Source organism: Carex rostrata, chromosome 17, assembly GCF_964058835.1.
Source record: "Carex rostrata chromosome 17, lpCarRost1.2, whole genome shotgun sequence".
NCBI lineage: Eukaryota > Viridiplantae > Streptophyta > Magnoliopsida > Poales > Cyperaceae > Carex > Carex rostrata.
Window position 1 is genome coordinate 8837273 of NC_135934.1, and position 67717 is coordinate 8904989.

General features: G+C 38.4%; 11 protein-coding genes and 1 pseudogene across 15 annotated transcripts; 5 read left to right on the plus strand and 7 right to left on the minus strand.

Annotated features, from left to right (window-relative positions):
* Window positions 1-3566: 3566 nt before the first annotated feature.
* LOC144567944 (triose phosphate/phosphate translocator, non-green plastid, chloroplastic-like) lies at window positions 3567-6922 on the plus strand. Its single transcript, XM_078318145.1, has 9 exons — window positions 3567-4343; window positions 5038-5163; window positions 5341-5493; window positions 5583-5668; window positions 5768-5852; window positions 5937-6056; window positions 6164-6232; window positions 6312-6441; window positions 6593-6922. Exons 1-9 carry the CDS (start codon window positions 3888-3890, stop codon window positions 6661-6663), a joined length of 1296 nt encoding a protein of 431 aa, XP_078174271.1. The 5' UTR covers window positions 3567-3887; the 3' UTR covers window positions 6664-6922.
* A 5059-nt stretch (window positions 6923-11981) lies between these two features.
* On the minus strand, window positions 11982-14922 carry LOC144568738 (DEAD-box ATP-dependent RNA helicase 14-like). The gene is made up of 5 exons (XM_078319113.1): window positions 14665-14922; window positions 14215-14550; window positions 13827-14096; window positions 12570-13678; window positions 11982-12338 (listed from the first exon to the last, which is right to left on the minus strand). Exons 1-5 carry the CDS (start codon window positions 14818-14820, stop codon window positions 12266-12268), a joined length of 1944 nt encoding a protein of 647 aa, XP_078175239.1. The 5' UTR covers window positions 14821-14922; the 3' UTR covers window positions 11982-12265.
* Window positions 14923-16914: 1992 nt separating this feature from the next.
* LOC144568257 (flap endonuclease 1-A) lies at window positions 16915-21611 on the plus strand. Its single transcript, XM_078318542.1, has 17 exons — window positions 16915-17100; window positions 17225-17341; window positions 17461-17519; window positions 17618-17677; window positions 17780-17833; window positions 18264-18312; window positions 18412-18459; window positions 18734-18799; window positions 19428-19478; window positions 19578-19697; window positions 20050-20134; window positions 20221-20302; window positions 20385-20493; window positions 20602-20658; window positions 20746-20792; window positions 20930-20987; window positions 21379-21611. The coding sequence occupies exons 1-17, from the start codon at window positions 17089-17091 to the stop codon at window positions 21451-21453; spliced, it is 1149 nt and encodes a 382-aa protein (XP_078174668.1). The 5' UTR covers window positions 16915-17088; the 3' UTR covers window positions 21454-21611.
* A 1018-nt stretch (window positions 21612-22629) lies between these two features.
* ATH9 (ABC2 homolog 9) lies at window positions 22630-25822 on the minus strand. Of its 3 annotated transcripts, XM_078318143.1 has the most exons (12): window positions 25709-25765; window positions 25412-25661; window positions 25178-25332; window positions 24940-25065; window positions 24736-24831; window positions 24494-24594; window positions 24313-24349; window positions 23799-24138; window positions 23619-23716; window positions 23330-23509; window positions 23102-23215; window positions 22630-23025 (listed from the first exon to the last, which is right to left on the minus strand). In XM_078318143.1, the coding sequence occupies exons 2-12, from the start codon at window positions 25569-25571 to the stop codon at window positions 22819-22821; spliced, it is 1614 nt and encodes a 537-aa protein (XP_078174269.1). In that variant the 5' UTR covers window positions 25572-25661; window positions 25709-25765; the 3' UTR covers window positions 22630-22818. The 3 variants fall into 3 exon arrangements, with proteins under 3 accessions (XP_078174269.1, XP_078174268.1, XP_078174270.1); XM_078318142.1 differs by having other exon boundaries at window positions 25412-25822; XM_078318144.1 differs by lacking the exon at window positions 25709-25765 and having other exon boundaries at window positions 25186-25332; window positions 25412-25642.
* A 665-nt stretch (window positions 25823-26487) lies between these two features.
* On the minus strand, window positions 26488-29069 carry LOH2 (LAG1 homolog 2). Its single transcript, XM_078318146.1, has 7 exons — window positions 29017-29069; window positions 28671-28837; window positions 27901-28214; window positions 27618-27773; window positions 27318-27503; window positions 27047-27225; window positions 26488-26874 (listed from the first exon to the last, which is right to left on the minus strand). The coding sequence occupies exons 2-7, from the start codon at window positions 28821-28823 to the stop codon at window positions 26858-26860; spliced, it is 1005 nt and encodes a 334-aa protein (XP_078174272.1). The 5' UTR covers window positions 28824-28837; window positions 29017-29069; the 3' UTR covers window positions 26488-26857.
* Window positions 29070-30738: 1669 nt separating this feature from the next.
* LOC144568108 (uncharacterized) lies at window positions 30739-32422 on the minus strand (annotated as a pseudogene). The gene is made up of 2 exons (XR_013515592.1): window positions 32284-32422; window positions 30739-31759 (listed from the first exon to the last, which is right to left on the minus strand). The product of XR_013515592.1 is annotated as an uncharacterized LOC144568108 (transcript).
* LOC144568107 (BTB/POZ domain-containing protein) lies at window positions 32122-35786 on the minus strand. Of its 2 annotated transcripts, none has more exons than XM_078318336.1 (2): window positions 35641-35786; window positions 32122-33905 (listed from the first exon to the last, which is right to left on the minus strand). In XM_078318336.1, the coding sequence occupies exon 2, from the start codon at window positions 33893-33895 to the stop codon at window positions 32417-32419; it is 1479 nt and encodes a 492-aa protein (XP_078174462.1). In that variant the 5' UTR covers window positions 33896-33905; window positions 35641-35786; the 3' UTR covers window positions 32122-32416. The 2 variants fall into 2 exon arrangements, with proteins under 2 accessions (XP_078174462.1, XP_078174464.1); XM_078318338.1 differs by having other exon boundaries at window positions 32122-33910; window positions 35641-35785.
* A 564-nt stretch (window positions 35787-36350) lies between these two features.
* Window positions 36351-42921, minus strand: CTF18 (P-loop containing nucleoside triphosphate hydrolases superfamily protein). The gene is made up of 23 exons (XM_078318335.1): window positions 42187-42921; window positions 42026-42087; window positions 41784-41921; window positions 41324-41593; window positions 41013-41099; window positions 40761-40862; window positions 40620-40685; window positions 40409-40519; window positions 40255-40316; window positions 40114-40158; window positions 39910-39983; window positions 39684-39751; window positions 39486-39554; window positions 39200-39303; window positions 39016-39097; window positions 38839-38917; window positions 38657-38744; window positions 38410-38563; window positions 38115-38309; window positions 37959-38018; window positions 36909-37168; window positions 36684-36789; window positions 36351-36587 (listed from the first exon to the last, which is right to left on the minus strand). The coding sequence occupies exons 1-23, from the start codon at window positions 42647-42649 to the stop codon at window positions 36534-36536; spliced, it is 2799 nt and encodes a 932-aa protein (XP_078174461.1). The 5' UTR covers window positions 42650-42921; the 3' UTR covers window positions 36351-36533.
* Window positions 42922-51111: 8190 nt separating this feature from the next.
* LOC144568162 (sulfoquinovosyl transferase SQD2-like) lies at window positions 51112-55111 on the plus strand. Its single transcript, XM_078318407.1, has 11 exons — window positions 51112-51901; window positions 52228-52294; window positions 52445-52515; window positions 52701-52818; window positions 52896-52969; window positions 53324-53379; window positions 53478-53561; window positions 53669-53756; window positions 53865-53942; window positions 54065-54121; window positions 54303-55111. Exons 1-11 carry the CDS (start codon window positions 51786-51788, stop codon window positions 54748-54750), a joined length of 1257 nt encoding a protein of 418 aa, XP_078174533.1. The 5' UTR covers window positions 51112-51785; the 3' UTR covers window positions 54751-55111.
* Window positions 55112-55623: 512 nt separating this feature from the next.
* Window positions 55624-56514, minus strand: JOSL (JOSEPHIN-like protein). Its single transcript, XM_078318408.1, has one exon. The coding sequence runs from the start codon at window positions 56468-56470 to the stop codon at window positions 55916-55918; it is 555 nt and encodes a 184-aa protein (XP_078174534.1). The 5' UTR covers window positions 56471-56514; the 3' UTR covers window positions 55624-55915.
* Window positions 56515-57701: 1187 nt separating this feature from the next.
* PXN (Mitochondrial substrate carrier family protein) lies at window positions 57702-60719 on the plus strand. The gene is made up of 11 exons (XM_078318361.1): window positions 57702-57896; window positions 58088-58165; window positions 58328-58402; window positions 58512-58642; window positions 58827-58881; window positions 58980-59093; window positions 59489-59557; window positions 59654-59761; window positions 60003-60071; window positions 60164-60218; window positions 60307-60719. The coding sequence occupies exons 1-11, from the start codon at window positions 57816-57818 to the stop codon at window positions 60522-60524; spliced, it is 1053 nt and encodes a 350-aa protein (XP_078174487.1). The 5' UTR covers window positions 57702-57815; the 3' UTR covers window positions 60525-60719.
* Window positions 60720-65641: 4922 nt separating this feature from the next.
* On the plus strand, window positions 65642-67172 carry RPL4 (ribosomal protein L4). The gene is made up of 2 exons (XM_078318362.1): window positions 65642-66656; window positions 66988-67172. The coding sequence occupies exons 1-2, from the start codon at window positions 65810-65812 to the stop codon at window positions 67020-67022; spliced, it is 882 nt and encodes a 293-aa protein (XP_078174488.1). The 5' UTR covers window positions 65642-65809; the 3' UTR covers window positions 67023-67172.
* The last annotated feature ends 545 nt before the right edge of the window (window positions 67173-67717 follow it).

Sequence of the window (67717 nt, forward strand, 5' to 3'; positions counted from 1 at the left end):
AATTTCGAATTTTAACACGGCCGCATCCCGAGGGAGCGGCCACCTTGTTTTCAGTTCAAAGTCACATGAGAAAAAAGCAAAAAAAAAAAAAAAATGGGCTGCTGCCCCTAGATGCGGCCCGCAGAAAAGTAGCTGCATCTAGGCGATGCGGTCATGTCAAAATTCAAAAATTTTCAAAACCGGGGTGTTTGGGTTTATCTTTTTTGGGATGATGGTATATTTAAAAATTTCGGTCCAACTTATTTAGAACTAAAAACTTGGTTGTTGTTGCTGCTTTAATGTTATCAAATTACAACAAATTTAATTTCATAGATAATATCTCTAAACTATGAAATTTTATATTTTTATTTTGATACATGTCCTAATATTTGTTACCTGTCCGATAATTTTGTTGTCAATGCAATATATATTACAGTGCCAACTTGTAATTAATTTGTAAAAAGTGGTGGGTTAGATGCTCTTGTTTGATTGTGGTATAACTCATGAAATAAATGTCTTATTTTGCATTTATGTTGTCAAATAAAGACAAAATGACATATAATAAGAAATTATTTATATTGTCATAAATTAATTCACCTATTAATTAAGGCTCAACAAGTTATGATGCAAATTTATCTCTCATTTTAAATTAACACCTACGCATTCAAATAATAAAATAACTCACCCTCACATGCTAGCTTCTTCTCTCCTATTAAATTTACTCACCTAAAAAACTTACATGCGCATGCTTTTTTCTCTCCTATTAATTTTAGTTCTAATTATTACAAAATGTGTAGAAAGAAAATACCAGATAAGAAGAATTTTGTTGGCCTTACAAGTACACCATATTAGTTCAACAATAAACATAAAATGTAACAATATATAATTCAACAAATATTTTAAATCATGTCAGGTAATAAGTTCTAACCAAACAAAAATAGTTTATGCCATGACTTAACATTAAGTCCCAATCAAACAAAACTAACTAATGTTATTTAAATTTGGAGTAAGCAATTTATTTCACCGTAAATTTTAGAGTTAATTTCTTGTGTGTCCTTCAACTCTTATTTATTTTCTTATTTACCTTTTAAGACTTCAATATACTATATTTACCTCTGAACTCTTCTTATTATTTCTTATTTATCTCTTACAGTGAGTTCACACATTTTTATTTTAATATTTCCAATTATATCCATACTTTATTTCATTCTCCTTCAAAGCAAATGAAAGGTCTGGAAGAGAGACAATGATGATATTATCTTAAAATACATACGGAGAAAAAAGAGTTTCTCCAAAATGTATTTGCCAATCAGAGTGCCTAAATATGAAATAAACGAAAAGTATGGAGGAAGACAAAAAAGAGACAATGGCCTTCTAAATGAAAAAGGATGATGAGAATTCACCATTGAGTTCGATAGCTTTCAAAATGACATTTGCTAATCCAGGGCATAAATATGAAATAAATCTTCTCATCATCCTTCTTGTTGACATATGTATTTAATTTGGCAGTTAATTAAATTAATCAACCCATGGACTTCTAAATTCATCAACCCATGGTGACGACGCATCGCTAGTATGTTTCATGGTGACAACATATATCTTCCTCTGATTTTTTGTACTAAAGTTTCTCTGTTCTTTTTTCTATAAAAAGAGTTTGGATAGGATGTGACAATTGAAGTTTACTTGTACGAAGTAAACTAGTAAAAATATAGAAATAAGAAAATAATGGAATAACCAAAATTTAATGCTGATATGAAACTTGTGTAGATTACTTTTGTTAGATCTCTGTAGACAAATTAAAATGTCACATAGACAATTCAAGAAACATTTTATGGTCACATAATAAAATTTGCCAAATTACTTGGAAAAATACAAACCCTCCCCACTTTCTATGAATGACAAATTGTCTTGCTTCTTTTCCTGTGCGTCTCTGCTTTTCTCCCTAATCCATATGGTTCATTATACATTTCTTTTACTAATATCTTGTTGTATTCTATATTACGCACAACAAATAACCGAAAAAAAAAGAAGAGGTTGGATAGGATGTGACAATTGAAGTTTTGTCTGATGAACGAGGGTCCATTGATCACTTCTATCTACATTGAGATTAATTTCAAACTTGTATAAATTTTGTCGAGGTGTCAAGGTGTTGAGTAATCTTTTATTGAGATATTCGCTCTCTTCTTGTGAAGTAGGCTTCTTAAGCCAATACTATACATGTTTGACCTGAAGAAGTCAATAACTGATATTGCTGGAATCAGTACTAAGACTTTCAACAGATCTTAGGATTTTTAAGGAGATCCAGTGTAAAAGGTTGATGCTTTGTGTTTTCTTCAAAAGAAAGTTAGACCAGATGCTACTTCATTTATATCAAAGAAAGGAAAAAAAAGGATATTCCAAGTGCAATAGGCGGTGTATTAGACCTGAAAGATGGAAGCTTTACATACCCGTTACAGAGGATTATTGTTCACATCCTCTCCAAATATGTAGGAATCACAACTCAAAATGCCCCATTAAGATAAGATCACTATTAGTCTATTCTCTCTCTTCCAGTTTTTCATTTGCTTTAATTGAAGAAGGAATGAAATAAAGAAGGGTTATAATCGAAAATATATAAATAAAAATGTGTGAAATAACAGTAAGGGGTAATTAAAAAAAAATGAGAAGAGTTGAAAGATAAATATAATATAGAAGTTTTGAAGGGTAGATAAAAAAATAAGCAAGAGTTGAAGAGTACAAACAAAAATTAACCCTAAATTTTAATTCACAACTAAATAAAAATGGACAAAGTCCTGACTTTCTCGGTTAATATACAGTACTAAATTAGAAATTTCGTTAATTTTTTTGGAATAATATGTTTTGAAATAATACAAGTAATAGTCCAGATTTTCTGTGGATTTAATTGGAAGAAAAAGATAAAATTAAGAAAGAAATGCAAAGCTAGCTAGCACGCAACAGGAATTCCTCCAATAGAGAGGCGCCACAAACAATCATGTCTCTAAATCCAAAATTAAAATCCAAATTCGATTTGACGGAGTCGACTGATTTGCGGATGTTGCTGTCTGCTTTCCATCTCCTAATATAAAAATAATAAAAAAAGAATATGAAATGAAAGAAAGGTAAAAAGCGGTCCAATAAAGTTGACTGGAATCTGGAATCTATGATAGTATTAATTGTAATCTAATCTGGAATCTGGATCGAAAATTATATTGGAGATGCGCATGCGCTAGCTGTAGGCAGGCAGACATTTTCCTTTGATTCCATAAAGTTGGAGAGTATGTAATTAAAAAAATTAGCCTTACAAAACTAGACTTAATTAGTAAAATAAGATTTGCTAAATTATTAATTAATTAAAGTATTAATTATATTTTTATTGTAATAACTAATTAATTCGGATGGGAACTTGCAAGGAAGTGGAACGACGTGGTGTCGTCTTTAACTTGTCCGGGAAAGCGAGGTGAGATTCAGATTGGTGAATGAATGTGGACTAAAACATGGGTCAAGGGGGATTCAAATAAATTAATAAAGAAGAAAGAAGAAAGAAAGAAAATGCAAAGAGAAGGTAGCTAGCGCCGCCATGCATCATCCGATTTGGATTTTGATGGAATCATAGTCGTTGATTGATTGATTAATGAATGGATGGATTTGCAGATGTTGCTGTCTGTCTGCTCTCTCAAGTCACAGTGGGATATATGTCTGTCTGACTGTCTGCCCTTGATTCCTTGAGGTGGAGATGAATGGAGAAAATAATTGGAGAATCGGTGGAGATGGAGATGCGCATATATAAGTTTAGCATAGTATCCAGCTCTTGGCTGCTATGTATTCAACTCCAACTAAAGAATCGAATTAGGAGGAATCAATCAATCTCTTAGTTAATTAATTTGAAGGAAAGGTTGAACAAAGTAGAGATGCAGATGCAGTTGCAAAGGGGACATGGTGGAATCTGTTGGTCTGCTCAAGGTCGAGTACGGAGGCATCATGGCCACTACTTTCTCTCACCATCATCGATATCTCCATCTCCCCTGCGCCTGCGCCTTCCCTGCGTTACGGTACGAGTTGAAAGCGGAGGAGGAGGAGGAATCGACAAATTTGAAATGGGGCCGGGGCCTATGAGGGCCACCTCCGACTGGAGCCTCAATAGCAATCGCAATCTCCGCCTCCATCTTGAGCAGGAGGAGGAGGAGGAGATAGAGAGGGAGAGCAATGGATCATATTCGCATTCCTATTCAGATTCAGGTTCAGTAGCCGCAGTATCATTGCCAAGGAATAGGAATTGGAATAGTACAAGGGACAATATAGCGCTAGGGGTCATGTTCGCCTCGTGGAACTTGTTCAACATCTACTTCAACATTTTCAACAAACAGGTATGATCGACGGGCTAGCTATCTGCTATCCTATCCTATTCCTATTCCCCCACCCTTTTTTTTTATTTTTTTTTTATATTCCCCCCTTCATTTATTTATCAATCATATTCCTCTCTTACTTTCTATTTCACATTCACCTGGAGTTGCAAACGAATCAGATTTTATCTGCCCGAATCCATGTCCGAAATTAGATACGAATATATGATATCCAAATATCCGTTCAATACAAATGCATATATAATTTTAAATTTTTATTATTCGTATTTAAATAATATATATATATCATATAATTTAATATATATTATGAAAAAATTTATGTATATATCTACAAATATTCGATCTATATTCGTATCCGTCAAATATTCTGTATCTATCTGATTCTACCACTATCCGATCCATTTGCACCCTACATTCACCCTATTTTTTATTAGTTTTTTTGTTTGTTTGTTTGTTGACTTGTACAACTAATTAACTAGTTTGAAATCAATAGATCAAATGTGCAAATAATTAAGAAAATTGTTTAGCCTGGCAGCTCCATTTCCTGTCCTCTGCGATTATTAATTGTGTTGTATTATTATAATTATTATTATTACTATCATCATCACCATCCTATATTCTATTTATTTCTTTTCCTTTCTTTATCTAGTCATCAAAAACATATATAATATAATATAATATGGTGATGCGCATGCAGGTGTTGAAAGTATATGCTTTCCCGATGACAGTAACAGCAATGCAGTTTGGCATCGGTTCTGTCCTGATTCTACTCATGTGGTCAATGAATCTCCACAAGAGACCCAAAATCCCTTCTTTATCACAGGTACTTGACTAATTTTATTATCAGTCCTTGTTATTTTATTACCAGTTGATACGATTGATCAGCAGTGACTGACTGACTGACTGCATCTATATGGAACCAGCTAGCAATTAATAATTACTTGAGCTATGAAATAAATAGATAGCTAATCAATTAAGTGGATTATATATATATTTTTAGATGTGGGTGATAGGGGCGCTGGCAGCGGTGCACACGGTGGGGAACGCATTCACAAACATGAGTCTGCTGAAGGTGGCGGTGTCGTTCACGCACACCGTCAAGGCCATGGAGCCCTTCTTCTCTGTTCTCCTCTCCGCTCTTTTCCTCCGCCAGGTGGTCCCTACTTCCCCTTTACTCCGTCCTTAATTTTCTCCATTGCTTCCTTGTTGTTTATTAATGAATATCTGTGTCTGTGTATGCAGCAACCATCAGTGATTGCGATAGCAACACTGATTCCTGTTGTTGGGGGTGTCGTCTTGGCCTCCTTTACTGAAGCTTCCTTCAATTGGTCGGGATCCATTCCTCTTCCTCTTCTTAATTTTATTAATTACCTTCCTTCTTTACCTTTCTTCACTGGAATATAAAACATGCAATACAATACACTCAGGATCGGATTCTGGAGCGCAATGGCTTCCAACCTTGCCAATCAATCTCGCAACGTTGTCAGCAAAAAACTCATGAATAACGAAGAGGTATTTCTTTCTTCATAGTTCATATATACCAAAAATAAATTATGATCTATATATTAACACTGCTGCATTTGTTTACTTGAATAGGAATCTCTCGACAACATAAATCTCTTCTCCCTAATTACGATTATTTCATTCTTCCTCTCCACGCTTATAATGATTTTTACAGAAGGCATCACTTTCACTCCGTCCTATCTGCAAGCTTCTGTAGGTGCCTCGATCTCATTTTTACAGAAGAAAACACTTCCCCATAATTGATCAAGATACACCTTGCGAACAATGCCTGACTATTTCTTTGAAATCCTGATTTGCAGGGACTTAATGTAAGGGAGATTTACGTTAGATGTCTTCTATCGGGTCTTTGTTTCCATGCATATCAACAGGTGAGTTGTTTTTATTAAACGATACAAAATGAAATGAAACGAAACAAAATGAAATGGTTTAATCAAACAATCAAAACAGGCCGGATATATGTTGCTGGAGCATGTGTCGCCTGTGACCCATTCGGTGGGGAATTGCGTGAAGCGAGTGGTTGTGATTGTAGCATCCGTTCTCTTCTTCCGAACTCCCATAGCCCCTGTTAACGCCCTTGGTTTGTATTTATTTCGACATCAATTATTTATTTCCTGATTAGGCTCACACCACACCCCCTGTTCTCCCTATCCAATTACAGGGGATGGATATTTCCTGATTACCTTGCATTTGTTAATTGTGTGGATGGATTTGCTGTCTTTCTGTTGCAGGAACTGGAATTGCACTTTCTGGCGTCTTCTTGTACTCGAGGGTAAATAAAATCAAGAGGAAATCTCTGTAGGGAACAATGCCATGCCATGAAATATCCCCTGTTTTATTTTATCTCACTTCCATCAATTACGTTTTAAAAATAAAAAATAGGGAAACAATGCCATGTTGCTTTTCACAGAGCAGTTTTGTAACAATGCCATGTTGCATTTCACAGAGCAGTTTTGTAAGTAGCAAATTAAATTCTTGTAGCAATGCCTGCATTCATGATTGTAAATTGAGCACCCAAATTCTAATTTTCGTAGATGCTTCATGTATAATTAGGTCTTTAACTGTTACTAGAGTAATACAGCTCTGTGTTCAGGAATTGGGTTGTGCATTAATTTCCTGGCAGCAATTTATTGTTGATGTAAACAATCAGTTGGAAGTAAATGCAATATCACATCACCACTGAGAATAAGCATAAAATTCAGACCTAGCCAGCTGTTAGCTGTACAATACTGAAATGTAGGTACATGTTCATGCCTGTACCAGACCTATATTGCTGAGGTGGTACTAAAATCCAGTATCATCATATTCCATAAGCCAATTCTGAGTGAGGTTTTAAAATGGTGGGTACATGATCAGACCCCGGTTATGGTGTGAAGGCACTGAAACTTCAAATTGGTATCCTTCTGCATCAGCTAGTCAAATTAAATATGATGATACTTAATACAAGGATCTCTATAGATGAGTTTGTCATTTCCCCATTCAACGGCTTTTTATTATTATTGGCACAAGCTGGTCGATCTTGACGGACAAAGTTCTCTTTCGTGATGAGGCCTCGCAGAAGAAATCTTCGTATTGTGGATCTATAATTAGGGTTTCGGAGCCACATGCTAGAATATACTTTAGGCTAACGGACCATATATGCAAATCCCTCAGCATATATTTTAATTGTACCTGAAATACCCCAAAATAAAAAAACACTAACGAACAGCAATGCAAGATGGGGGCATGATATTTGGTAACATGCTCAAAAGAATCCAGCTGAAAATGTGAAAGGTGGTGGTCAATTTGCATGGCTTGGTATCAAGACAAATATATATCAGCTGGTAACCGTTAAGTCCAATGAAAATGTGACAGGTAGTTGTTCTTTTATTTATTTTTCTAAACAATTTAAGGTAACCAACAGTATAGTGGACTCTTTTATCAAATCCTGAACAAATAAAAGAAAATGGAATGCGCTACAAATGACTATATATGTAGTTAGAATAAAATATTGCAATTAATTTCTGGATGCAGGATCTAATCAGGTACAACTGCCAGTAAATCCACTCAGTAGAGCTACTGTACTGTCTTATTGCTAAATGGAGGTCTTTTTTTTCCCTACCATTGGGTATCACAATTGTGTATAAGCATCACAATTTTTACTTGCTATATGAGATTATCATATTAGAATTGGTACTGTTACAATAATTAATTAGCTAAAAATATTTATGCTTAACTAATACGTACTGTTACAAAATATATTTTGTTTCTTATTTGTTGGTTTCATGTTGAGTTGCACATATATGTGCAGGAAGAAACTTCATTTGCACACATGTCAAAATTGGGGCTAAACGATCGAGCATTACTCAAGTGTAATTGAAATTTTAGGACATTAATTACCATATTTGTATCGTTTCAGCGATGATATATGCACCGGTTAAGCACTAAGTAGGTAAAATACGAAATTCTACACCCTTTATCTTAACTATAATTAATAGCTACAATTTGAGATGTCCCCCTCCTCGCTAGTTCAAAAAACTATGAGTGAGGGTAGACTGTGGATGGCTCACTGCCAGTAGGTCGGTATAGAAAAGGGTATAGCTTTGTATTGGCAAAGGAAAGCATAGTGGTCAAAGCATAGACTGATGCTTACATGTAAATACTTTCATTCTAATAAAACTGGCAGAGGCATTCTAATAAAACTGGCAGCCTCTGCTTGTTTCTCAAAACAAAAAAAAAAAAAAAAAAAAAATATATATTAATAGCTACAATCTAGTGCCCTTATTCACGTCGAAATCAAATTCTTAATGCATGTCTTTGCATTTGCCACTGGTGCATTGCATACCGGCCGGCTGATGGCCAGCCAGTTTCGGCCACAACAACATGCCACATTCTCTCCGGTGCTGAAACCAGGGGCAGACCCACATATGATCCCAGGGAGTGTGTGTTGGGGGGGGGGGGGGGGAGGGCTGGCTCTGGATGTTTGATTTGTAATTCGGATTAAATTTAGGATTAAAATTAAAATAAATTTCTTGAATTATGATGGGTAATTAGAATTATATGTTAGAAAATCAAAAATTACAAGTCAGAGTATTGGAAAGTATAAGTTAAAGTATTGTTTTTTTTTATCGAGTATCTAATTATTTAATGAGTTTAAACCCGATTAGCTGTTTAAATCCGATTTGATATTTTTTTGCCTCCTGACGAAAATTCTACATCCGCCCCTTGGATGAAACCATACAAATATTGTAATGCCCTAAATATATATATATATATATAAATAAATAATTTCTCCATGGATAAATTAACCTCTATTAGCAGGAAGTTGGAAGGCTGGAGCAAGACAATGTTTACCATTGCCATGTCTTGTGTTTTAGAAATACATGCCTACTTGATAAATTACATTGCTAAATTGACGTCATATATATATATGATGCTTGTAATTAATATAAGTTCATATGAACATAACAGCATGCTCCATTGGAGTAACAAAATTGAGTTTTTTAATTGTATCAATTTGCTCCAAAGTAGCACAACAGACTAACTCATGTTGTCAGTCCCAAACCCGCATCGCAGCAAAGCAAACTGAAACAAAATTCGGTTCCCCCACCAAGTTCACGAACAATATAATTAAAACCTTGGCGCATGCATGTGTTATATCAGGTTGCTGTATATGTGTCTAATTACAATAAAAAAAAGTAGAGTGAGTCTATGGTACTATGCATATTACGATTTGTTACCGTGCTACGGCTCTATATTCGAATTTTTAAATCCTAACAGTCGATCCGAACCGTTCATCTTGTTCTCCATATTAATATGTGTTTGGAAACCAAATTTTACATTTTTTGAAATTTTTTTACTATTTTTTTAGATTTATTGAAAATCATTGTTTCTGGATGGTCCAGAATTTTCAGATCAAGTGATTTTCGAAATATCTAAAAAAATAGTAAAAAAATTTCAAAAAATGTAAAATTTGGTCTCCAAACACATATTAATATGGAGAACAAAATGAACGGTTCGGATCGACCGTTAGAATTTGAAAACTCGAATATAGAGCCGTAGCACGGTAACAACCCGTGATATGCATAGTACCATAGACTCACTCAAAAAAGTATTAAAATTAAGGGCACATATCTAATTACATATATCATGTTCGGAAAGTAGGTTGTGCCTTTTTTTTCTTAGACAGTGTTAGATTGATATTAAATCCTGGCAGATTTATTATCTATGTAAACAATCAGTTGCAAGTAAATGCAACATTACATCACCAGTGAGAATAGCATACCTTGTAAAGTTCTTGCGGGCAAAGACCTGTTCAGCACAATGCCACAATGCAATCTAACAGGACATCCGTCTTTCAAACAATCTAACAGGTCAACGTTACCGCTATTTAAAGCTACATTTATCCTACCTGCTGAACCATAAGCAGGTAACCAGTTCCACAAATCCACAATGTGAGTAAACTGATCAATGCTGTCAGTCCAGAAGTGTGTGTGACAGCCATTACCAAGAGACATTCTTGCCCCTAGGTTCTCCAACTCTCTCTCCAGCTCAACAGCTTATCGCAGAACCTTTCAGGCAGCCTATTGGATTCAAAGGCTTAGACCAAGCTAGCCCCTTGGGAGAGCTTGAAGCTGTATCAAGGATTTTTGTAACCAACAACTAGTATAAAATACGCCAGTACCAATGCGCACATGATAAGGCCACAGTTTTTTTCTTTCTTCCTACAAAAAACTGAGTAATCTTTGCGATGATGTGCAGCAGGGTGTTGCCGAGATCAAACAACGCTTACAAGCCAGCTTCAAGATGCAGGATCTCGGAAAGCTTCGTATTCACTCGCTGGAAAAGAGAGTTTTAGCAAAAAAAACAGCACCAATAATGCTTTGGTATAGTTGTGGGTCATAACTGCTATGTATCTCTGTGTTGTAACTACTAGATAAATACTTATGCTGGGTACTAATTGAGAATATAAAACACTGCAATTGTTCCAAACAAAATTCTTGTCCGAAAAGAAGCATCACAGTTTCACAGTACATACAAGTCAAACATAACCAAAGCATAACACTTTTTATATTCTACCTCCCAAAACACCAATGAGAAGAGTGATCGGGTACTTCACTTTGTTCTTTGTCCCCCGTGATACCTCCATAATAATAAAGTGTTCTTAGTGCCGCCAGTCAAGAAAATTACCCATCAGTGAAGTTTCATTTTTGTCATTAGTATAAATTTGCTTGATTTGTTTGTGGTGAATAAGAGGTCTTTGATGTCGTTCCGCTGCCTCTCATCGAATGTTACCTCAAATCTACATACTTGACCTCCGTCAAGCTCTACAGCCAATAAGCAACTATAGCTAGTTAAGTAGAAATCCCAGTCAAGGTGGGCGAAGCCCCCTCTTGATCTTTGTTCATGCCAGCTGAATTCATGTTGATTTTCCTCGGCATTTTATTTGACATTTTGGTATATTTTCCAATTTTCAAGTATTTTGTTAGAACATTGAACCAGATATGCTCTAGCCACATAATCAAAACCATATATAAACAAAATAATTCCGGGCAATTTTTAATGCTCCAGTATGCAAAAGTTGTCCAGCAAATGCCTGATATTCAGAAGTAACTGTCAGTAATCCGTTTTCCAATTATTTGGACGGTTTTATCTGCCCATTAGTGTACCGCTTTCCAAATCTTACGTGCCAGTTAAATCAAAACAGACTAAAACAATAGCTTATCGCACAGCAGGTACAAGCATGTACCAGTCCATCTGGATCTTCTTAAAAGAGCTATCAGCTTGTACACTTGTCAGTATTATCATGTGAGGTTGTCTATATCCTGTACCAGTACATGTTTTTCCCAGCCATCTAAAAACGAAAGCAGTATCAAGAACCAAAACAAAACGAGAGCTAAATAAAAAATAATAAAAATAAAAACAATTCCGACAATGCTCCAGAATTATACAAAATCTATTGGAACTCTTAAATTTTTAGCCCCATTCACATTGCTTATCAAGCAATTGAACTGACTAAATCTATATAACCTGTAAGGATTTATTAATGCTTCCATCAGAACCATATCAAAATCCCTCTTATCAAGACCAAGTCTTAGTCATGGCAGCATGCAATGGTTGAAATAACAACTGATAGTGTACGCTGTATAAACCTCAAGTAAACAAAGATTTATCATTGTCAGGTTTTTTGTAATGAAGAGTTAGTAGTTGATAGACTATTAGTTTAGGCCATGACAACAGCATTAGCATCTTCTACTATAAATATATGGCTAGTAACATGATATCCTTCCCTGTATCTACTACATAAATAGACCACCACCACCACCAAAAAAAGGAAATGACAAAATATGACCCTTCAGAGTCCACAAGGTGGCAAAACAAAAAACAAAAAGGTTGGCCAGGATGTTAGCTGATTGCAGCTAGCCCTAAAAGAAACTCTTATCAGGGCTCCTGCTCCTACTGCGGGCTCCACTCTGCTCTTTTGCTCCTGAGAAAGACCTGCCCAGAAAACTAGATCAAGAATCTTTTTGCTTTTTCTTTTTATTTATTGTATTTATTATTTATTATTTTTTGTGTGCTTTTATTTCAGGCTCATATATACATTATTTATGATAAATTATATAATGATGGCATAGCAAATCTGCAAGGGAAGATAAACACAGACAGAAACACAGCAGCAGACAGTCTGTAAACTCAATTAAATCATTTATTTTTACTACACATGTATACCTATCATGAAAGCCACTGCCAGAACTGTTCCAGCCACTGCCATTGCCACCCCCATTGGAGCATCCACCACCATTAGAACCTCCATTTCCAGATGCGCCCCAGCCGCTGGCGCTGCCACCACCACCGGAGCCTCCACCGCCAGACCCACCCCAACTATTCCTGCTGCCGCTACCACTGGGCCCACCATTGGCAGCTCCGCTCCATTTACGTCCAGTGTCCCCACCGCCAGCACTGTTGGAACCTCCACCTCCCCAACGACGTGGTGGACCACCATAACCCCCACGCCCAACCATATCCCTGAGCTCAGGCGGCACCTTCTGACCAGCTCCCTCCAACAACTTCACTAGGTCGGTGGCGTACTTGCCATCCTGGTCGCAGAAAAAGGTGAACGCAGTACCTGTGGCACCAGCACGGCCTGTCCTGCCAATTCTGTGCACATAATCCTCAACTCCGTTCGGAAAATCATAATTGACAACCACCTTGATGTCCTTGACGTCAAGCCCGCGGGCCGCCACATCAGTGGCCACCAGCACACGAGACCGGCCAGCACGGAAATCAGCAAGGACGGAATCACGCTCTGGCTGGGACTTGTCACCGTGAATGGCAGCGGCACTATATTGGTGCTGCAGATTATGCGATAGCATGTCGCACATCTTTTTGGTGGAACAGAAGATGATGGTCTTGGCATTGGGGTCCTGGGATCGCAGGATCTGATCTAGGCGGCGACGCTTTTCCATAGGGCTGATGACCTCCACATGCTGCGTGATTGCCTTGTTGGCGACAAGACAGTCGGTGCTGCCAATGCTGACCTGGATGGGGTTACGGAGGAGGTGGGAGGCAATGTCCCTGACCTCTTTGGGCCAGGTGGCAGTGAACATGAGGGTCTGGCGGCGGGTTGGGAGGTGGCCAGCAATCTTACGTATCTGGGGCTCAAAGCCCATGTCGAGCATCCGGTCAGCTTCATCCAACACCAGGTATGCCACTTGCTTCAGGCTCAGCCGCCCCATCTCCAAGATGTCGTTCAACCGGCCCGGCGTCGCAACCACCACATCCACACCTCTCTCTAGCTCCTTCAGCTGTGGGCCTTTTGCTGCCCCTCCATATAGGCACTACAAAATTATATTTTATTTTATTCCATATTGGTAAAGCATTATTGATTGATTATTTTATTTCACCAACCTTGACATATTTGGATCATCCATTTCATATCTACAAAACTAAATTCATGATGCAATCAATATTCAATACAATACATACTGTGGTTGTGATCTTAGCAGGTCCCCCAAACTTGACTGCCTCGTGCTGAATCTGTGTTGCCAGCTCACGAGTGGGTGAGAGCACAAGCATGGTGGGACCGCTCTTGGGGTCATTCCGGAGACGCTTAAGACAGATAAAGCCCGGAATGAGAAAGCCGAGCGTTTTACCAGACCCCGTCTTAGCAACTGCTATGATGTCCTTTCCCTGCATTGCTATGGGCCATGATTGGGCTTGTATTGCTGTTGGCTCTTTAAACCCCGCTTTATACAACTGCAAAATACACCAACCACCAATTAAGAAAACTTACTTGTATCCAAATAATAATAACATTGTAAGAAGTAGCTAGCATAAAAGAAAAGTAGTTGATGTACAAGTAGAGACGAGACACCTCTCTGATAAGCCCTGGAGGGAAGCAAGTGGATTCAAAAGTAGTAAATGGCAATGGGACATCAATTCCCCGAACAGAAATTTCATGTTGGCGACAGTAGGCTTCAGGAGAGATGATACTGGAATTGGGGGTCATAGCATCAGTAGTAGTTCTTGCTGGTAAAGGAGCAGAAGAAACAATTGTTGTTGTTGTTGTTGTTGTTGTTGGTACAGTAGTAGAAGCAGAAGTTGCTGGTACAGGAGCAGGAGAAGCAGGAGAAGCATCAACAATAGTTTCTAGTACAGGAGCAGGAGCAGGAGCAACAGTAGTTGCATTGGGTGTAGTAGAGGTTGCATCCTTGGGATTCAGTCATATATTAGCAAAAGAGAAGAGTAAGTAAGTTAAAAGGTGCATGCAATTGCAAAATGCAAAGGGAGAGAAAGATGAGTTTAGTTACAGTTACCGACTTACCGTGGTAATAGTGCTAATGCTGGGGCGGTGGTACTGAGTAACCTTGGTGAGAGGGTTCCAAAAGTAGAGGTTGCCCGTGGTGCCGTCGATCAGCCCTTTCCACGGCGCTGGAAGGCTCGGATCTGTCGGCGCATACCGCACATTCGCCTTTGCCATTTCTAATACCCTTGTTTTATTCTTCCCTCCGACGACGATTGAAACTGGTACTGGACGACAGATTAGAGACTTTCCTTTTAAGTGGGACTGGGAGGTAGAACGACAGAGAGGGGGGAGTGCACCGTCTGTCACAGTCACTCAGACTTGTTAGACTCGAGTCGACTGGACTCAACAGATCAGCACTGCGCTGATGGGGCAACTCGACACATCGGCACTGCCTAGCCACTTATCTCTTCTTGCACCCTCACGTCTCCCCCAATATTATGCTCCATCTTTTCTTTTTCTTTTTTTCTTTTTTCCTTTTTTCAATTGCAAAATCCATAAACTATTTGGATTTAAACTATTATTTTAATAATTTCAAATAAGATATTATTTGTGGATTTGATTAAAACAATATTATCATGCATTTTGATAGGATATGTGGATAGTTATACGGATGTAAATTTTTTTTTTTTAATCCTTTGGAGATTTTTTTCGTCAAAAATAAAAAAGTATGATAAAATAATATATTAATAAAATTTTACATTTATCAAATGATAAGAGTGATATTTACAATTTTATATGTCTATCATGTTAAAAAATTAGAGATTGTTATTGTACTAGATTAGCATGTGTTGATCGTATATGCGGTCCAGTCAATTCGACTGCTATTTTAATTTTAGTTAGAAATAATTTAAGTATACAATTAAAAAAAAAAAGAGAGATAGAATCATAGAAGGGGAAAGAAAGAGAGAACCAGGACGGCTTTCAAAAAGATTTATATGGCAGCTCTAATGCGATTAACAAGGCGATTGGCAAGTGGTACGCAAGTGTCATCGGTACTCACTAAACAAGCGTCACACACCTCAACCTCCCCTTTCACGGTATAGATCCAACACACAAAGACCTATATGTCTTATCAAACCCATCCAATATATGCATACCTTGGTAGCTACTATCAAATTTTCAAAAAAAAGCCAATATATGCATAAGTGCATCTCCAACCTCGTGGCCATCTCTTAAAAGAAACTCACTCACTAATAACCCTCGCATAGTCCCACTCGTCTTTGTTTCCTGCCATCTCACCGGTTTAGGGTTTTAAGGTTTTAAGGTTTATGGTTTTAAGGTTAAGGGGTTATGATTTGGAGTTTGGGGTTTGGGTTTCAGGGTTTTAGAGTTCGAATTCACATCCTCTCCAATACCTGATAAGGGAATCTTTTACAATTACTAGATCTGAACCGTACTTTTTAACTTGGCACGAATCTCAAAGTCCAAAAATGGGGCCCCCTACAGTGACCCGAATCCCAAGCCGGTTGAGATTTAATCTCAAACCGTAAAGTAAGTGATCCTCTGCAATAATTATGCAATACCTGAGAGGATACGGGTTCTTAGAGTTCAAGGTTTAAGGTGTGATCGTTGAAAATAAAAATTAATAAAATTTATAACTCAATTTTTCTATCAATTCAAACTACAAGTGCATAATTTCATTAAAGTATATAATTAGATGTCAAATTACAATGAATTAACTATTTAGATCTTGAGCGATTAAATCACAACCTTTTCAAATATTAGACAGAATCTGAAATTTGATTTGTTGATTTTGATATCTAACTCACTCAAAATTAAATCCTAAGTTGATATCAAATTTCTGAAACTCTAAGGCATTTAGAAATTGATATTGATTTATTGGTTTAGATTCTTAATTTGAATTGATATATTTTAGAATTAGCTCATAAAAAAATTGGTGAACTTCAAATAAAATATTCAGTGCTACTGATATATATATTGTATATTGTCTGTATCAACTATATTGAGAGATAAACTATTTCAATTTGATTCGATAAGGTCAAAAGTTTATGATTTAGAAATAATTCCGGTATAATTCGGTTTTACAAGAAAGCAAAATAACTGAAAAAATAAATAAAATAAATAATTTTATATATTTTGACGTTTTATTCACGAATAATTCGACAGCCGAATAATTGACGGTTCGGACAGGAAACTCAAAAAAAAAAGGTTTTTACTAAGGTATCAACCTTGACACCAAGCGGCTGGAACACAGACTGTAAACACCGCACAGCGCCACGAATGATCAGGTCAAAAAAACATGAAGACTAACCCACGCACACGGTCGGAGGGTCGGAGGCAGCTCTCTCGCCGCCTTTGATAACTTCGTACCTTTCTCTCTTCTCTCTTGTTAAATTAAATTAAATTAATAGCTCTCCTTTCCCGCTCCCTTTGATCCCTCCCTCGGGTAGTGCCAGTGCTACATCGTTTTCCCGTTCCAATATGGGAATCAAGGTAAATATTCTACCAATTTCTATTTCGGTTACATTATCTATGCTCAACTTATGATTACTTCAAATAAAATAAATAAAACTGATGTTGGTGCTGCCCTTTCCAATTTATTTTAAAATAAAACCAGGGTTTGACAAAGCTTTTGGCAGACAATGCGCCCAACTCAATGAAGGAGAACAAATTTGAGAGCTACTTTGGCCGCAAGATTGCAATCGATGCCAGCATGAGCATCTACCAGTTTCTTGTCTGTACTCTCTATCTATCTATCATTATTATAGTTACAATCTACAATGAATTTAGCCTTCTTTCAACCTCTCTTCCAAATCTTTTTTTTGTTGATCAATCAATCTGTCAAAACTATAGATTGTGGTTGGGAGGACTGGAACGGAAACCCTTACCAATGAAGCTGGTGAAGTTACCAGGTAAAATAAAAAATAAAATAAAAAATAAGCTCGTATCAGATGTTTTAACAGACTCTGCTCTTACCCTCTATATATCCTGATGCTTGTATCATTTAAAGTCATTTGCAAGGAATGTTCAACCGCACTATAAGGTTGCTTGAGGCCGGGATAAAGCCCGCGTAAGTTGTTTTCTCTTACTTCTCTTTCTTTTGATTTAAACAACCAACCTCATTATGTCTCCCATGCTAATTCTTGTGTTTCTTTTTCTTCTTTTGCTGTAGTTATGTCTTTGACGGCCAGCCACCTGACTTGAAGAAACAAGAGCTCGCAAAAAGGCACATGACAAGACTCTCTCTCCCTCCTTCCCTCCCCTCTCTCTCTCTCTCTCTCTCTCTCTCTCTGTGGCTTTGGTTTTGTTTGTTTTCTTTTTCCAATGAAGAAGTTCCTTTCTCGTTGGTTCTAGTAAAGGATCGATTTACTGGGATATAGTTGGGTAACTAAAATTCTTGAACTTATTTGCTATTGGGTTGGTAACTTTGCCCTTTTTGATAACAACAACAACAACAACAACCAAGCCTTTAGTCCAACACCAGACAATCTCAATACAGTTGATAATGTTGAATTGCTGGCGCTATTTGTACTCAATGGGCATTAGTATGGGCAAATTTGAAAATCAGCACTGAACCATAGTGTTTTGTGGGGAAGATCAGTTAAAGTTGTTGCCAGTTAAAAAAAAAATTATCATGAGATGCTTTGTTAAATTAGGTATTCCAAGAGGGAGGATGCAACAAAGGAGCTCTCTACAGCCGTGGAGGTGAACTACAACTGTATTATTATCCTTTTTTCCTTTTGTGTTCAATTATATAGCAAATTCTTCCTTGGTTTGCTTAAATTAATTTGTCACTTGTAACAGGAAGGAGACAAGGAGGCAATTGAAAAGTTCAGTAAACGTACAGTCAAGGTTGGTTGTAATCATTCAGCCTTCAATGAGACCAAGCATTTTAAAATGATAGCTTGCTTGTTGGTGTTGTTTACCACAGCTAACATATATCCAAGAAAAGTCTACTACAGTTGTTAGATGGGAAATATGTGTCAGTTTTTTAACCTCATTTGTTAAATTGGTGCTCAATTTAGCCTGTATTCATATGATAGCGAAACTTGTAATGTCTGAGGCTGTGCAGTGCCCCTTGACTGGAATAAAATTTTGATTCTAATGTAAATATTTTAACTTGTAGGTGACTAAACAGCATAATGAAGATTGTAAAAGGCTTCTGAGATTGATGGGTGTCCCTGTTATTGAGGTACCTCAATTGGAAATGAGCGGATCTGCTTCTATGAATACTTTTAGTATTGCATTTTTGAACCTCAATATTAATAAATTCAGCTTATTCAGGGAACTTAATCACCTTTGAATACATAACTAGAGAAGTCAGTTTATATTTGTTGCTTTCCTCACCTTGAAGCAAAGCAGTACCCTGCTTTTACTAAATCTCAAGATGGCCGGACCTGATTTACACCATGCCCTAAATTATAAATTGCCTGTAAGACACATCAGTGTCAGTGTCGGTGGTGTGGTACGGTCCATTCTAAATTTTAGGTAAATAGGACATCATTTTGGAAAAGCCGAGGGAGGTCCTGCTTTTTAAGACCCCCTAGAGAAGAAGTCAGCTCAAGTTTGCTTCAATTAATATTACTTATCAATTGAGCTTTTTTAATCCAAACTAGCCTCGATTTCACAATAACCACTTAATTGTTATAGCTAGTCAAAACGTTAATGGCAACTTATTGGACTGTACATGTCGGTTCATTCAGTCTTACAATTGTATATGTCTCCTTTATGCAGCTGTTAAGTTAATTTGATGGAATCTGAAAGTTCTGAACTGAAACATTTAATTTAATTTGATTTAATTTTTTATTTATGTAATGTAGGCACCTTGTGAAGCTGAAGCCCAATGCGCAGCTCTGTGCAAAGATGACAAGGTAATATTGAATTGATTGCCATGTTAACAATGCAAAACCTCAAAAAAGTTTAGCTGTAAAGTTCTTGGTGCCAATTTTTTTGCACACGGTAAACTGTAGGTATATGCAGTTGCATCAGAAGATATGGACTCTTTGACATTTGGTGCACCAAGGTTTCTGAGGCATTTGATGGATCCCAGCTCCAAGAAAATCCCTGTGATGGAATTTGAAATATCCAAGGTAATTGCCTTTATTGTTAGTACTTAGGTATTTTTATTTCCAAATAATTAATATAAACAACAAGCCAAATTATATGGCAGCGTAGAAATGGTTCTGGGTCTTTCCTTTGACATTTTGACTGAACCCTAATCCTAAGAATATCAGAGTGTGGATAGGCCAGTGATTTGGCTGTAAATAACACTGAAATAATTTTAAAAAGAAAAAGATTAAAAGGTCCAATATACCCATACTGAAATACAAGAAATTTTACAGAAGAACCCCAGCCCTATTATATTGTTACCAATGGTGGACAGCTGATTAAGTTTGTTTCTATCTAATTGGGATATGTTATTTGTTTTCCTTTGTATTGCAGGTTCTAGAGGGGCTGGAACTGAGCATGGATCAATTCATAGACTTGTGCATACTCAGCGGATGCGACTATTGTGAGAGTATCAAAGGTACTAATTAGTTCAGATATAATATAATCCCTGTAAAGAAGCGTTTAACTTAGGGGCAGTGTATAATTTTGGAATTGTAAGATTAGGTGTGGGTGGGCTGACAGCACTCAAGCTGATTAGGCAGTATGGTTGCATAGAGACCATTTTGGAAAACATCAACAAAGAAAGGTATCATTCATTCATTGGTTTGTTCAATATAAAGTTGCCAATTTTCATGCCAATACGTTATAACCTGTTGATATCATTAAAGGTACCAGATACCAGAGGATTGGCCGTATCAAGAAGCAAGGCGCCTCTTCAAGGAACCTAATGTTTCTTTGGATGCACCTGAGCTAAAATGGACCCCTCCAGATGAGGAGGTATGTTGATCTTTAATTTAGGATGAATATTCTATGTTTTTTCAAGTTGGTCTCATATAGAAGAATCAGATAAGACAACTCATTTTATTTTTGTTGGCCTTCCATCAGGGCATCGTGAACTTTCTAGTAAATGAAAATGGTTTTAATAAAGACCGTGTAACCAAGGTACATTTTTTCTTCTCCTTTTACTCTTTCCAAGATGTTAAGGTTTTAGAATGATATTTGTGCATATGTTGATTCCTTTTGTAATAGGCAATCGAAAAGATCAAAGCCGCCAAAACTAAGTCTTCGCAGGGACGGTAAGGGCTAAAATAAGTCTCAGAACTTAATATTTGTGCATATGTTATTTTCATTTCTTTATGGTTCCAGATTTCTCAATTCTTTTTGGTGCATTCTGTTTCTGTAAGGTTCTTTTGTTTTTCTTTATTTTTAACAGGCTGGAATCATTTTTTAAACCGATGGCTAACACGTCTACTGCCCCGCTCAAAAGAAAGGTAAGTACTGAATTTTTTTAGAAAAACATTACTTCCCTGCTGCTTTCCTTAATTGAACTGGATGTCTTAACTACCTAACACTTCCAACTGCACTTGAGATATTGAGAAAGCAAAGTCAATCTTGAAAGTTTAGGCTAATTCACGAGAGATTCATATAAAGGATGAAAAGTAGCTGAAGAAAGCATCTTAATACACGATTAATTTACATCCTGTGGAATGAAGAATAAGCTTATGAAATGATTTGTCACGTCCAAAAGTGTAGTAGTCAATATTTCATGATCAGTTGCACAAAATGTTGAAGTTGAGGTGGCCTTACCCATTTACACTTTCTATGAATTTGTATTCACTGCAAAGAGCTAGTTATCTTCTCACCGTCATTACCAACTTGCAGGAAACAGGAGATAAGGTATCAAAGGTTGGGGCCACAAGTAAGAAATCTAAGCCTGCTGGGGGCAAAAAGAAATAGAACCTAAATAGTTTGCTTCTTTGTTTGTGTTATATTAGGGTGGTACTTGTTAGATCTTTGTTTTGACTTCATTTTGTAGCAAGGACCTTGATCTTGATAAACTTAGAGACCGTTTGTTAACTATTTTGGCTTTCTAATTTAGCAGCATTTTCATATTATTAGTCAAATGTTAACTAGTTATTTTATGTTGGGGCTCCAATTCTATTTGCTGGCATTGTGGTAATACAATCTCTGTACTTAGATTGTGCCCTCAAATTAAGTTTGGGGATGAAGGGAAAAAAAAAATCAGATTATAACTAGTGTGCTATACCAGTTACCTCTGACCTCTGAAAGCTAGGGGTTTAGTTCAGCATATCGAATCAGAGATAATACCATAAAGGCATAAACTATTTAAGACACAATTAGGTGGCGTTTAAATGCATGTAAGACGCAATTCCAGAAGGTCATTTTGATTTTAAAGTTTTTAATAAATTAAATTGGTCTCGAACTTTCATTATACTGATTGTGATTGGATTTCATTTTTAGCTTACTTCAACTTGTTTGAGAACTAAAGGCTTAATTGTTGTTGAACTTCCATTATACTAAATTGGTCCACCTTTTCAAAGCAATCAAATTGGTTCCAAAACTTATATATGCAGCAAATCAGCCCTTCAATTTTTGAGGAGAAAAAAAAACTAAATTGATCCTTCAACTTCTGAGAGGTAGCAAAATCTGATTCAATCTCAAGGAACTGCCCAGCCGGACCCAAATCTGACTTTTCAGAAAATCAAAATGTCCCAAACACGACCCGAGATCTGAAGTCATAAATGACCTGAATACCACTTGATCCGAATTTTTTTTAAATTTAAATTGACAGATCTCGACCTGTCCGAAACCCAAACATAATTTAAAACTATATTACACCCATGACTAACAATCCGAACATAATTTAAAACTATATTACACCCATGACTAACAATCCGAACATAATTTAAAACTATATTACATCCATGACCTGTTAATCAAACTAACTCAACACAATTCGAATCCGATCCGAACCATCCGATTGCCACTTCGAAATATATCAAATTAATGCTCCTAACTTGTTTTTTTTTAACTTAAGCGAGCAATTTGATTCACAGAGAAGTTTACGAGTCAACATTGTTATCCTTGATGTCTTTGAGAAAGTTCACGGAACAAAACACTGAATTCTCCTTCAAAAAATAACAGTCACCAGCAAAGAAAAATTTGAGAAAAAAATTATTACACAATAACAAGAATGTTAGAAATAAATGAATTTTACCTACGTTTTATATTTTAAGGAAATGGAAAGGAGCGGAAAATTGTAGTAGTCTTGAAAAAGATTGGGCAGCAAAGCATTAAATATTATTGTGTAGGCAGACAGTTGCGGAGGAGGAGAAGCCAGATGGCAAGCTTCATGGTCAGTAGTCGAGCCTCGAGCAAAAGATGCTCAATGCTGATGCTGATGCGGCCGTATATATTTGTGCCGTTCATCATCCTTTTGGCATCTAACACGGCTTCAGATGAAACTCTCCCAATTATCAAGAAGGATTCCAGAGGAGACCCCTCCACCTGCATTTCAGTGCAGGCTGTTAAAGGAAGAAAAAGGCAATGAAGAAAGACAAAGAAAAAAGAAGTGGTGGCAAACCAAGTCATGATTGAGAGCGCGCAAGCAGTCATTTGTTTTCAGCATCAACAGAATAACACGGGGCAGCCTACTTAGCAGCTCCGTTAACTGTGGAAAATACTGGGTGGCATACATCTGTTTGAAAGAGGGTCATTGTAGAAAGGAATGAATGAATTGCTCATTAGATGATACATAACATACACTATACAAGTATATGATGGTGAGACAAGAGAAGATCACAAGACAGACCTGGAGTTCAGAACGGTCATTGTGGGTCGCATGAAGGGCAAGATGGTCGACAGAAGGATCAATGACCCTCTTCCACGGCCGCATTGTGAGAACACCCGCAAACAGAACGTACAGATCCTCCCCTGCCCCAAGTTTTATGCTGTTCTCTCTTATTGCCTTCTCGTCCGCAAAAACTAGCCCCTGTTTCAATCGATTTCAATTCTCAATTCCTCTTCATTCTATCTAATTATCTATTATACATCTTATCATGATCATTTATCCTATCCTATCCTACCAATCATATACTTACCTTCCAAAGGGAAGCATAGCTTCTTCTGGTATCAAAATCAAGTTCCCTGTAGAGGCCGTGATCCAGAAGTATGAGCTGTGGCTTTCTCCTTCTCCTGCCTGCGCGCATATGTATGTATGTATTTAACTATGCATGATGTATAAGGAAGGATATGAGGGAGAGAAAGAAGTGGGTTATTACCGAGAAAGGAATACCACCAAGAAGTGCGGTTAGGAAGAGGGCGAACCATCAAATTGGCAGCATGGGGATCACAATGCACAAAACCATGCTTGAAAATCATCTCCGCAAATGCCTCACTTACTAGTTTCGAGACATCATGGGGTCGTAATCCATGCCTCTTTATCGCCTTCACATCTGTTACCTCAGCTGCATCTATAAACTCCATTGTCAGAAGCCTCGAAGTGCTCAGGTTCCAATATATTTTTGGTGCATATATGCTCTCTGCTATGTGAGGAGACAGTCTCCTGAAGTTGTCAACACACATTTCATTGTTTCTCGCCTCAAGCAGGAAATCTAGCTCCTGAAAAGCAAGCATACATTAAACTAACCACATCTAAGGATTTCACTACCCGATGCACCATTGTTTGAAAACTAGTGAGCTTATTAAGCTAGCAACAAAAACTCTCTTAAAGAATTAACTATCAAAAGGATTAATTAAAGTAACAAATATTTTTCCAGATATGGACATGAATACCTTGGGTGAATTTTCACGAACTTCTTCAACCAACCACCTACAAACACAATTTACAAATATAAGAAGAAAATAAACTGTCAAAGCCTTCTAGTATTGTTAAAAATACTGACATACTCAAAAGGCCAAATTTTCTGTGTGAAATTAAGAAAACAAATGACAGCTTTTGATGCTTATGTAATACCTGTAATCAAAAGAAGGAAAACAGCGATGCAAGAAACTGACAATGAAGCCAACAGTAGCAATATCTACGACAGCAGTATCTGTCAAATGAGTGTGTTGGACCTGGAATTTATCAAAAGAGACCAAGAAACCCTCATTATTTTGGAGTCTCTAGCTCAATCTCAAAATATCATTTTTCTTTCTCTATTTTTGTTTTTGTTTTTCTCTTTATTGGTTAGTGATACTGTTACTGGGTATACGCACCTTGACAGCGACCTTGTGTCCATCATGGGTCCTGGCAGCATGAACTTGTGCAAGAGAAGCGCTAGCGAGAGGCACTGGATTGAACTCAGCAAACATCTAAACAAGAGACAAGAATATATGTCCACTGTGAGGGAGGGAAGAATATGAGATAAAGACGACGAGAGTAGAGAAAAGAGACTGAGAAAGAGGAGGAGAAAGGAAGACATTTTCAGGAGGCTGTCCCAGCTCTCTGATGAAGACACGGCGGACTTGATCGTACGAAGAAACAGGGCATCGTTTGAGCATGGAATCTCTCATAGTCTGCACGTATTCCTCAGGAATAACATAGTCCTATTATAAATAGGATTTTACGAACAAGTGAAGTAAGCATATTAATTATGTGAATTGAAATCAAAATCTCATATAACAATAAATGAAGGAGATGAGCGGTAAAGCAAGAGACCAGCTGACTGAGATGCTGGCCGAGCTTGATGTAAATGCCACCATTGCGGAAGCAGAGGTCTTGGAGGCGGTAGGCACTGCGCAGGTGCACCTCATGCCTAATTCTGCTCCACTCGTCACTGCCTTGTTCCACGCCCCAGCACGAGTACTGGTAATCTGAACAGAATCAGAATCAGGCTGGGATTGGGATTGAGATTGAGATCGAGAGAGATGTAATGAGATGAGGGGTGCAAACCAAAAGCGATGGAGGCAGCGGTGACGGAATCGCGGAGGAGGCGGAGGGGTAGGAGGGCGCATATCTTGAGGGACATGGGCGCATCCTCTGATGACGCGGCCGCCGCTGCCGCCGCCCCGCCAAGGCCAAGCACGCCCAGCTTCAGCCCAGCACGCCACATACTGTACTGTAATTATTGTACAGTACTAATTGTCAAATCTATTCTGTATATCTTCTGTAAGAATTATATAAGGGCAGAGGGGAGGGGAGCAAAGCGAGGTCAGGTCTCAGGTGGCGATCTCAGCCAGCAACCAGCATACTTCCCCCTCGCTGCCTCGCACGGTCGCAACCGGCATCACTTCCATAATTTAATTCTGTTCATATTTTATTGGTTGTATCACGCCATTTCAAGCCCAATATAATTTCGATTTATTGTCTAGCCTAAACCCCCCTCGAAGACCAGCCCAGCCCAGCCCAGCCCATACGAGATGTATCTCCTCAACATTCGATGTGTTTTAAGCGCAACGTGTAAATAAAAGCTTCTGTCTGTGCTCTCTCTCCCTCTTATGTAGATTTACCTTGGTTACTGGTCATTTAATTCCTTTCTCGGTAAATATTAATTTTGCTATGGCATAAGGACTTGACTTTCCAATGCAAGCATCACGCATTGCAAGGCTTATCTCTATTATTAATTTGTTTCTGCTGGACATTTTATGAAGCTAGCTACTCCTACTGGAATATTAATTCATTGTAGTTAGGTATGCTGAATGGTTAGCTTTGCAATTAAAACAGACTGACTATCTGTAAATTGGTTTCAACTTTCAAGCAAAGGAACTTTTCCCTGGCATAACCAATTTAACAATAATTACATGCAAGATGAATTCGTATCCTCTGAGATATCTCAAACTTTGCGTGACTTTATGGAAAATCCCAGCCGTTTAAATACATTCTGCACGAATCTGAAAGCACACATAATACTGACCCCTGCATCACCCCCGAATAGGCACCGGACACGTCGGTCACGCAAAAGTTGAGATATCTCAGAGGATACGCACTCATGCAAGATAAGCATAGCATTAAAAAAAAATTCAAATGCACGGGGTCCCAAAAAGGTAGTAGCCATAACATCTTGAAAACATACAAGGGCCTTTCATTGAAGATCCCAATGATTAATTGAAACATACTCTCTTCTTTTCTAAGAAAGAATAACATCCTATCTATACCTGCCAGCCTATAAAACCTGCTCAGAAATTTCTCACTCTAATTTATAAAGGGCAAAACTGTAGACAAAATGATTAACCCAAAGCTTCTAGCCTGACAAAATAATGGTGCCACAAGATAAAGTAGTGGGGAAAAATGGGAAAATCAGCCTAGGTAGATTGCAAGAATCTCAGTAAAGGTTTTTGTCCCTTGTAATCCTCGAAATCCATCTTCATTCTTTAATTTGTTTATTTTGTTTGTGGGCAATCAGTCGTCCTCAGAATCTGCCGTAAGATAGATTGCAATTTAGTGAGTCATTTGTTATAAAATCGAAACATTGTTCTTTATCACACAGATGTTTGGTACTTGAATCATATAGATGTGTGAAATGGGTTTGCGATGCCAATTGCATGGACCTAATAACAAGAAGTAGAAGAATAAAGGAATAGGAATTACCCGAGCGAACATCCTCACCAACTTGGCCTCTGTTACTCATCTGCTTAAGAATCATGTTGAAGATGAGCTTCCACCAGTACATGTGAAAAACCAGTAGCGTCAGAAGCATTGTGTTGAAGATGTAATAAAACATTGTCGGGAATTTCTCTAGATCCTTTAGCGACTCCACACACTCATAGCTGCATTCAATCACGGGCAAGGCACCAAATCCAAATCAAATAAAATTAACCGGATGATCCAAAAAGAGGGAGAGAGAGAAAAATAAGAAGACCTTGAGGTCCTGATGATCCAAAAAGGGAAGTAGATGAGGCGCAACAAAAGCCAGGAAATAGCAAACAGCCCGAAGCACACGCTGGCGGCAATCTCCTTCTCTGAATACTTGAACAGCTTGGCTGCCTCCAGAAATACATCGCTTGTGTCATGCAGTGCCAGTATTATCGTCCCAATCCTGAAGAACCTGTACCATGCTCAGGAACAGAAAGCATTTCTCAAAAAAAAGTAAACAACGAAAAGCAAAGATGGGCATGTATGCATTTATGTATGTAATTTTACAGAGTATCAATATACCTACCTGGTCAAATAGGAGTAGGTGATCAAGATGGTGGTCACAATGTGATGAGACATCATGACAGAGAAGTCCTTGCGGCGAGTCTCCCAGGCAACGAGAGCACCGATGCTGTAGATGTAGAAACCGCACTGGCACATGTAGAAGAGCATGATAGAGAAGCTGCACAAGTGTCAAACCATTTAGGAATGTTTGTTGTTGTTGTTGTTGTTATAAAAGAAGAGAAGAGAATGAGAAAGATATGGTATGGTAGGAGTAAAATAAAGTAGGGAAGAAAAAGGGGATGCACCTGAGGGGTTGGTTAGGCCAGGCAGAGAAGTAGAGGCGGGTGTGAAGGGACCAGGGCTCACGGTGGATGATAAGGAGTGCCCAGCACTGCACCCCTGCATAGTACGTCAGCTTCCACATTGACTCTGAGAACTTGACGATCTTATTCATCTTACTTGCATGATGAGCATCCTCGTCCTTTCTCTTACTATTTTGCCAATGCCCCCCTTTGCCCATCACTGTCACTGTCCCCTTCCCCCCATTCCCCCTATTGCTTTTGCTTGTCACCTCACTCGTGCTCATGCTCTTGCTCCCTAGTATCCATGCTGCTATCGGCTGCCATTTCATATTGCACCGCATTATTGCATTGCATTTGCACATGATCTGTTTACTCTATCTATGCTTCTCTACTTGTTAAATTTTTAACTCTACCAACTGAACTGAACTGAACTGATATGAATCAATGAGTATCAAATATGTGAAAGGTTGGACAGGATCACTGGCTTACCAGAGACTTTTGCTTAGGCCTGTTCAGCTTCTACACATTCATTTGTTTGTTCCTTCATCCGAAAGAAAACGACTATTGATATTGATTAGGGCCTTTGCTTGCGTTGCCTTGTGATGTAATGTAAGTCCAATTTATTACTTATTAATTAATTTACATATGGCATGAACCGGGTATCTGTGTTTTTGGATGAATCTTGCAGCAACAAGAAAACGGTACATTAACTAGTATTAGTATTGCATCGTCAGGCCACAGAAAAGAGAGAAGTGATTGAGCCTGAGTCTAACCTGGTAGAAGAAGCGGTCGAAGAGGAAACGAGCGAAGAAGAAGGCGCAGGAGAAGACCAAGGCGAGAGGGAAATGCACGACATCCGGACCCATCGATACAATTTCAGATTCAAATCCAAATCTAGTCAATTTCCACCTCCGGATCGCCTCCATTTCGTAAGACAAAGACGGGTATCAAGAAGGTATTAGGCTAGGTATCAAGGAACGAAACGAAAGAAAAATTTAAAAAAAAAAAGTTAATTAATTGAAATATCGAATGGATGGATGGATGGATGGCTGAAATAAAGAAGCAATGGCCTCAAATCCTTCCTTGATCGCACTTTTCTATAATTTAATTTGAGAAATTACCCTCGCCTCGCCTCCCTCAATAGCAATAGCGATAATTGCAATGGCAATAGAAATTGCAATAGAAATTGGGGGCAAAGAAAGAAAAGAGTAGCTAGAGAGTAGAGAGTAGAGAAAGCAAAGAGTAAAGAAAACAAGCGAAGGATAAATAGACTAGATTAGATGTATGGGAATGGAGACAAAAGACAGCGAGATGCAGAATCTTGAGATTGAGAGGAGACGAGATGATAATTAATTGATAGAAACAAAGATTGATATCTAAACTAAAGAGAATTCCAGGAGAAACCTCTTATGAGAACGACAAGGAGAAGACGAGCACTCAAGACTCTAAAGTCTAATCCAAATTCCAAACCTACCCCCGTTTAAAATTAATTTACCAAATCTAATAAGACCCCTTTTTTTTTTCCTTATTAACTAACTAAAGACTAAATAGGCAATTCAAATCTCATTCTCCTCCTCGAGTCTAGGAAAGCAGGAAGATCATTTTTAATTATTTTCACATCTTTCTAAGAGAGTTCGTTTCTGAGCATAGTAAGTACGCTTGCTTGTGCTTGTGGAGTGTATATGGTACTGCATTTGGTCCAATAAATTGAGAAGCGATTGAAATTCGTTCGGTGCCTATTTGCATATAGGGAGTTCTTTTGTGAGATTTATGCCACAAGAGAAAGGGGAGGTAGCACAATTGGTTAGAAAAATGTTCTAGAGTTGTTATACTCAAAGGTCGAGAGCTCGATTCTCTCTCACGAACTTTGGTAGCTACTATCAAGTTTTCAAAAAGAGATTTATGCCACAATTAAAGGATGGTTTGATTTAGTAATTAAAACGTGCAGTATCGAAATGATCTGAATTCGTGCTTGTGTTTATGCTTCAAGCAAACACAGTGTTTGTGTTTGTTATGTGGAAAGAAGGTTGTATTTTGTTTCTTACTCGCTGCCTTTTCTTTTATGAATGTATACACGAGTAGAAATAGGGTGTTCTTAAGTTTACTAAGTTTTTTTGTGAACTCAAATTTAAAATCCGTCAAATCAATTTCAAATGACGAATTTGAACCGTTAAAATCCGTTTACTTTACGAGTAATGCGTCTACATATAAAACATTTTAATTTTGAAATTATTTTTACATAAAGTCAAGTAGTCAAAAAAGTTCAAAAAATAAATGTATTAAAATTAATTTATTAACTTTCTAATTTTGTCCGCTTGACTTTATGCTAAATTAATTGGAATGTTTAATTTTTTTTTCACATGTAGACGCATCACTCATAAAGTAGACGGATTTCAACCGTTCAGATTTGTCATTTAGAACCAATTTGACAAGTTTTAGACTTGAATTCGCCAAGAGACTTTGTGAACTTAAGAACACCCTAATTATAGTCATTATAATTATTATATTTGAAGAGCACTAATTTTATGATAGGTTCAATTGGGATAATAATCGACAAAAAAACTCCTCAAGTCCTCGTTATTAGCATAAATATACAAAATGTTATGTTAAATATTATACAACATTTAAAATACAAGTTTTGTAAATAGAGGACCTTTAGCTTAGGATCTTTGTAAATGATATTTTATCAATGGAAAACGTAAGATGCTCCTTGCCACCTTACCTTCAAAAAAACATTTAAAATACAAGTACAAACGATGTGAGAACTGAGATGACATGAGAAGCATGCACGCATTCAAAAATAAAAAAGTAGATTAATTATACATCTAAACAACATCTGCGGAGCTTTAGAAAAAAAAAAGAATTTCATAATTATACACGTAGACAAGCGAGGGCATACTTCATTAGCTGCCATATAACAAGCTAGCTGTAGAGATCATAAATATTGCAATTAATTTACAAATAAAACAAGTACAATTTGACTGGGTCAACCCAATAATGATGAAGAATAAAGAATAAAAAAGCATGGCAGCACAGCAGCACGGCTTTCACATTGAACACAATCAACTAGTAATCACCTGATGAGTGTGTCGGCAAAGCAACAGACTCAAACATGCCACCACCACTGCCAGCAGCTCCTCTCACTCTCACATCCATCAACCACCCAACCACCACTCTGCACACAAGCATTACGCCTTACTTGCAGGAACGCAAACCCTTCTTCTCTCTCCACTAGCAGGAATGAATGTGCCCCCATCCCGACGAGTATGTCGTGATGCCCGCGAGATCGGCCTGCTTTCCTGAAAAGCTGTGCCACAGTATCTCACAAGTGCAGCAGTAGGGGCTCCACCTGCACTCAGGGAGCACAACATGGTGGAGCAATACATAGAACTGAAGGCGCTTGTTCCCATCGGTAATGCACCGTTCATCCACGGTACTTGCAATGGTACCGCAAAGCCTGGAAGCTCGAGAGATAGTGTACTTCATGGCCTAGTACTGGATCTGAAGAAGACCTCCCCGCATGACGTGCAAGGGAATATGTATGTCCTCGAAGGAAAGTAGTGTTTCCTTATATCATCAGCAGTAACAGCTAGTAATATGATATGTTTGCATTGGTTGCCAGACGGGAATGAGATAGGGATTGGGTTGTCAGTCATAGGCAGAGGAGATGGAGCACATTAAGCTGCTGCTGCTGCTCCAAGTGTCGGAGAGGGTCTTGGGATAAAAGAGAGATATCTTCTTGCGCTTATTGCGGGCATGGACATGTTCCGTTGCTGGTTGGCCGGAGCATGCATGAGATGGAATATATGCCAAGTTGTGAAGTGCATGTGAAGGCTTTATGAGAGTTTTATACTAGGAGGAACTGCTAACACAAAATATCAGATATTGTCAACTTCTTATTATGAACAGAATAAATCTTTACAATCAACCTTCTTTTCTGGATACAAACTCTATGCATGTGAAGGTTTCTTTACCAGCCCTCCTTTTTGTTCTAAAAAGAAAAAAAAAAAGAATTTTGGATATAATCTATAACGCATACTTGGAAATAAAGGGAAAAACGTATGAAGTCATCTCACAAAGTTAGGGAGGTATTCTTTTGACGATTTAATTATTTGTTTGCTTGTAACGAACTTTCAAGTAATAAATTTACCACTACTCCTTAATTGGGTACTGTTATACAAAAATGAGAAAGACAACAAGCACCTCATATGAAGATGCAACCAATTAGAAAACTAAAAATAATATAATATATATAAATATAACACAGTATTTGAGCAATAGATCACCGCAGAGGTGCTGTGAATATCTATGAAACTAAAGAAGTCTGAGATATCACACCTAATTAAATAAAGCAATGGAATAAAATTGGACAAATTATGAACTTACATTACATAAGAGGATGAATCATAAATGTAGAATACAAAAAGGTGCTCTGTCGTTGTTTCTGTAATGCGTAGATGACAAGACAGAGAGAAGTGCAACAAGGGGTGAGCAGGATGACGAGCAGCTAGGCCTAGGCCTAGGCTAGAGAAAGCGAGGTGGGACAAGAGAAACAGGAAGTCTGCCAGACTTGGACACCGTCGAGGCCCTGCCGGCAGAGGAACAAGCGGTCCCCTCCTGCTTCCATCCGCCTCACTACCCCTTTTCCCGCTTCCTCCTCCCCATCCACCCAGTTCCGCCTCCAGCTTCCTGCTGCTGATGACCACACCTCCAACCCTGATTGCCGGCCCACGAACACCTGCCCCTTGTAGCAGTGCACAATGCTGCTGACACCGCCTCCTGCCCCAGCCGCAGCATCAGAGTCTGAGAGGTAGATCCAGGGGTCGTCCCCTAGCTTCCTGAGGTCAGCCATCGCCACATCCCCCGACTTCCAGCACACCTTGTACAGAGCCAGTTGCTCCCTGTCCACATCCACATCTGCAAATGAGTCCCCGAACCGGCTGCTGTTGCGGCTGCGGCCCCCTGGCTCACTTGTCTCCCACACTGCATCCCCTGACCGTGGGTCCCACAGCCTCATGTAGCCTGAGTACCCAAAGGCCCCTGCACTCACCGAGGACATGAAGACAGCACCCCCTAGCTGTGGGAGGTGCACCACGCGGCCTGCTGCAGCTGACTTGGCTGCGATCCCACTCTGGCGGCCGATCTCCCCCATTACCTGCAGTGTTTCAGGGTCCACACAGAGGATGCAGTTCTCCCGGTGGGGAGCCTCGAAAGATGCAAAAAGAGGGGAGGAAGTGGAAGAGGAGGATGAGGGAGCGATAGCAGTGACCCAGGATTTATAGATGCGGGTATCAGAGGGGTCGGACCAGAGGACTGAGCCCAGGTGGGTGCCCCTGGCAAGGTCGTAGAGGTGGAGGCCAGGGTGATGGAGGGAGCCGGCCACGGCCACGGGCAGGGGCTGTTGGGAATGAGGAGAGGGGAGGCGGGAGAGGGAGGTGATGCGGTCGAGGTGGGTGCGCAGGGTGGATGAGCATGTAAGGGTAGAGTCATAGGAGGAGATGAGGCCGGCATGGGCGAGGCAGACAGAGCCGTCAGGAGCCGGGGAGAGAGTGGTGACGAAGGGGTCGGAGGCAGGGAGAAGGGTTGCAGCAAGGGAGGAGTCATAGCCGAGGAGGGGAGGAGGAGTGAGGGCGGAGCGGAAATGCGACAAGACAGGGAGGCCGTAGAGGGAGGCCTCGTGGATGAGTTGCTGTTGCAGTTGGTGTATAGGAGGAATGGAATGAGGGGAGCGGAGGAGGGAGAGGAGGTGGGAGAAGAGGGAGGGGTCGCGGTCCACAAAGGCAGACTCGTCACTATCAGGGAGCATGAGCATGCGCATGCGCGTGGTTGTCTCCACCAAGGCGGTGGAGGCGGACTCATCACCAGTGTCTGACAAGGGGAGCGTGCACGTCGTCGTCTCAAAGTGGTGTCCCCCCACGTTGACCCGCACCCTTCGCCCCTCCCTCTTCATATCCTCCATATCCGTTTCTGTCTTCATTCCCATCATGCCCGTGCTCATCTCCCTTCCACTACACTAATTGAAACAATACAAGTGTTAAGAGTTCAATCGATTTTAATTCAATAGAATTCAATAAATATGATTTCTAATTGAAATTTGTTGATAGGAATAAAAATAGAGAAGAACTTATTTCTCCTATATTTATTCATTGAAATGTACACATAATAAAAGAGAAATGATTTCAATAGAGTTAAAAATGGCTTTTGTCCCCTTAAAATAATATATACTTGCACCTATTCAATTTTCAGCTCAAGTAATTTATTAGACAACTAGTTCAGCTGTGTTTTGGACAAAACATGTTTATATCCGAGTAGGTACTGATACCGAATGGTACCAATCATACTAGTACAGACAGTATTTAGTTGGTTTAACATTAGTAGTTAACCACAACCAACATAATAATAAAAGCCATCAATTTATAACAAACAATAAATTCATAACAGTTAAGTTGCATAAATCACCACTAGACGACAATTACAACAACAGAGATGTGCATTTTAAAAGGCAACAACTTGAGCACAATTTCACATCCAAAATGCTCCTGTGCCTTTTATACACTTCAATAAATTTGCATTAAGCAAACAATGTATTGATACGTTTTCTTTCTGCCTCTTGCCTACAAAATAATAATGTATTGGGCAAAACATCACTAACAAGGATTGAAACATTCATACCATACAAAAAAAATTTCATACATTCATTTTTTACAAAAAATGCAATTGCAAAAATAAGAAAAGTTAACTTACAGCAAACCTGTACATCTAAGTTCCCACAAATATGTTGTTTGTATACTGGAACAATCAGTAGAAGGATGTAGTAGCTATAAGTATGCCGACACAAGCAATACTAATAAACAAGTCATGCTCTAAACTACAGAAAACTTGCAGTGCTATTCAAGCACTACAGACTTGGTGTTGCTCAGATCTAAGACTATTACTAGAGCCTTTTTGGGGATGTAATAATATAAGGCACCACAGAACTGGATATCACAAAAACTGCAATTGCTACGAAAAATGCATAACACACAAGATTTTATTATATTTCAAGGAGATGAGATCATACCAGAATTTATACTACCATCAGAAACAACTCAACTCTTGTATGAAATTACATTAATAATATTACTAAAATTAGTTGAACAAAACTGATCCCATTGGGCTTGCTGGTGGAAAACTCAATTCTCTAAAAAAGAATCTGTGCCATTTTGACTTCCATTTTTACTTTAAAGAGTTGTCCACCAAATGAGCAAAAAATCTAGTGGATATAAAACCAAAATATTCAGTTATTTGCCCAAGTTCTCCTCAGCTCACAGACTACATTCTAATACAAGATCCAACGAAGAACACATGCATTTAAATTATCACTGATTTAAAGAAACATATACAAAAAATGAAATTGAATGCCTTGTGAATGTTTGTAGCAGTCTCAGTCACAACCGAATTTAACCACCAATTCAACAAATCACACACAAAGTAACACTGACTAAAAAGTGTTTCCTAAATATAAGCAATCCAAATACAATCAATACACTATTTAATTTGCATCAATTACAGCAGACACTAATACAACTTAACAACAAATTATTACTTTTATTACGGATTCACTTAACACCAAATTAATTTCACAATTAAAAATATAAATTCACTATTTAATGTGCAGCAAATACAATTAGTAAATTAGCCTAATACTTAATGAAATTGATTAATCAAATAGAAATAATGATTGCTATAAGAAGGGTTACTAACCTGAAAGTTTCTCGCTGGGAACTCCCTCCAGTTTCTTCTTCTTTCTCAGTTATTATTTCTACTTTCTCTTCATTGGTCAGAGGGCTCGCAGGAACCCCCCCTCTCTATTTTTTTTTTTTTTTCCTTCACTTCGACAAAGAGCAGTAGTAGCGAAAGGTTAGAAACAAAGTAGCGATTATCTTTCTATTTTTTTTTTTTTAGGAGAAGCCCGTGGGCGATTATCTTTCTATTATCGTCCCTGCGCTGCTTGCTATACGACCAGCGGATTTCTCGTTGTAAAGGGTGAGAGTCGGTTCCGATCAAAGTCTAAATAAAATAGGGAGATAAAAAAGAGAGGAGACGAAGATACTTGAGATGAGAGGTTGAAGAAAATAATAAATCAACGCCGAAGCAAAAGCAAGAAAGACATTGATTAATTTGATAGCCTCAATTCTGCTCAGCTCAACAGTTCCAACTTTCAACACCACCAGCCCAAGCCCGGCCCAGCCCATATCATTTATATCATATTCTTTTTCAAAAATTGAGACAACCGATTGTAAATATTAATCCAATTAAATATCAGCTTAAACAAGCACAATTTTTTTTCCTTTTTCCCTGCAAAAAAATATACTAGTTATGTTATTCGTCTAATGTCTTGCACAGGAAATTCAACATCCTTCATGTTCTAAATTAGGTTTATAACCCTCGCCAGGCTTACTTTAATAATAGTATCCAGGAAATTCCTTCTCTTTTATGTATATATGTTATAATCCCTTTTTGTTTCAAGATACAGTCTAAATATATTAAGAAAATTTATTTCCATATAGACTACATTAGGGATATTCAAAGGAGCTGCAAACTTGAGCAAACTTGAGCAAACTAAAAATAGTCCCAAAACAAGCGCCAAATGTGCTCTACAGCAGTAGGTCCCGAATCTTCACCGGTCTTTTTACAGCATTGGTGAAACCCTGAAAGGATTAATGATTAACGTGTTATTTTATGTATCAACATCTGAGCAGGTTAATTGTAGACAAGGAAGGAACATGTTATTGTCAAGTAAGAACCTCATTGTATTTGAAAAGAAGAGGACGAGAGTCCCTTTTGGTGGTGGCCGCTTTGCCCGTTCCTGCCTTTTCGGTTTGAGGATTGCTGCTGCTTTCTTTTCTAAACCTGCACTCGGGACAAGGATGAACAACAATGTTACTTGTACAAGCATGAATATGGCTGTCACAAGGCCAGCAATTAAATATGGAATTTAAATGGGTGAATCATGAAGGTAAAAAAAGCACCTGTGAAAGAAGTCAGTTGAGGGGTTCGAACGAGATGACTTGTGTGGAGCAAGTGTCGGGCCATCAGTCCTACTTGGAGCTGCTTTGAGCCTCAACTCCTCATCAAATCCAAATCCAAATGTTTTTGTTTCTTCATTCTTCCCAGCATCTGCATCTGGATTTGCATTTGTGAGGTGCTGAGGAACCACCGGTCGAGGATTATCTTCTGTGCGGTCTGTATGTTTCAGCCTGTTTTCTTGCAGGATTTGCTGCTGCTCTACCTACAAACCCAATAGCATGATTTTTTTAACAGATCATACTGCAATAATCAACTTTGCTTTCTACTCAGCACGTATAAACTGCCATCACGAGTTTAATCAAAATAAAAATACTCAGCTTCATGTATGCCTAAAATTACATGTTTGTCCTATGCTCCTGAAACTGAAGAAATATCACAAAACTTTTGAATGTCTCGCCCCATTAAGCTAATCTGCTAAAATTAATATCTTTCTTACAACATGACTGATATATCTCCAATGAAAAATTTACTGTTTTCGCTCCAATAAACAATATAACCATAGTCCCACACCTGCAATTCTGCTTTCTCGTTTTGATCATTCCACCAAAAGAACAAAATCTAAAACAGAAAATCATCTTATTAACCCACGCCTTAAAATACACCTTTTGCATTCTTTTATTATATTACAAGAAAGCTCACATGATCAATATGTGTTGTCTGAAGATAGGATTTGAAAAAAAGGGTGTTTGAAATCATGTTTGGCCATATAAAACCCATATAAAACAATTGTTGGAAATTAAAAGAACGAGGTTCCAGTTAAATTCAACCCCAAGAGTTGACGGTTTCAACAAATCTGATTGTTTTATATTTTAAATGGGTGCACTTAGACTTTTTGAATTTTTCGAAGGACCATAATGACATTCACTTTTCAAAGGGTAAGCAATTATGAGAATTTAAGAGGTAAACATGAAATTATGTCTGATACAAAGCACAAAGAATAGAAAAGGAGAGAAAAAGTAGCTCTCTAGTATTGGGTGATTGTTACAGCTTACCTCATGCACCAAAATCTGCTTCGTAGCTAGCGAAAGTGCAAAATACTGAGATTGATAGCCCTGCCAATATATATGGTTTTTCATCAGTTGAAAATGTTCACAGTATACAGGGAGAATAAAGGATGGTTCAACCAACCATTTTTAACCAGAAAAAACCTTGAAATTGACGAAGTCAGAGATAGGGGGGTCGAGAGAAAGTGGCAAATCCTCAGAAGTATCTGCAAAAGGTTTCTGCATCTTCTCCTGTGGGTCCCCTTTTGAGTATTTGTACGTAAGTGAATAAGAGACCATTGTATCTACAAGCTCATGAAGCTCATCCTTCTCCCCCTCTGATAGCAAATTCAAAGCCACCTTCATAATTTTTTCATAAGGCACTTAGGACGGAGAAAAATAAATCATTTCTTTATAAAATACAGCGTAAGATCCAACTGCATTAGGTTTGAACACTTACTGGCCGCAGATTAGGTGGCGTAATAATATGTAAAAATGGAGACGCGACATCTTGAACAAATGACTCAATTGATAGATGTCTTGAAATGGATGGCGCAATTCTTCTTTGCCAGGTCTTCAGCGTCTCTTGCTTCTCTACAAGCATCGCTCGGCACCTAAGAATTTATGGTATTAATCACTATTTATGAAAGACATACATGTTAAAGAAAGCTACAAAAAGGCAGGCAGAAAAACTTGGACATAATCACCTCTGAAAAGACTTGGGCCATTCAATATTTGGCTTTTCAACCTGTGCAATGAGGCGGCTCATGCTCACTGCAATCGATGGCTGATAGGCTGCAAGATGTGGTGAACAATACATTGTTCAGAAGTTGTCACCTGCTTGATTTAACATAAGATAACATATAACAGAAAAGTGTTTTAATCTGACCATGGATTGACATCTGCTGAGTTTTGTAAACATAACGAATCAGGAAATCAGAGGTTCCCAGCATATCCAAGCATCTGGCCTGCATTAACCAATATCCATGACTTTCAAAGAAAAACGTTGGGAGAATAAAGAATATAGGTCTTAATTAGCAAATAAACAAGGTTTGGAAGTACTGACGGTCTTGTGCATCATGGGGTCATGATAAGAGAGCCGCAAAAAATTTTCATGAATACCATCCATGGTCAACTCATATTCACCACTGTTGTGAGATTTGGAAATTTCAAGTCAAAGAAAATTCAGATTAAGAAAGAGCAAAAAAATAAAAAGCAGTATCGTTAAAATTAAGCATGCAACATATTACCGGCTGGATATAAGTGAGTACAGGTGCTGTGTAGTATCGTCACCTCGTCCGACTTGACCATCCACAGAGTTTCGCACACGCTTGGACTTTTTCCTGTGGAATACCTGAGAGAAGCATTTCCAAACTTCTATAATCATCAAATAAAATATTTAATTGGAACCTACAGCTGAGCTCTCAAGCATGCAGACATGCACCTAGGGAAGACATCTGAAGCTTTGACTATTTGTAAAAAACAAGAATTATTTTTAATGCTAAAAAATTCATCAATAAGCACACTTTATTATACCTCTTTCCAGATATCGATAGCACTTTTCGACATGTCCTTGCGACCAATGACTTGAGAATCAACATCAGCCTAAATGCACAATGAAAGAAAAAAAAAAGAGAGAGAAATGCGAGCATGCGGGCGCAGATTGAGCAATCCATAAATGCACAGGAAAAGGAAATGTTCAACTGATAGCATTACTGAAGGAAATTAACTCACGATGCTAAGTGGCTGCTTCTTCTTATTTAGAAACTGAAGCGTGTTGAGGCATGATCGGATGTCGCATTCTGCACAATTGGGTAACTGTTCAAATTCCCAGTTGCAATATCTGAAGTTATTCTTAATAAATTTTCACTGTACTGGGCAACAGCATAACAACCATATGCTGGATCCAAGGGTTGTGTCCGCTTGGTCATGCTTATTGACGAAAAAAAAAAAAACTAACCAGTAGATTCAGCAAGTGCAGACAGTGCAATTGAATTTGTTCTGAATCCTTCTTTCATACAAATGTACTTGAGCCTGTAAATAAAATGACATGGATGCATTTTATGCAAAGTGAAAAGATATAACTTCTTTGAGAAATTTAAGCATCACAGGCAACAAATTATTAAATAACAATATCTGCAGCAGTGGTTGCTGTTAGTTATACCTGTTGACAACACGACTAACTGTTGGCTGCATAAATGTATGAACCCTGTAACATGAAGCATATGGTCAACACCTCAGCCCGCTAGATTAAAATGGACCTGGTTACAAGTACACCAGTTGATCGAGTAAAACAGCTACTTACTTCGCTACTTGACGCAATTGCCGCAGAGCTGGTGCATACAGGTCATTGCAAATACAGATAATCTGTAGAAAACATTTTATTTGTCATATTAAAGTGGAAACCTCCCTACTGGACGCTTCACCAAAATTAAGGAAATCATCAATAAAGAACCTACAGGCCGAGAGAGCTTTGCTACTTTATGCCCTTTCTTGGAGGAAGCTTTTCGCGGTTGGGCTTCTTCGCCTGCATCCCTTTTCTCTGAACTGCCCTTCCTCTCAGCAGCCACCTACATAACAATTCGTTCATGGACTTTCTTTGCATGATGTGCCACTTCACACTTCTTAACTGCCAAGGAAAAAAGAAAAAGACCTAAAAAAAAACAGTACCATTTTCAGAATAACCTCTACGGCACCTTTTCCGTCTCCAAGAGCTCCATCAATTTCATCAATGACCTGTTGAAAGATTTATGCTCAGTACTATGCACAGTTTGCTAAGTAATAAGAGGACGTTAACGGGAGCATTCTCACCAGACACTTGGGCTTAGAATCTGGCATAACAGAGTTCATTTGCACCACATCAAGAATTTTTGTTTCTATGCTTGAAGCTGAACGATCATCACTTGCATTTATCTGCACATTGTGCCCAATATTACCAGTGTAAACTGATGGAATGAATTATATTGTTTAAACCAAATGTGCCTTCTAAAAAAAATGCACTGTTTAAACTTTAAAGCAATGAGTGACGAAAGAAAGAGGCAGTGCAAGGTAAAAAGTAAAAACCTCCACAACACGATATCCACAGTGCTTGGCAGCCACATGGGCTAGCGTGGTCTTTCCAAGGCCCGGTGGCCCACATAGTAAAAGTACCTGCAATTGCCACCATAAAATATCAAGAAGGGGTAAAGATCAACACCTCCACCTTTTAACAATCAATCTCATGATTAACTGGGACATTAAGAACTACTACAGACGAGGTGGAGGTGAGCCCGAAGTTAGACATGGAAGTAAGAGATAACAGCAAAGCAGAGAACTGCTTTGTTGGATAAAGGCAGGAACAAAAACATGATGCTGTGATTCTTACTGTCACCGACCTTTTGTTCAGGAGGCTTATCAACCAAGCACTTGTTACTCCAAGAGGCATGCGGGCCATTAGACTTGCTGGTTTCAATTGGAGATCTAACATTTTGATCATTCGACGAAACACCGCCATGATGCTTAGAGAAGAACCTTCTATTGCTAGCAAACTTGCTGCTCTGAGTAACAGAAGAATGCATTCTCAGAGCAGACAGCACGTCATCACTTGTAGCCCTTAAGTGGGACCCGAATACTAGGGAATCCCATTGTTTCAACCACAACAGTACCTGCACAGCACAGTAATATCATATTTCATTATTATACCTGCAGAGTTAATATCATATCAAGCAGGAGGCTTGAGGATGATGAGGATGACGATGATAATGATAGGGTGAAGGATGCACACAAATGTCCCCATCTATGTATAGTGGTTAATTATATATTGGTGAACACATGAGTTAACAAAATAAAACACACCTCTCTGTTTGTATGCTCGTCACTTAAGAGCTCGGTGAAAGAGCTTGGTGCATATTTGTCCACCCAGAGCTGCTCAGTTGCTATAGTTTCAGCTTCAGCTTGATCACCGTCAGTTGATTCAATGCTGTCCTGCAAAGCCTTTATTTGCAATCATGCATGGCAACTTCTCATCATCAGTAAGACAGTAACAATAACAATAGCAGACCAATAGTAGAAAAAACTGTATGATAATTAAAGATCACCTTTGAAAACGCATTCTTTTCCACTTGTTCGGACAAAGTGTGAATAGATTGGGGGAGGAGACCTGCAAAGAAGCGAGATTGAAGATTAATTTTAAGTGATTTGAGAGAAGGGATGGGACTGACCTGACATGATATGATACGATACGATATGAGGAGCGTACCAGGAGCAGTAGCAGAAGGGGAGTGTTGGGATAAGGTGGTGGGGTTGGGGTTGAGCTTGGCATAGACCCTCTGGCCGTGGGGCCCAGTGATGGGGAAGCAATCGCCACGAATGTCAGAAGCGAAGCGATAGATGCTGATAGCCGTGTTGTGCTTCCTCTTAGTCGGAGGTTGAGGCGAAGATGGAGGAGGGGCAGAGTAGCGCAGCCATTCCTCATCCTCGTCCTTGGAATTGCCGCAATGTGCTTCCTCTTGCTCTTCGCGCGGCCGTTTGCTGCTCCTCGTATTGGGATTGGGATTGTTTATATTTGGATTTGGAATTGGATTTGGGGAAGGAGGCAGGGACGGGGAGAAGTGACACCGTTCGTCCTCCTCTTCCTCTTGTTGTCGTTGTTCTTCTTCTTCATCGGGAAGAAAAGTGTGAGTCTCCAGCCACTCTAACTCCTCCGCTGTAGGAATCTCCATCTCCGTTTGCACGTTCCCAGCGGTGTTCGATTTGATTAACACAACACAAGTACACAGCACAGCACAAAAGGACTAGGATCTGGAGCCTGGAGAAGAAACCAACACAGCACAACGCAACACACGCCGGCGCCGCTCTCCCGCTCTCCTTTCGCGCGTTGGCGGGAAATGAAAACGGTAGCTTCGTTGCTTCTACTTCTTAGAATCCGATAACCACCCAATTTTACTTCTAGCCCCCTAAATTCCTACTTATTGCTCTCCCATCTTAAATTTCCTCCAGACTCCAGAGAATTTTTACCGAAATTTATATTCATTGTAAATAGAAAAAAAAAATGATATGGAAATTTTTTGAGAAAACATGTACATGATCGTAACTCATACCGTACCTTAGCCCCGCCCAAAAAAAAAAAAATGCAGGTTGAGACATATTTGGAACGGCCGGATTTTCTAATAATTTTTTTTTTTAAAGTTCACAAATGACATCTTGTGAATTTGGAGGTCTGAGTTATATATATGTCGGTATTTTTTTTTCATTTAAACCAGCAGACGAAGCAGTGAACCACACAGATTTTATTAAAACAAATCACATTACATAACTATTTCTCGGTATTGACCTATTTAGATTTTTATCCAAACCGTTCAAACAAAATAAATCACGAGTAATTATGTGTTTAGATACAGAATTTATAAATTCTTGAGCTCATTTGGCATTAAGTCAAGCTGTAATATATTATGAAAAAATGCATTAAAATTAACTGAAATCCTTTTATTTATCATTATTTTTTTACTGCTTGACTTGATACCGAATAAATTCGAAAATTTAAAAGTTTTATAAGTAAACAAATCTCTTACGAAGGAGATCAGTTTTTTTTTTTTTTTAAAGGCTAATGCATATTTCATTGCTGAAATCAAATAATTACAAAAGTCAATTTACTAGAGGTGTTACCTTCTTAACTGTGCACTAACAAAAGTAATTAATTTGTATAGTTTGAATTCACTATTTGAAGCCGAATTAATAGATTTTGGACCGTTAGAAATTTCGCTAAAATTCTAACGTTATAATACCAGTCAGACTCTGATTATATATATAAGAATGACAACATTTGATGCAAACGATATTTAAGTATATATTATTCATCAAATAATTAAACAGCGTATTTGATATGGTTTTTACCTTGATTACATACTCATCAAACTTAAATGACTTTTTTATAATAGAATTCCATTCTCTCTCCAACCTAGCAGGCTTTCCTATATGGCGTTCCAATTCTTTTCTTCTTCCAATTTTGAATGTTGATATGACGTTCCACTATAGCTTTTTTTCATTTTTGAGCGGACTGTGATACGATACCATGTCTTTTCGGAATTCGTATCCTCTGAGATATCTCAAACTTTGTGTGATTTTATGGAAAATCCTAATCGTTTAAAGACGTGCTGCACGAATCTCAAAGTCCACATGACACTAATCCATACATCACCCCCGAATAGGCACCGGACACGTCGGTCACGCAAAAGTTGAGATATCTCAGAGGATAAGCACTCGTTTTTTCGGGGGTGTTCAGCAACTTTAAAGGGTCAAGGATTAATATTTTAATCTTTGCTAAGGAGCACTTGTTCGACAAAGTAGTAAAATTAAAGAGAGAGACTTAGTATAAATAAAATATATTATGTAGTATGCAATGATCTAAATACCCTTACATTATTGTTGTTATAATTTAATTGGGAAAGCTAATTACAGTATAATATAGTGTATATAAATACATTTTAACTAAAATTCAAGATAGTTTAGTTAATAAAATCAATAAATAATTATATATCGCTAAAATTTAGATTGAGCGGTCAAGAGTCCTTTATCGAAAACATTTAAAGTATATCACAACAAAACACAAACGATCCTTACTTCGATTTGGTGTTTGAGAAATTTTTTAAAGCATCAATATCATCCTCACTTGACTTATATTTCTTGGATTAGTAACCATTTCATCTGAGGCGAGATCACTTAAAGGAATGGATTGATATGTATAATGGTATGCAATAAGAACAAATTATATCAGTGAGATATAATAACGACTAATAAACACCAAATGGTACAGACTCAGGATATACCAATTGTACCTTGGTATTGGTTCCAACAAGGCAACAAGCACCAATTGATCGTACCATTACCAACTGGTTCATGCCAGAAATGGTACCAAAGATGGTACTGGTTCGCTAAATCATTGAACTTCAATTTCCTGACATGCCAAATAATGATAAAGTTACAAAAAAAACCTCAAATTGGCATAAATTCACAACAATTCATAATAAAATTTCTTGAGTACAGGTAAATACTGAATTGTTCTTTTGTTCTATCTAGAATTTGGTCTAATAGGCGTTTTTACCTCAAATTGAACAAATTCTACATAATCCAGAACTTCATTCCTAATTTGAAATAAAGATAACTTGAAATCAAAATTGGTTTTATTTCATAATAACCTAATTGAAGGAGGAATGGAGAAGGGCGTAGGAACCCCACGGAACCACTAATCCTGGTAATGATAGAGAAACTTCGACCAAAACCAGTGTAACAAAATGCGGTCTATGCGGCCGCATATGCGTATGCGGTTCCGAACCGCATAGAAAATTAATATGCGGTCTAATATGCGGTTCCGCATATGCGGCCGCATATTCGGCCGCATAATTTTTGACCGCATACCGCATATGATCCGCATATGAACCGCATATACCGCATATGAACCGCATGTGATCCGCATATGAACCGCATGTGATCCGCATATGAACCGCATATGATCCGCATATGAACCGCATATGAACCGCATATGAACCGCATATACTGCATATGATCCGCATATGAACCGCATGTGATCCGCATATGATATTGTTATTGTGTATTATTATATATGTATGTTGCTTTTATATTAGAGAATAATAGATATAAAATAGTTCTACAAATATGTGTATTCTTATTCTTGTTGTGAGATTATGCTTCCAAATATATATGAATTTTTATTTTAAAATCCGCATATATAAATCCGCATAAAAATCCGCACATGCGACCGTATATTGTATATGCAGTATGCGGTGACTTTCCGCATACCGCATAGAAACCGCATTTTATAACACTGACCAAAACACATAAATTGGAAAAAAATGCAAAGGAGAGAACAGAATTCTAGTAAGTGAGAGTTTTAACGAGTTCGTCACCATTGTCGAAAACCTTAATAAAGACTTTCCTCACCACCACTGATACAAGAGTAGAACTAGGGTGTTCTTAAGTTCATCAAAGTGTTTGGTGAGCTTAACTTCAAAATCCATCAAATAGGTTTTAAATGACAAATCCGAACAGTTGAAATCCGTCTACCTTACAAGTGATGCATCTACATATGAAAATTTTAAACATTCAAATTAATTTAGTATAAAGTCAAGCGGTCAAAAAATGTTCAAAAAATGAATGCACTAAAATTAATTTATTAACCTTTTAATTTTGACCAATTGACTTTATACTAAATTAATTCGAATATTTAAAATTTTCACATGTGGACGCATCACTCGTAACGTAGGCAGGTTCCAACAGTTCGGATTCGTCATTTGAAACTGATTTGATAGGTTTTGGAGTTAAGCTCACCAAACACTTTGGTGAGCTTAAGAACACCCTAGTTCTACTCCCTATACAATAAGAGAAAATCTTAAACAAAATGAGGCAACCAAAACCCGTCGAGATAGATCTCGATTGATAGAGCGTCTCGGTGTGAAGCCTTCTATGACATCGAATCAATTAGTCTGGCGTCGACGAGCTCATGAGAGGCGAGGTAGAAGTGAATTATTTTCTTTGCACGTCTAGAGAAGAGTGCAAGATAGGAAAGAGAAGGAATGATGGAAACTATTAAAAAAATAAAAGAACGCTAAGGAGCTCCTTAGTAGGGGGCTAAAACAGTAAAAACAAAAGCACTTGGGTTCTAAGGAAGCACTGAGGAGGATAGAAGGCTAAGGAAGGGGAAGGCAGAGAAGGAATGATGAAAACTATTAAAAAAATAAAAGAACGCTAAGGAGCTCCTTAGTAGAGGGCTAAAACAGTGAAAACAAAAGCACTTTTGGGTTCTAAGGAAGCGCCGAGGAGGATAGAAGGCTAAGGAAGGGGGAAGCTGCGCTTTTGTTTCTAAGGAGAAGGTCTTAAGCCGGTTAAAGGAACTGATGTTCGGACGGCTTAAGACTCTAAGGAAGGCTAAGGAGCCTTAATCTGCGTTGCCGAACACATACTTCATGTTTAAAATTTCCTCGTATATTTTCTTATTTTCTTATTTTCTAGTTTCTATTTACTATTAATAAAAATTATGAGCATTTTTATGACATGAAATAACGAATTTTTCAAATTACTATTATATATGTTGAGAAGTTCGAATTGACTATTTGAACTTTAAAATTAGAGATATGAGCGCAAATTAAAACACTCACTTTAACTTGCAAAGCATGGTAGCCTATCATATATATGAGGAGGGTTCAAATGCACCCAAATTTTTGTGCACCCAAATGCACCCTATCATTTTTCTCCGTTTTCAAAGTCTGAATAGTCAATCCAAACCGTTAGATGCGATCTATATATTAAGATGTGATTGGAGACCAAATTTTACATTTTTTGGAAATTTTTTACTATTTATTAAGCCACTTTGAAAATCGCTGATCCAATGGTCCAGAAAATATAAAATCAGCGATTTTCAAAGTGGCTTAATAAATAGTAAAAAAATTTCAAAAAATGTAAAATTTGGTCTCCAATCACATCTTAATATATAGATCGCATCTAACGGTTCGGATTGACTATTCGGACTTTGAAAACGGAGAAAAATGATAGGGTGCATTTGAACCCTCCTCCACACACATATATATATATATTTGAACTGTGGTGGAGGAAAAAATAAAAATTTATGGATATGACTTAATGATACCGATCCATAAAGATGTTGATTTTTTACGGATACATGAGATTTTGTGATGCAGAAAATCAACTCCTTTATGGATCAAAATTATTGAGTCTGATCCATAAATTTTCTAATTGATTTTCTGCGACACAAAATCCTTTGTATTCGTAAATACAAAGAATTTTGTGCCACATAAAATCAACCATTTTATGAGTCTGATCCATATATATATATTTCTTGCAAGTTCTTTGTGCGGTATTTTAAAATAAAAAATATATATGGATCAGACTAAATGAGTCTGATCTTACGATATTTAATACAAACAAGATACTCTTTCCATTTTTATACGTCTGAATTTATAATTTCTATGAATAAAAAATTTCCTCTTGACTGAGTTTATTAAATTTCGGTTCAGTTTTAATTCGGTTGAGAGTTTTAGTTAAGCTGGTTCGATTTTTATTTTTGAAAATCGAACAAAACTTTAATTTATCTATTTCAATTCAGTTTCTGATAGATAAAAATATTTCGGATATAGACGATGAATTGTGAGGCAGACGAGATAAGCTGAGACATGCGAAAGACGACGCGAACGTGCATGTGCTCTGGAAAGCGTACGGGTGGCTTGTCGCGCATATTGCATGCCCAGCCAATTTTATCTGAAATTTATAATGGGATATTTTGCGGTGAGTTATCCATGACAAACTATGTGACGAGTCAGGAAATTAGATTACGAGATAAATTCTCGATTCATTTTGCCTCGTGCCAGGAAATCAGATCGGACTCGATCGTTATGCAAAGCACGCAAGTCTCGCTTTCTACTACGGGCTTAGCACCGCTGTCAAGTCCAATGAACACGTCTTGTAATTGGAATTCAAATCCTCTGAGATATCTCAAAGTTTGCGTGACTTTATGGAAAATCCAAACCGTTTAAATACGTTCTGCACGAATCCCAAAGCACACATAATACTGACCCCCTACATCACCCCGAATAGGCACCGGACACGTCGGTCACGCAAAAGTTGAGATATCTCAGAGGATACGCACTCTTGTAATTGTGGGGCTGCTGAAGTTGGTCTTTTGATCTTCTGCAGGATCGGCACTGCATAATTTTGTGTTAACCTTGAAAATTAGTATTTCTTATCCGCTACACATAGTATTACAATAATTTCAATTCAGCTAGCTTTTATTTTTGCATATAGGACCCTTATAATTTCAACAACGGTACAGTTTTTTTTTTTGTAAATTATCGTTGTTTTCATAAAAATGTTACTCCGATATTTTTTCCTGCAACATTCGTACAATCATTAGGAACAAAACAACTATTATATGGAATATATATATATATATATATTTGTTGCCCGTCTCCACATTTTTTTTTCTTAAATTCCCTGGTTTAGTCCCCTCGAATGTGGGAAACTTTTATATTTAGTTCAAACTAATTTGTTTGCAGTGCTATTTTTTTCTTGAAAAACTTTTAGATATACTAACAAGGGTAAATTTTGGAGGTCACTAAACTTTGTTACTTGTCACGAATTGGTCACTCAAATTTGATTTATCCCATCTTAGTCACTCAACTTTATTATTTGTTCCAATCAAGTTCCTCTATACTTCTCCATTCAAAATCTTAACGGAATATTCTCATTCCGTCCAAAATATTAACAGAATATACTCATTCCCTTCAAAATATTAACATAATGAGCATATTACATCCAAAATACTAACGGAATAAGCATATTCCGTTAAGATTTTGGATGAAAAAATATAGAGAAACTTGATTGGAACAAATAACAAAGTTGAGTGACTAAAAATGAACAAATCAAACTTGAATGACTAATTCGTAACAAATAACAAAGTTTAGTGACCTGTAATGAAATTTACCCTACTAAAAAATATGTCTCAAGTTTTCTCATGTTTGAACTGAATGACATTATATTGGACGGCCAATTATATAAAATTACTGTTCCTTTTTACGTTACGTACTAATTTTTTTACTATTCGAGTCAACCATGCTTCATTTCAAATTATACGTACGCAACTTTTGACTAACTATCAGATCGTTGAATAATAAATTTCTCTGTTGTAATAAGAGAGGTAGGATTTGAAAAGCAAAGACCTCCACCTCTATTTTTTACTAAAAAAAAAAAACTTTGTAGTATTCCATAAAAGGATTCTATTTCATCATTTTCGGGTTATAAAATGTTATTAACTTATTCAATCAATTTTTCGGAGAAATATTTGTTGCAGGTCTTTTTGAAAAAGTTCACCTATTGCATGATAAATAAAATTTTAGAATCCAAGCTCAGATGCTCGTGTGAATGTGAAGCTAAACTGAGGGACGAGAAGGTGTGTGTCGGCAGGAGAAGATTCGGGTCAATCGGCTTCCATTTATATTTACTTTTTTTTAGATTTAATATAATTTTATATAGAGCAAGATATTTTGAGTATTTTAAAATTAATTCTCATTTAGCATAGACTTTTTATATTATTAACCCTCAATTTATATTTAATTTTCATAACTTAAAAGTCTGATTATACTCTTGACTCTTGAGTGATTATACTCTTCAGTGTTAGGCTCGCTCATTATAAACAACTAAAAGGAACTTGCACATAAGACGTTTTTTTTTTCTTTTATTTTTTATATTTATTTTGAAGTAATGAAAAATTACAGTAGATAAAACTTTGTATTTCTAAAGTCAAAACATATAATTGCTGGATATCAATAATAAATATGTATGAAAATAAGATGTAACTGTTTTCTCCTTATAATTTTAACTTGATAAGAGAAATTGATGCCCCTTTTATGTTTTTTCAAGGTCATGTTCGGCTGTAGTAAAAAACAGTTTTAAAATTTTGCAATCTCATTTCCATTTTTTTTGCCTCCGTCCACTGAACAGGTCCTAAATGAGCGATGAGAGTTAAGTAGCGCAACATTTTTAATTTCAATATTTATTGTAAAGAATTTTCTCTGTCTCAAGTTTTAAATTCATAACTTCTTATATAAGATATATGTGCCTTTGCCACTAGATTAAAGATTGATTTTTTTCATTAATATTTTTTTCATGTTAATTGAATGATTGTGTACAAGTACAATACGCATGTATTTTGTCTCTCTGTTATTTGATTAAACTATTATAAAAAAATAAAGACCATGTATGAAGTGTCATTCATACTTAACATTCAAACTCATGTATAAATCGTCGTATTTTAAGATGTAGCCACCCAAGATTTCTATATCTTTTGCTAAAAATATTAAGCAATAATTCTTATTTAAGTATAATAATATTAAGGATGCATACATATTTAATATCTTATCGTCATAAATTATAACGCTTTTAAAAAACTCCATTTAGTAAAAAAATACGAGCAGAAACGAGCTAGTTCGCATCCCCAGTTTCGCGATCTAGTCATACAAACTGTACACGAGATGAAAATGCAAAGCAATAAAAAAAAAAAAAAAATAGAAGGCCGGGACTGAGGCAGCAAAAAAAATGGACGATGGATTGCGAATCAAAATTGGGGGTGGTCAAGTTGGATTTTCCATTTGCGCTGGTCCTTGGAAAGAGAGAGAATTATTGGTTTATTCCATCCGAATCCAATGGACAGCTGAGAAGTGGAAAAGCATATGCCGGAAAGTTATTCCCATCGAAAATTCGAATGCTATGCTGGGAATATACGATTCCATCCAAACACCTCCTCAACTCTCAACCTCAATCTTAAGCCTCAGCTTGTTAAATTGAGATTCCAACGCCACCATCCCACCCTTCCCCTGACTCTCTCTCTTGAGTTTAGTTTTAGTTTTCCTTCCAATCAATCAATCAAAACATATAATACCAAAATATTAAAACTATTAATCATACCAGAGACAAAGAGAGAGAAGAGAGAGAAGAGAGAGAGCGAGTCTCGTTTCCTCTCCCTCCCGAGGTCCTCCCGGTTCCCTTCCCACGCAAAAGAAAGACAATTGTTAGAGAGATTATAAAACAAAAGATCTCTCGTTGCGTTGGGTTCTGACCCGACGGCTTCTCTCTCCCCCAGCAGCCCCCACTGGCAGCCCCTAACTCTTATTATTACATTTAATTTAATTTTTATATTTATTTATCGTTACTGTCTGCCCTGCGTGCCTTCCTGTTTGCCTGCCTTTCGATCGGTCGATTGATCCACGAAGAAAACAGCAGAATTCGTACCTATTGATTTGATTCGATTTGATCGCGAGTAAGGAAAAAGGAAATATGACGATGGAGGATGCGAATGACATGGAGGCGCCTCCGCTGCTGCACCACGACTCCGCCGACTGGGCTGACGTTCCCCGCCGCATTGCGCTCTTCGTCGAGCCTTCCCCTTTCGCGTTCGTTCTCTTCTCTACCTTTCTCTCAACATTTCCCTTTATTTTATAGATAATTTAATGAATCCATTTTTTCTTCCCTATTTCCCTATTTGTTGTTCGCTGAAGCTTCTATCTCCTAGTCAACGCTAGATTTCATCTTTCAGATCAAGAAACACAATAAACCTCTTCATTCTAATTATCCTTCCCTTTCACATTGAACGCATTACTCGTTCAATCTCTGTCCATCCTTACTCCTTAGACAAATCAATTCAGTCACTTCTATGCTTCAGATTTGTCAGTTCACTTCATTCAACCCTGATTCTAAACTACGTTTTGTGTTGTTGCAGATACATCTCTGGGTACAAGAACCGCTTTCAGAATTTCATCAAGCATCTGCGTGAAATGGGGGACGAGGTACATGAGCTTCCTTCCTTTTATCTCCTGTTGATATGATGCGATGCGATGAGATGCCAGAATGATCCATTGGAGAATCTCAATTTCAATTTTAGTAGATTGATCCATTGACTGATTGTTATAATTAAATTTATCATCTTACCCTGTCAGGTCCTTGTAGTGACGACCCACGAGGGAGTGCCCAAGGATTTCTACGGAGCCAAAGTCATTGGTTCTTGGAGGTAAGCCAATCAATTTCAATTGCCCCTTATCATAACAAAAATATGTCTTTCTTTTCGCTCATGTATGTTGTTCATTTCCTTCTGATTTCTCTTTAAAATTGTGTTGGCCAAATTAAATAGCACGATGATATTTAACATTTATGCTATGCTCACTGATGGACAGTGCTGCTTCTTTTTTAATTCAGTTTTCCATGCCCGATGTACCAAAACGTTCCGCTCTCATTGGCTCTCAGCCCAAGAATCTTTCAAGAGGTTGCCAAGTTTAAGCCTGACATTATCCATGCCACCTCACCAGGCATTATGGTACTTACTGTCCTAACAGATTTTACTACACACTCTTTCTCAGTTTTTGCTCTTTATATATATATATATTTTTTTAGATATTTGGTGCTCTTGCAATTGCTAAAATGCTTTCTCTTCCTATGGTGATGTCCTATCACACTCATCTTCCAGCGTAAGTTCCTAATCCAACTGCCCGGGCTTTCATTTTTTTAATCCAATCCTGTGCATATAGATATAGCTTCATCTCTTGTATAGCTAACAGAACTTTAACAGCATCATGCCACAATACATATATTGGTTTATATATCATAAATGCACCAAATGATTATTGGTTTATATTTATTCCATTGGTATAACATTTTTTTATGCACAATAAAACAAAATGGAAGTCAGTCTAGAGTGGTTTATCAGATCTCTGACCAATATTGTCTCAAACTAGAATTAATACATACCAGTGATCCTTTTTTGTTAATTGCTACATCTTTTGCTGAGGTTTATTGAATCCTTTCACATTTTTGTTGGGCAGATATATTCCCAGATACACCTTCAATTGGTTAGTGGAACCTATGTGGCAGCTTATTGGTACTTATCTCTTGTTTTTACCTCCTATTTTTTAGCTCACTACCGCTCAATATCCAAGACTGTTACTAATCTTTATCATTTTCTTGCTCATATGAAAGGGTTTCTCCATAGGTCAGCCGATCTTACACTGGTGCCATCTATTGCCATTGCGAAGGATTTTGAAACAGCCAAAGTTTTATCATGTATGTGGACTACTTTAAGTCTTATATGATTGTTTATGCTAACCTCTTCTTTTTACTATAATAATTATGTTTTTATTTTGAACTTATTGTACCTTTTGCATTTCCAGCTAGCAGAATAAGGCTGTGGAACAAGGGTGTTGACTCTGACAGCTTCCATCCCCAATACCGTAGCCATGAGATGCGTGTCAAGCTAACGTAAATTGTCCTTGGCTATCTATCTCTCTATAAATATCAGTACAGTCGATAAATATGTTGGTGTTTCAGTTGTGATTGTTGGGTATCAACTTTTTATTATATTTGTAGTGAGGGTGAGCCAGAAAAGCCATTGGTGATTCATGTGGGACGCATTGGTCTCGAGAAGAACTTGGATTTTCTCAAGAGGTGGTTATTTGCTTTTTTGTTCTAAGAAATTGTCATGGATCTATTTGGGACTTTGTGATGATATCCAAAATTAAGAATTGTGGTATCTTTAAGCTGTTATAATGATTGCTTAAATTACTCAGGGTCATGGAAAGGCTGCCAGGAGTTAGAATCGCTTTCGTTGGAGATGGACCCTACAGGTATGCTATTCCACATGCATGCTTTGAGAATTTGTTTGTCAAAAGGGGCTCTTAATTAAGAAATATTTAAATTAAGGTGGCCTATAAAGGCTGCATGCATGTGAAGAGAGAGAAAGAGAGGAACTGATGTATTAATTTTTTTTTTTTTTTGTGCGTGTGTGTGTGCGTGCGGTGAGAGCAGACAAGAGCTGGAAAAGTTGTTCAAGGGAATGCCGGCCGTGTTCACAGGGATGTTGTCAGGAGAGGAGCTGTCACGGGCATATGCTAGCGCGGATATGTTCGTGATGCCATCAGAGTCGGAGACACTGGGGCAGGTGGTGTTGGAGTCGATGTCGTCGGCAGTACCGGTGGTGGCAGCGCGGGCAGGGGGCATCCCAGACATCATCCCGGCTGATGAGGAGGGCAGGACGGGCTTCCTTTTCTCTCCAGGGGACCTGGACGACTGCCTGGCCAAGGTCAAGCGTCTCCTTTCTGAGCCTGACCTCCGGGAGGCTATGGGCCACGCTGCCAGGGAGGACACCGAGAAGTATGACTGGAGAGCTGCCTCCAAGAAGATCCGCAACGAACACTACAGCACTGCTGTCTCCTACTGGAGGCGCAGCAGGGGGCCCTCAGCCGCTAGGTCTTAGCTCTCTCTCACCTCTCCACGCTCGCTCTTTCTGCTGCCCTGCGTTATTTTCTAGTCTAGGGTTTGCGAATGGCAAAGAAAAAAAAAAACAGAAACCATATGAATATATTGTATGTCCATCCTCTGTAGTTTGGATGGGAGAGTGTTTCGATGACCTGGCTTCGTGCGCATGCATATATTCTCCATAAAGTTTGCACGGGCTTTTGGCTGTTTTTTTCTCTACATTGCTGTACATTAGGGATAATAGTGTCAGAAAGTTTATTAGGTATTAATGGCGCAGTGTAAGCTTAATTATTGTAATGGCACAGCTATTTGCTTTTCTGTTTTCCTGATGAAATAATCTTTCATGTGTGTTGCCTCTCCATGCATTCTTTTTATTGTGTGCTTACGATGAAGTTTCCTATGTACTTAGTTTTACTTGGATGAAGTGAATGAAGTTGTTATTGTAATTTGTTTTGCCTTTTATTTCTCAGGACTTTAACAGCTTGTAGACAACAAATTTGTTGAAAGATTCTAGCCTATGAAATTTAGTGCCCTCCTATTGATGGAAAGATCCATTTGATGTCTGTACCGTTAAGCTTGTTATTTTGGGGGCGGTTTTTTTTTTAACCTCATTGTCCGACTGTTGATTTGATTGGGTTAAATAGTAGGACCATCAATCTTTCTTTCATTAATCTTTTGTTTTGTAATAATCAGCTCAAGAGCCGCCTGCTTTCATTATGAACGAAGGAAAAGCCATGTTATGTCCAAACACTAGTCAACCGCAGCAAAGTACTAATAAAAAAAGGAACCCAATTTTTTTTTTTTTTGATGAAAAAAAGAACCCAATATCTGAATATCAGCTTGCTTGTCAGCAGAAAAAGGGAAAAAGCAATGAAACAGAAAAGTCATTCACAGGTACCGGTACCAAAGTACTTGTATTCTCTCTAAAGAAAAAGCAGCAATTACCCAAGGTATGGATTACACTTATCACAAGCATCCCAGATAGAGAAAATTTAATGAGAAATATTCAAAGCAGCAAATAACTGGTACAGGCCCTTCCAGTTGCAGAGGCAATTGCGATTCCTGCACCCCCTTTGACATAATCTGCAGCACATGTTTTTTTTTTTTTTTTACTGTCATCCTCCATAGCCCCTGTCCGAACAAGTATCTCTAGAGAAATATCTTCAATCCTCCTCCTGATTGAAAACGAGAAATATCTCTCCTCCTTGAGCAACGGCGTCATCGAGGAAAGAGATGACGCTCTGTTGATTGGGAAAGGGCTGGGGAGCAGAGAGGTGGCTGTCCAAGTTGTACCAGACACCACGTATGTTCTTCAAGGTGAGCCAGTGCCTGGAGGTCCAGAACCCCCTGAGGCGGGAGATGGTGGTATTGAGCATGATGCCCATGAGATCAGGGGAGGCCAGGTCGATGGTGGCGGCTGGGGTGCGGCGGTCGTGCCAGAGCACCTTTTTCTTTGGGGGGCCGTCGAGGGCGGCCAAGAGGACGTTGACGTCGTAGTTGCCGCTGAGAACGTTGTGGTGGGGCGTGAATAGGGAGGGCATAATCTGTCTCTTCCTTTGTGGATCCTCCAAGAAGAGGTGCTCTGCGAGGGCGTTGAGTCGAGGTCGGGTGAAGGCATCCTTTTGCTGGAACAGATTATTCAGTGCGTGCAACAGGCACAGCTGCAATCTCTGCCTCTCGTGGTACACCAAACTACCATCCGCATCCGACTCTGACATTACAATTCTATTCCTCTTCTCCTTCCACCTCCCCCCGTTTTTTTTTTTTTTGAGGAGACCTCTCCGCGGCTGAGGGCGTATCCTCTGAGATATCTCAATTTTTGCGTGACCGACGTGTCCGGTGCCTATTCAGCGATTGCACGGGGGGAGTATTATTTGTGCTTTGAGATTCGTGTAGAACATATTTGAACGGTTGAGATTTTTCATAAAAACACGCAAAAGTTGAGATATCTCAGAGGATTGAATTTTCCTCGGCTCGTCTCTCTTCGTATTAAATAAATAAAATAAAAATAATAGATGATTGATATATTAAAATATTAAATTAATAAAAAGAAAGCAACACGTCTTGTATTGAGCGTTTTTTTTTTCACTGAAAACAATATATTTCTTTTGTATTGAGTGTTATTTGTATTTGTACACCAGCCCAAGTGCCCAACAACTTTTACTCTCTTGAGTCTTGACAATGGCAGTCCTCTTCTCTCATAAGAAATCACTCACTTTCAATTTTTTTAGTTTTAGAAAATTAATAAATATTTTTTATAAAACCGTAAAGAGGACCAATTTTTTGTAATAATATCATAGAACTAGAAGACAACAAATTGTAGAGGATACAAAACTTTAAATCTCCCTCAAAGAAAATGAGAAGAGAGATCGGAGAAAAGGAAAAAAATGAAAAAAAAAAGAAAAAAGAAAGAAAGGAGGTTGTTTGTAATATATTTTGCGGAAGGATGAAATCGTATTGGTTCCAAATTTTTAATAAAGGACTGAATATGTATATCCTGATCTCCTGGACAGCTGCGAATTCGCATCCTCTGCGGATACGTCGGTCACGCAAAATATGAAGATAATATGAGATATCTCAGAGATACGTACTCAATAGCTACCGGAATTTTAAGAAAAAAGAACCGAACATGTATGATTTTGAGTCAAATGTTCCCCCGGTACCTGAGGTACAATTAAAAATAATGGACGACTCAGATTAATTCCAGCTAGGCCAAACTCAATCTGCAGTCAGTTGGAACTGTATGGTGTCTGCTTTGAGATTCGTGTCACGTGAAAAGAGCGGTAACTGGGGGATACGGACTCTATGATTCTTTCTACGTCATATAAATTTTTCGTCATCTTTTTTATTAATTAAAAAATATTTATTACTTTCTAAAATAAAAAAATTCTGCTTGCATCGCCATCTTTTCTGTTATTTCTTTTCTTTTGTTCTAGCATTTAATGAGTTAAATAATAAATTAATACATTTTTGTTCGCGTGTGAGACGGAGATCGAGAGAGAAAAGGAAAAAGGGAGAGGGAGGGGATCAAGGCAAAGAAACGATAGAAAGAGAAGAGAAGATATGTCAGATGCGCTGATCAACGGCCTGGCTGGCGCCGGAGGCGGCATCATAGCTCAGCTCCTGACCTACCCGCTGCAAACCGTACGTAATTACTCCCTTTCTCCCTTCTTTCCCTCTTTCTCATCTCTTTTTACTAATTCAAAAGAAAAAAAGAAGAAGTTAAATGTGAAACAAGTCAATTGAGTAGGTAGGTAGGTTAGGTTGATCCTACACGACACGGCACTACAGAAGCCTCCTCGATCATCATCTCTTATTCTTCTTCTTCTTTGCAGGTGAACACACGTCAGCAGACGGAGCGCGATCCCTTCAAGTGCACTCGCACTGATGGCACTCTTCGCCAGATGTACCTGGTACGGTGTCCGTCTTTTCTCCTCCTCCTTCCTCTCTAATTAATATTTAATTAATTTGTTAGATTGATTGATCAATTGATCGGCTTACTTTTAGTATAGCATTAGCAATTACCAATACTTGTAAACCTTTCCTAAGTAAACCAAACCAAAACAAAACAACAGGTCGTGAAGAATGAGGGATGGGAGCGCCTCTACGGTGGCCTCACGCCTTCTCTTGTTGGCACCGCCGCTTCCCAGGTATGCTTTTTACCCTTATTCGCTCTCATCTCCTTTTTTTTTGTTAATTATTTTCATGTCAAATTTGTTACAATCATATGCCTTTTGGTCTTTTCTTGGATGCATGCAGGGTGTATATTATTATTTCTACCAGATATTTAGGGACCGAGCAGAATCAGCAGCGCTCGCTCGTTTCAAGAAAGGAACTGGCGATGGATCTGTTGGAATTCTCGAGTCTCTTCTTGTTGCTGCACTTGCCGGGTGATGCATTCTCTTTCTCCATTCTTTCTACCACACCATGTCTGTTTTCCATGGTCAAGAAATATCTTTCTCCAGTCAATCCTACATGACAAAAACCCAATTAATTCATGTTTTAAGTAGATGTTCTGTGTTTGTGATGTTTTATGATGCTTATACTCTCTTGTTAATTCTCCTATGTTTGCAGATGTGTAAATGTTCTGCTAACTAATCCAATCTGGGTTGTTGTCGCTCGGATGCAGGTACAAATTAATTATTCCTAGAGGGGAAAGTCAAAAGTGTAATAATACAAAATCAAAATGCTTTACTAATCTGATGCTTGGATGATTTTGCCCCTTAGACTCATAAAAAGACAAGGAAAGAAACGACAGCTGTTGATGGTTTGCCTGCTGTCCTGCATCAAGTCCCACAACCTGCCCTTGTCGAAAATTCTCCTTGCAAAACCAGCCAAGTGGTATGTACAGCACCCTAAAATATACAATATATAGCTTGTAGTTCCTTCTAAACTCAGAAGATCATGTTTGAATAATACCATTGTCATTATGACATTATAAGTCTCTCATGCTATGGCTGTGACTGGATCGGGATCGAGTTGTGTGGTCTGTGTATATTCATAGGCATCTGTGAAGCTGTTTTTCCTAAATAAAATTTTACTTTTTATCTCATGTACTATTGTTGGTTCTTGCCTTTTTGTGTTATATGAATCTAATATATTGAGTAGGTATATCATAGGACAGTTAATCGATGCCATAGTTTCTGCGTAGAGAAGTCAATATTGATGGACTTTGCATTGTAGTAATTGGTTTCTGTTCTTATGGGCTGATGTTAATGCTTTATTGAGTGCTGCAGGTACATGAACTTTACAACGAAGCAGGTTTTTTGGGTTTTTGGAAGGGCGTAGTGCCTACACTTATTATGGTAAGTTATCTCAGTTTCTTATTTCTTGTTTGGATTTTTCCCTGGCTGTTATCTTTTAGCCTTTGTTTTATTTATAGTCAGTCATCTCTTATGTAGGTAAGTAACCCTGCAATTCAGTTTATGCTGTATGAGACGCTACTAAAAAATTTGAAAAAGAAGCGGGCTACCAACTTGAAAGGTGCTGATGGTTTAAGCGCTCTTGAGGTAAATAATATGATATATACATGTGTGTTGAATATTAATCCTAATGTAATGTTTTCCATTAAGGACTTTGGAATTTGCACTAATTAAAAGTTTGAATCTATAGCGCTGAAATTGCATGTATATGGGGATAATTCAGTGAATCATAGGTTGTATTCTTTAAAGGTCTTTATAGATGTTGCTTTTGGAATTGTAATTCAGCATCATAGACTTGTTCTTTAATATTTGAAATTTTGTATTTCAGATTTTTTTTCTAGGAGCTCTTGCTAAGCTCGGTGCAACTATTGCCACTTACCCCTTTTTGGTCGTGAAGGTACCTACCAATGGTCATATCTTTCTTTTTGTCTTTTAACTCTTGTACAGAGACATGCTTGAAACTAAGGATGAATTATTGGTGTTCGGCAGGCTAGGCTTCAGGTAAGACCAAAGGTGGAGAATGACAAGCAAAGGCAATACAAAGGTACTGTTTGTCAGAACAAAGTTAAATATTGTTTTGTTGTGTTGTCAAGCAAGTAATTTGGAGGGTATGTATCCACACCACTATGCAGGCACGTTAGATGCAATAAGAAAGATGATAAAGTACGAAGGTGCATGGGTGCTGTACAAAGGAATGAGCACAAAAATAGTGCAGAGTGTGTTTTCAGCCGCTGTGCTCTTCATGGTGAAAGAGGAGCTTGTCAAGGCAGCCCACTTAGTTGTCACTGGGGGCCTCAGCCTCGGCCTTGTCCGGCCTTCAAAACCCACGCCATCTCGTCTCTCTAGATAATAAATAAAGACTTTGAAGGAATAAAACGAGAGTTATATATTGGAGAATGACAAGCGAAGGCCATCTGCAATTTTTTTTTGCCTTCATCTTTTATTTTGTTTGTTTTTTTTATATGCACGTATAAGGTGCTTGCAATTGGCACAACGGGCATTGTTTGTAAGAAATCATCACAGGAATAGATGAGATGGTTGGAATTTATAAATGTTACGGAAGTTGTATTTAGTTTAGGGCAGGAATGAATGCCAAGGTGTAATAAAGCCGAAATTTTTAAATATATCATTATTCAAAAAATAATAAACTAAAACACCATTTTTTTTTGAAAATTATAAAAATGACATGGCCGCATCCCCTAGAAGCGGCTACCTTTTAAGTGGCCGCATCTAGGAAAAGCGGGTAGAATTTTGGGCCGCTTCTACGGAATGCGGCTATGGCCGCTTCTACGGAATGCGGCTATGGCCGCTTCTAGGGGCTGCGGTCACCTAATTATTATTTTTTTTCAGAATGTATTTTTTATTTATTTTGTTTTTGTTTTGATTTATTGTGTTTTTGGTTTTGATTTATTTGTTGTTTTTTGTTTTTTTTTTAAAATAGTTGTGATTGTTTTTTTGTTTCTTATTTTGAAAATATTTTACTTTTGTCGAAAGAAATTAAGATGTTGTTACGTTTAAATTTTAATGTGATGCCAAAATGATAAAAGATAAAAGCGGAATAGTACGATAAATAAACTGTATCTGACAAAATAAGCATCTTGATATAACAAATCACAGTATCTGACATCACTATAGAAAAAAAAAATGAATACTACAACCTAATAGTCAGAAGGAGTGAACGGCTTACCTGCTGGTCCTCATACTCCAAATCAAAACTACAATCGGTGTATGATCATCCATAGAATCATTTGAGTTATCGAGCGACTGCTGGTCCTCTGCCTGAGCATCCTCTACCTGAGCATCCTAAATCTCAATGTCGGTCGACTGCTGGACCGAATGCTACTGTCTTTCCAGTCTCGGTAGGCGGGAATAAACCGTAGGCACATCTCATGATAAGATCCTCCATGGAGATGGGAGGATACTGCGTGGAGGTGCCAGCATTTAAAAAAAAAATGCACAAGTTGTATATTTTTAAAAAACATACATGCGTCTGCGTGGGCTGAGTAGAGAAGGCCTGAGTAGGGACGGTATGCTCTGCGGCGCGCTGGCGCAACGTCTCAGCACCTCTGTCAAACGCGTGACCGACAGTCTCCGCATCCCTGACTGAAGCCCAAATAGACTCGTCACCAGCGTACTGGACGTAGATATTTGGCTCATTCGATATGTCATCAATGGCATCACATCCAGACAATCCTGCACATCTCAGGAGAGAGTCGAGGCGCGTCTTGTACCCACATTGGCACACCGCAGGTACATTGTGCTTGAGGATGACTTTCCCAAGCCTCTTCCAACCCCGCACTGTGGCCATTGTCGCCGCTATGATGCAGCTCTTCACCAAATATAAGGCCTGCAAAAATGAGAGTAAAACAATATATAAATGTTGTACATATGTAAATATTGCAATTTTTTTAAAGTAAACATACCGTAGATGCAAACAGTGCGCCGGCTGGAATGATACCATGAACCCGTCCTCTCCGATCGCTCGACCTCGGTACGCGCTCGAGAGGGTTATCGGTCATACACCCCTCTAAATACACCGTGTACGCGCCATTCTCCTGATACCAATCTTTGTAAGGCCTGTATTTTTTTAAAAACAAGTAAGATATTACAATCATAAAGATTCAATAGAGACATTGAAAAAAAAAGATTCTTACACTGGCGGTACATCCATGCGACGGTGCTCCTCAGCTATGGGTGGGGCGGCAGCGGATGCCAGCTGGACGTATTCTCTGTGCCAATGCCCCCAGTCTCTGCCCGGAGAGATTTCCCTGGCAAAATGAAGCTGTCGCCAGGTGTCCTCACTAATTGGCATCGGGGGAGGAGCTGTCTGGCGCAATTCGAACTGTCTCATGACCCGTCCAGGATAATGATACTCGCAATCCGAGCTGTCTAGTAGCTGTGCATGCGGTACCCCCAACAAATCCTGGCACAAGGACCTGAAATCCCCATACTCGACGCCCGTCACAGGCTCCCCTGCTGGGTTTCGGGGTAACCAAAACTCGTTTAGCCTTGAGTTGCGGAAAGAACGTAAAACAAAAATTTTACTTCTAACTTAAGCCAAGGATTAAACGGGGTATGTCAGGAAACTTTCCAAGGCGGTCCACCTTCAGTATTCTTTTGGCATCAAAACCCAATTTAATCATTTTACAGATCTACTCCATGATTGATTTCTAAAACTTTAATCTACTTACCAATTAAATAGATTAATATAACATATTTATACCTTGTTTCCAAATCACAGTTGGAATGCAGACCGAGCGAGTAGAGCTACATCACGGGAATGATTATCCTCGGAGCACCAAACGTATGGTGCCTCTATAGGTTATCCATCAAGACTAACCAGAGAGCGGTTTATTTCGTTTGCCAGAAATACCGTAAACCATGGAATTCTGCAAAAATACTATTCACGGGGAAAAGACGAAAAACCCATAAACACGAATTTTCGGTTACTCAGTTGGATAAGACCGAGCTGGATAAGGATGATGACATGTCATGATGACGTGTCATGCGGATAAGGATGATGACGTGTCATGCGGATAAGGATGACATGTGAAAAGACAAAAATGACCTTGGCCGAAATCAATATCCATATAATTATTCTGAACAATTATATTTCTTGCGGTTGTTGTTTCGGTAACTTTTATACAACGTACCGTCTACGTTTATAAATTAACCATTGTTTTTGCTTGTCATCTTATATGACATTTATAATTTAATTATAACACGTATAATTAATTATAACCATCTTACTATTGATCATAACTAATTTATAATTAACCACAATAAGATTCTCCGATTAACTCTTATATGGTGTGACCCAATATGATATGTTGGTAGAGGCATCTGGAAAAACGCATCATGACCATCCAATTACACAGATGATGCTGTACAGTACAATATCACGATCCAGTAAACAATTTACTTGTGTCAGTTCTTTTGTCACATAGCTATCAGATCAGTTTCAAGGTAGATGTGTGTCATCCTTGCTAACTTAATCTTTTATTGATCTTGAGCAGATTATCAAATATAATTACTCTTGTAATTATACCGCATGCAGATAATCTAACTCTACCAATGGGCCTAGTGATGTTATAGCTCGTACAAAATACGAGGGACAATAGTACTTTTGGTAAACCATTACTTCCTCAGCATAAGTTATGTATACCGAAGAGCTACCGTTATAGCTACTTTTTACAGATAACGTTAGGTAACAGTCACAGATACATCTCTTATGTAGGAAGAATGAATACCTCATACTTTAGAACTTAACACTGAATGAAAGCATTAATGACACGAACACAATTCCATATAATGTTTCATTCGGGGTCTGTCAGATATCATGTTCCTGGAACATATATCTATGTGATTAAAATGACAACTCCTTGTCTATGGTTTGTAAAACTTGACCATCATTTAATCCACATACTAAACTAGTAACGGTTAATTAGTGTTCCTGCTAATTACCTCGGTTAGTGACTTCTTAAGAGTATATATCATCTTAATTATGGAGTTTCACAATTCCAGTCATGAACTCGAAATGATCCATAATACAATAATACTCAAGGCAACAAAATGATATATAATTAAACATCCAATTCATGAACAAAGCTTATGATAAATTATCGTATTATTGACTTCTAAATTATTACACTAACATCCCCGACAATAGTTATGCCCCACAGACAGCTGACATCCTGTAGGGTGACTGTCATTTCACCGTGGGGGAGATGGAATGAGTGGGTCTCGGGACGTCATCGCTCAATGAGGCCAGAGCACAATCCCTCGTCAACATTCTCCTCGGCTATTTGGGATAGCTGATATAATCCCATGGCACGCAATGTCCCAACATAGGTCGTCTGGTACTTAAGCCACATCTTGTTGTGGCGTACCGTAACTGCATCTAGTCCCTAAATTTTTAAAAATGTCAGAGCATTCATATAAATATAAATTGCAATAAAATTATAATTTTATTAATAATATAAAACTTACCCCAGTGGCAGCCTCGAAGATACGGTGCTCCGTGTTCGGGTACCAGAGAAAGTCTGACACCCGATCAGTGCGGTACCGGATACCGGGCACCACAAATGTCAACGCTTCATCGACGTACTGTGACATCTCAATAGGAGTAGGTATAGGGACTGCACCTCGACTAATTAGAATTTACAATTATTTTGGTCAATGACTAATTATTTCGATCCATAACTAATTATTTTGGTCAATAACTAATTTTTTGGACAATTACTAATTATTTCGGTCCAGAACTAATTATTTTGGTCAATAACTAGGTTTGGTACATATCTAAACCCTAAATTCTAAACCCTACTCCTAATTCTACACCTACTCCTACTCTTATTCCTAATCTAAACTAAAAATTGAAATTAGAAAAGAAGAAGAAAATTACCTGATTCGAAGGGATTGAGAACCAAATGGAATTGTGACCAAAAATGAAACCAGCGGCCACTATTTATAGGCTTGAGGGGTGGCCGCATTCCCTAGAAGCGGGCAGGGGTGGCCGCATCCCCTAGAAGCGACCATGGCCGCAACCCATAAAGGCGGCCCAAAATAGTGGCCGATTTCTGTAGATGCGGCCACCAAAACAGTGGCCGCTTCTAGGGGATGCGGTCATGTCATTTTTATAATTTTCACAGAAAAATGGTGTTTTGGTTTATTATTTTTTGAATAATGGTATATTTAAAAATTTCGGATAATAAAGTGGTGAATTTGGCGCTTGAATGCATGACATTATGTGCCGTCAGCTTATTTCAGTTTTTTGTGTTTGTCTTGTATTCGCTACCTTGGCGTTGTGGTCTCGTTTGACCCAAGCGAAGCATTTGATATATGGGCATTGGGCCTTTGCTTGTTTTATATATTATATTGACTGGTGGTCCATGCACAAATGTAGTGCAGGCCTCCACCTGGCCCAAGAAAAACGAACAGAGCCCATTGGCACTGACCTCTACTCCTCCAGGGGAACGAGGGAAGGGTGGATTGGAATTGGATAACACTCCAAACTCTCTAGCGTACTAGCATAAAGGAAGAAGAGGATAACGCGCGCTGCTCTTACTAGTTACTACTTGCTACCACTCCGACGACGACGAATTGTGGGTTGGCAACGAGCACAGGGAACATCCAATAATGCCGGCGGCAGCGTCGCTCTCTCACTCGTCCTTCCTCCTCCTCCCTCGCCCTTCCCTCCAACTCCAACTCCAATTCCAGTCCCAGCTCCGGTCCAAGAGATCCACCGCTCTGCTATCCGTCCGGGCGGAGCAGGCGAGTCTGCCGGTGCTGTCCTTTGAGGGGGAGCGAGTCGGCTCAGCCTCCCTCAACCTGCGGTCCGCCCCGCCCTCCACTGCCCGCGCCGTTGTCCACCGTGCCATCATCACCGACCAGCAAAACAGCCGCCGAGGCACCGCCTCTACTTTGACCCGCGGTGAGGTCCGCGGTGGTGGCAAGAAGCCCTACCGGCAGAAGAAGACCGGTCGTGCTCGCCGTGGGTCCCAACGTACCCCCCTTCGCCCCGGTGGTGGTGTCATCTTTGGCCCCAAGCCCCGTGACTGGTCCATCAAGATCAACCGCAAGGAGAAGCGCCTCGCCATCTCCACTGCCCTCTCTAGTGCGGCCTCCGCTGCAGACGCCTTTGTAATTGAGGACTTTGAACAGCAGTTCGAGGATGGCCCGAAGACCAGAGACTTTGTGACTGCCCTGAAGCGGTGGGGGCTTGACCCCAGCGAGAAGGCCCTCCTCCTGGCTACGGAGCTGCCGCGTAATGTGTGGCTCAGTGGCCGCAACATCGGCACCCTCAAGATGCTGACTCCCCGCACCCTCAACCTCTTTGACATCCTCGACTCACGCAAGCTCGTCTTCACCAGGTCCGCCGTAGACTATCTCAATGAGCGGTACGGCCAGGATGACCTCAGTGATGACGAAGATGTTGAGGACCCTGATGGACCACTTCCTGAGGAGGGGGAGGAAGCAGCTCCAGGTAAATGTTATACTTCCTGCCCACTTGATAGTTGATACAATTAATGGTACTGCTGATTGTTGCTATCTGCCGAGCATTTGCTTGATATGCAACTGTACCAACCATAACCAATGTTAGATAGCAGGTAGCCGAGCCAGACCTTCTGCTTGTGTCTCAGACTCGCATACCACAATACTTTAATTAAATCCGATTGCTATTCACATTACTATATCAGAATATTATGTTGGGGTACACCGGCATCTATTTCATTTTCTTTTCCTTCATTTTTTCACAATTAGCTCTCTTATGAAAACTTGTCTAATCATCTTTATTTCTATATGATTTCTTTCAGGAGTCGCTGAAGGCAGCAGTGACGGCACCTCATAGGCAGAACTGCAGCCTTTTTCTTCTTATTCTTGATTTCGTTTCTTTGTGGACTTTGGCGGTATCTTTCTTTCATTAATTTTGTACTTGGTTGTGAATCATTTATAGAATGCAAGTTCTTCTCCAGGCTATATATATATAGCAAACTGAGTATTATGCCCTGCTCTGGCTGAAACTATCTTATCATAATATCATTAGTTTTGTACAATTTGCTATGTTCATGAATCATGATATGTAATACACTCCAGCTATTCTGGTTTATGCTTCTTTTAAACCGCACCCCCTCCCTGATTTTGCACCAGATCCTGGCTTTTACCCATTCCAATCAACACCCAACTGTCACAGAGTGCGTATCCTCTGAGATATCTCATATTTTGCGTGACCGACATGTCTGGTGCCTGTTCGGAGAGAGTGCAGGGGTCAGTATTATTTGAGCTTTGAGATTCGGGCATGCAGAACGTATTTGAACGGTTGAGATTTTCCAAAAGTCACGCAGCATATGAGATATCTCATAGGATGCGAATTCACCGTGATTAACAATTATACCCATTTCATGAATCAGCGGCGATCTACAAAATCTTCAATTAGCTGGCTATATTTTTTTCCTATTAATAATTGATTATAATAAAAAAATGTAAGGTGTAGTAGTAGTACCATTAGTCCATTACTATAAGAAAAAAAAAAAAAATGAAATATAG

Coding starts and splice junctions, on each gene's coding strand:
- LOC144568162 (XM_078318407.1), top strand. CDS start 51,786: ATGACGATGGAGGATGCGAATGACATGGAGGCGCCTCCGCTGCTGCAC. Junction 52,970..53,323: donor TATCACACTCATCTTCCAGC/GTAAGTTCCTAA, acceptor TTTGTTGGGCAG/ATATATTCCCAGATACACCT. Junction 53,380..53,477: donor ACCTATGTGGCAGCTTATTG/GTACTTATCTCT, acceptor CTCATATGAAAG/GGTTTCTCCATAGGTCAGCC.
- CTF18 (XM_078318335.1), bottom strand. CDS start 42,649: ATGGAGATTCCTACAGCGGAGGAGTTAGAGTGGCTGGAGACTCACACT. Junction 39,984..40,113: donor GTTAGTCGTGTTGTCAACAG/GTATAACTAACA, acceptor TTTTATTTACAG/GCTCAAGTACATTTGTATGA. Junction 36,588..36,683: donor TTCTTTTCAAATACAATGAG/GTTCTTACTTGA, acceptor TAATCCTTTCAG/GGTTTCACCAATGCTGTAAA.
- LOC144567944 (XM_078318145.1), top strand. CDS start 3,888: ATGCAGATGCAGTTGCAAAGGGGACATGGTGGAATCTGTTGGTCTGCT. Junction 5,164..5,340: donor AAATCCCTTCTTTATCACAG/GTACTTGACTAA, acceptor ATATATTTTTAG/ATGTGGGTGATAGGGGCGCT. Junction 5,853..5,936: donor AACTCATGAATAACGAAGAG/GTATTTCTTTCT, acceptor TTACTTGAATAG/GAATCTCTCGACAACATAAA.
- RPL4 (XM_078318362.1), top strand. CDS start 65,810: ATGCCGGCGGCAGCGTCGCTCTCTCACTCGTCCTTCCTCCTCCTCCCT. Junction 66,657..66,987: donor GGGGGAGGAAGCAGCTCCAG/GTAAATGTTATA, acceptor GATTTCTTTCAG/GAGTCGCTGAAGGCAGCAGT.
- JOSL (XM_078318408.1), bottom strand. CDS start 56,470: ATGTCAGAGTCGGATGCGGATGGTAGTTTGGTGTACCACGAGAGGCAG.
- PXN (XM_078318361.1), top strand. CDS start 57,816: ATGTCAGATGCGCTGATCAACGGCCTGGCTGGCGCCGGAGGCGGCATC. Junction 58,166..58,327: donor CTCTTCGCCAGATGTACCTG/GTACGGTGTCCG, acceptor ACAAAACAACAG/GTCGTGAAGAATGAGGGATG. Junction 60,219..60,306: donor CAAGCAAAGGCAATACAAAG/GTACTGTTTGTC, acceptor ACCACTATGCAG/GCACGTTAGATGCAATAAGA.
- LOC144568257 (XM_078318542.1), top strand. Junction 19,698..20,049: donor TGGAATTTGAAATATCCAAG/GTAATTGCCTTT, acceptor TTTGTATTGCAG/GTTCTAGAGGGGCTGGAACT. Junction 20,988..21,378: donor CTGCCCCGCTCAAAAGAAAG/GTAAGTACTGAA, acceptor ACCAACTTGCAG/GAAACAGGAGATAAGGTATC.
- ATH9 (XM_078318142.1), bottom strand. CDS start 25,571: ATGTGGCGTGCTGGGCTGAAGCTGGGCGTGCTTGGCCTTGGCGGGGCG. Junction 25,333..25,411: donor CGCTGCCTCCATCGCTTTTG/GTTTGCACCCCT, acceptor GATTCTGTTCAG/ATTACCAGTACTCGTGCTGG. Junction 24,595..24,735: donor GACACAAGGTCGCTGTCAAG/GTGCGTATACCC, acceptor GATAAATTCCAG/GTCCAACACACTCATTTGAC.
- LOC144568107 (XM_078318336.1), bottom strand. CDS start 33,895: ATGAGCACGGGCATGATGGGAATGAAGACAGAAACGGATATGGAGGAT.
- LOH2 (XM_078318146.1), bottom strand. CDS start 28,823: ATGGAGGCGATCCGGAGGTGGAAATTGACTAGATTTGGATTTGAATCT. Junction 27,774..27,900: donor TGGCCTAACCAACCCCTCAG/GTGCATCCCCTT, acceptor ACACTTGTGCAG/CTTCTCTATCATGCTCTTCT. Junction 27,226..27,317: donor TGGATCATCAGGACCTCAAG/GTCTTCTTATTT, acceptor GATTGAATGCAG/CTATGAGTGTGTGGAGTCGC.
- LOC144568738 (XM_078319113.1), bottom strand. CDS start 14,820: ATGGCAAAGGCGAATGTGCGGTATGCGCCGACAGATCCGAGCCTTCCA. Junction 14,551..14,664: donor GCATTAGCACTATTACCACG/GTAAGTCGGTAA, acceptor CTGAATCCCAAG/GATGCAACCTCTACTACACC. Junction 14,097..14,214: donor CTCCAGGGCTTATCAGAGAG/GTGTCTCGTCTC, acceptor TGTATTTTGCAG/TTGTATAAAGCGGGGTTTAA.